The following is a 57,872-nucleotide window of genomic DNA, read 5'->3' as shown; positions in this document are numbered from 1 at the left end:
AGCAATGATTTTAAATGCAAATAAGCCCCTTATATTTTACATATAATTGGGTCCATTTTCACAAAATAGTGGTATTTGAGTGAATTGTATGTGTATTTGAGTATCATTTAATAAGCTTTGAGTTTGAGTGTATTTGAGTAAAAAGTCAAGCCGCTCATGGGTGAATGAGTTCCATTTAATTTTGATCTGTCTTCGCTTACTGGAAGCGACCATCTTCATTCAGCTGTTCAGCTGCTACATGTATCTACTCATAACAGTTAAGCTCTTTGTAATCTAGGAAAGTATTCGCAATCAAGCTTGTACTACGGTCAAGATTCCAACCTTAATTCATTTTTGTTTTCAATTACTTTGTCTTTATTACTGTTCAATATAATATAGTATAGTCACAGGGCTGCTTATATTCACAAAAACAGTGTTTTTATATCTAGAAACCGATTGGTTACCCCTTTCGAAGAGAAGTTTGTTTGTTTGTTTATGTTTTACGGCCCACCGACAACTAGGGTCATTTAGGGCCAAACAATATACTATCGGTTTTTATTTTTTAAGTTAAAAGCATTCGTATTGTATATTTATGAATATATTATGTGAGCTTTGTGACACAAATAGAACGTCAAAGAGAGTAACGTAAAAGTCTATAAAATAGATCGATTTCTTTCAAGTAGCTAGATATTGATTTCGAATCCACGGAACTGAAAAGGGCCTTCATATCCGGGACTTGAAAGTATTTATCACGAATGTGCTTGAAATCGGAACATTCTATTAAAAAATGCTCTACTGTTAATTGAGCATCACATGCATAACACACCGGTGGAGAAGAGATGCTCGAAAACTACCCTTATTCTATTCCATAGTCAATAATATGGCACCTACTTTTCTTATCGACCTACTACCAATGTATATTGGTAACATATCACCTTATAATTTGCGAAATGCAGATTTATTTAGGGAAAAACACTTTCGTCTACAACTATCAAAAACTCTTTCTTTCCTTCTACTTCAAAACTTTGGAATGACTTACATAACACTATCAGAAACTCGCCTACTTCAAGTTCCTTCAAATCTAATCTAACAAAATCTATGATAGTAAAAAGTATATAATTATGACAAGCATTTTATCAGTTATGGTCCTCGAAAACTAAATATTATTCTACACAACAGAATAAGAATTCGAGCAAGTGCAATAAGCTATGATCTTTTTAGAGCCAATCTCGTTGATTCATCTGCTTGTCAATGTGGACATCCCTGTGAAGATTCACATCATTTTCTTCCTTAACTGTCTCCTGCACAACAACTTAAGATGTACTCTTATTGCTGATTTAACCTGGTAGGTTCTGTTAATGTAGATGTACTTTGCAATGGTGACACGAATATCTCCTCAACTGACAATATAACAAGAGGCCCAATGGGCCTGTATCGCTCACCTGGCTCTTCAGCAACTTTGAAGTTGATGAGGTCATTTCTAAAGATACTATGTTGATTACCTCTTTATTCAAATATCATTATAAGCTAGTTTTATTCATATTAAAAATTTTCTAGTCCCTCATTCCAGCATTCTATTGGCCTAATATCAGGTCTTGGAGGCTCTTGGCTATCGCAAATTTCACCTCTGTGACCTTGAATGTAGGTCAAGGTCATTTATTTGAACAAAATTGGTAGCCCTTCACCCCAGTATGCTACAGGCACAATATCAAGTCCCTGGGCCTCTTGGTTATTGAGAAGTCGTTTGAAGATTATAGCCTATTTGACCCATGTGACCTTGAATGAAGGTCAGGGTCATTTATTTGAACAAACTTTGTAGCCCTTCACCCCAGCAAGCTACAGACCCAATACCAAGTCCCTGGGCCTCTTGGTTATTGAGAAGAAGTTGTGTGAAGATTATAGCCTATTTTACCCCTGTGACCTTGAATGAAGGTCAAGGTCATTTATTTGAACAAACCTTGTAGCCCTTCATCCCAGCATGTTATAGGCCGAATATCAAGTCGCTGGGCCTCTTGCTTATTGAGAAGAAGTCGTTTGAAGATTATAGCCTATTTGAACCATGCGACCTTGAATGAAGGTCAAGGTCATTTATTTGAACAAACTTTGTAGCCCTTCACTCCAGCATGCTACATGCCCAATATCAAGTACCTGGGCCTCTTGGTTATTGAGAAGAAGTCATTTGAAGATTATAGCCTATTTGATCCATGTGACCTTGAATGAAGGTCAAGGTCATTTATTTGAACAAACTTTGTAGCCCTTCACTCCAGCATGCTACATGCCCAATATCAAGTCCCTGGGCCTCTTGGTTATTGAGAAGAAGTCGTTTGAAGATTAAAGCCTATTTGATCCATGTGACCTTGAATGAAGGTCAAGGTCATTTATTTGAACAAACTTTGCAGCCTTTCACTCCAGCATGCTACATGCCCAATATAAAGTCCCTGGGCCTCTTGGTTATTGCGAAGAAGTCGTTTGAAGATTATAGCCTATTTGACCCATGTGACCTTGAATGAAGGTCAAGGTCATTTATTTGAACAAACTTTTCAGCCTTTCACTCCAGCATGCTACATGCCCAATATCAAGTCCCTGGGCCTCTTGGTTATTGAGAAGAAGTCGTTTGAAGATTATAGCCTATTTGATCCATGTGACCTTGAATGAAGGTCAAGGTCATTTATTTGAACAAACTTTTTAGCCTTTCACTCCAGCATGCTACATGCCCAATATCAAGTCCCTGGGCCTCTTGGTTATTGAGAAGAAGTCGTTTGAAGATTATAGCCTATTTGACTCATGTGACCTTGAATGAAGGTCAAGGTCATTTATTTGAACAAACTTTGTAGCCCTTCACCCCAGCATGCTACAGGCCCAATATCAAGTCCCTGGGCCTCTTGGTTATTGAGAAGAAGTTGTTTAAATGAAAAAGTTGACGCCGGACGGCCGGACGGCCGGACGACGGACGCCGCACCACGGCATAAGCTCACTTGCCCTTCGGGCAGGTGAGCTAAAAATCGCCAAAGTTGTGCAAAACTTCTTGCGAAGGTCGGGAAGATTCGACTGATTTTCACTTCCTATCCCCCCCCCCCCCCTCTCCCCTTCTTTTCATGCCATTTTCCTATAATCAATGCAAAAGCATCTTTATCGAAAATGCTTCACTTATCTATACATAAAAAAATCTAATTGACTAAGTAAAATTGAATTCATTCCGAACATTTATAGGTCGTGTTCCTGATCCTTCCCGATGCAGTCATTTAACTTTATATGTACCTGTCTCCTCCTTCTCTCTCTCTCTCTCTCTCTCTCTCTCTCTCTCTCTCTCTCTCTCTCTCACTTCTTGTAGGCTCCTGTTCAATATATATAAGTACATAATATAGTAAATTAAGAATTCAGAGACAAAAGCGATTTTATTATTTGTTTTCTTGCCGGCTTTTGTCGGTAATTAGTGAGACCCGCTGCATGGGGAGTAGAGCAAATGTAATGGTTTTTCATTTCCCGACTTTTCGGGAAAAGTTTCCGGGAAAAGTTTCCGGGAAAAGGATTATCTGACTAACCTTGTTCTTATTTTTTATTAGCAAACACACTTTTATTATATCCGGTCATTGATATGATACGGAGATACAGGTCTACAAAATACAGGTCTACTGAGATGAAAATTATTTCGGAATATGCGTCTCAAAATATGTCGACATCCTTTTAAACATTTATTCATATGAATGATAAGTTGAAAGTAGAACAAATGATAATTCAAAACTTACTTATAGTCTCCGGTTAGCAATCATGTTCACCTGGGTCACGAACTGTAATTGATAATTATAAATAAAATGACGAGTGAAAGAGGAGCAAACAATTAATACTTTATTGGGGATCTCTATTGTGTTTTTGTTTTCGTTTTTTTTTTTTATAATTTAAGCATCATACATTTTATTGTTTTTTTTTTCTCATTTCATTTGATAGATATAACAGGTATTTGTAGCATACGAAAGACATTTAAGAAAATCAAATGTAAAAAAGAGGTTAAAATCAGCATAACAATAAATACCTAGATGATCAGGAAACATAAGAATAACAACAGTACGATATAACAGGTGAACATTAATACATGGATACTTCATAAAACATTCACACATAATATTGCATTAGAAGTTTAATACGTATTGCATTAAAATATATTAAAAATGATATTTTTCACAAATTCTATTAAAATAAGTTCACATAACTCCCCGTTATAATCTCATAACTAGATTTGGCGACCTTGACACATCTTAAAACATCAACAGACAAGATGTCAGACGAAATATCAACTAACTTAGGTATATCTAGATTTACTCTGCTTTCAGCAGAGTGTATATGTAACAGAGAGCATGATAAATACAATTTTTTCAATTCCTCCTCAAAAATCAAACCCGGGACCTCTGGATTACTTGTCGTACTTGATTACAGGAGAAATAATTCATATTTGTCAATGAATTATGTTTCTAGTGCTTAATTCGTAGATCGGCGGTGTTTTAAATGTCCATCACTTGCACGTTTCTTCATCAACTCTATGTCGATAATTTTCCGGGAATTACTATCCAACATATTTTTAGTCTTGTTTTAGTGATTTGTTTTCTAAAATTCTCGGAAAAGGATTATCTGACTAACCTTGTTCTTTCCTTGTATTAGCAAACAAACTTATTATATCCGGTCATTAATATGATAAGGAGATACAGGTCTACTGAATACAGGTCTACTGAATACAGGTCTACTGAAATGAAAATTATATCGGAATATGCGTCTCAAAATATGTCGACATCCTTTTAAACATGTATTCATATGAATGATAACTTGGAAGTAGGACAAATGATAATTCAAAACTTACGAGGTTTGTATTGTGCTTGGTAGCCGCCCCCTGCACCTTGATTTGGATCTGTAATTGATGAATTATAGACATAATGACGAGTAAAAATGGAGCAAACAATGAATACTTTATAGGGGACCTCTATAGTTTTTTTCATAATATAAGCTTCGTCAAATTTATGTTAATTGTTTTGTCGTTTTTGTTTTTATCTCCATTTCATTTGATAGATATAACAAGTATTTGAAGCATCGAAAGACATTCCACATATAAGAAAACCAAATGTATAAAAGAGGTTAAAATCAGCATAACAATACATACTTAGATGACCATAAAACATAAGAATAACAACAGTACGATATAACAGGTGAACATAAATACATGGATACCTTATAGAATTTTCACATATAATTTTGCATTAGAAGTTGAAGACGTTTTGCAATAAAATATATTAAAAATGAGATTTTTCACAAATTCTTATTGATTGAAATAAGGTCACATAACTCCCCGTTATAATCACGTAACTAGATTCGGCGACCTTGACACATCTTAAAACATCAACAGACAAGATGTCAGACGAAATATCAACTAACTTAGGTATACATTGTATGTAGATTTACTCTGCTTTCAGCAGAGGATATATGTAACAGAGAGCATGATATATTAAATTTATTTCAAGTTCTCTCAAGGGATCGAACCCGGGATCTCTTGATTACTAGTCGTATTCTCAAACGATCGAGCTAAATAGAAGATTTATTTAGCCTATATTGCTACTAGTATTAACCAGGGCTACATATAGAAAAAAATGGTAGTGATAGAGCGGTAAATAAGACTCCAAATTATTATTATGGTTATTTATAATCATATCATTTTCAGGAATGTTTCATTTGACATTCTGACTATCATTGTCGTAACCTCGTGGATAGGTGGGATTAACAGGGTTACTTTATTGGACGTCCGTTGATTACTGGAGAAATTGGTCATATTTATAAATTAATTGTGTTTCTAGTACTTAATTCGTAGATCGGCGGTGTTTGAAATGTCCGTCATTTGCACGTTTCTTCATTAACTCAATGTCGATAATTTTCCTGCAATATTTCAGGGAATTACTATCCAACATATTTTTGGTCTTGTTTTAGTGATTTGTTTTTTTACTGCACATTCATTTCACACATATATACAAGCATTTCATTATCAACTGCCTTACACCACACTAACTGCCCAGCAGGTAGGGCGTAAGAGTTGTACCTGCTGCCCCCATTGTATGATCGTAAGAGGCGACTTGATTTGGGATCTTATCTTTTCTCCTCTTTCTGAACAACTTTCTACTTCCTAATGTCTCCCTTGACAATGCCTCCCTTTTCGCCTTTAGTTGAGCGTTCGCCGCTGTGAGGAAGGCTTTGGGTTCTGTCTCCTAGCCGAGACATACCAGAGTCTTTAAAAATGGAAGTTGCTGCTCCTGCTTAGCGCTCAGCATATTAGGAGTGGGACGACTGGTTCGCCCGTTGTCAGTATAATGTGACCGGGTGGGGTGTGCTGCTGGGTGTCTCAGGCGGTATGCTTCAGTGATATAGCACTATAAATCGGCAAAAGTTCCGGCCTATCACAAGGACACTTAACAAGAAAATACCGCAGCCTCCCAAAACACATGCACTCGCAACACGCATGCATGTCGCACGCACGGGAGGCCGTCCTTAAATGACCTTAGCTGTTAGTAGGACGTTAAACAAAATAAACCAACCAACCAAACACCACACTAACTTTTTATTTCTATCGGAATCCTCGTTGCAGTAGCGAACTAGGTTTCACCTCGTATTCATTCATTTCGATCAGATCTTTTTAACACGATTGCTTAACTCTTGTAGGGTTCAATAGTTTAAATTACCTTGGATGGCGTCATCTGTCGTCCATCCTTAACAACTCACATTTTCGACTTCTTCTCCACAACCGTGGAACCAAATTTAATGAAATTTAGCAGGAAGCTTCCATGGCTGGCCAAATGTCAACCATAATTGTAAATAATATGTTCACCAACCCCACGGGGCCACAGGGGCGTGACTAACATTTCAAAAATCTTCTCAACTCCCAGATATGGTAGAATCAAATACTCCTCACAGGTAGAAAGGTCTTAAGGTGCTTAACCAAAATTGTGAACTTCATGACCCTGGGTCTTATGTTTGCCCCTGAGAAGGGGGTACAATTTACTAGAGTTTATATAGGAAAATAACATTTTTGACTATCATTTGTTTCATTTCCATTGGAATTCATTCTAATTTGGTTAAGATAATATCAGCATGGGATGACAGTTTCATAGTATGCACATGTTGGCCCTGACTGACCCCCAGGGTCAAATTAGCTTAGATTTCAAAAACATCTTTCCAAGGCTCAAATAAGGTAAAATCAAATACTCTTCTTAAATGGAAGAGTCTTAATATGCTTTACCAAAATAGTGAATTGCATGACCCTGAGGTATCATATTTATCCCTGGGGAGGGGGCTAAACTTTACTGAAGTTTATACAAGGAAATCACATTTTTGAACATCATTTGTTTCATTTTTATTGGAATTAGCAGTTTTTGAAGGCAATTTGCTGTATGCACTTTTTGGCCGAACTGACCACCAAGGGCTGATGTGAGTGGTAAAAAAGGGTCAGTCACATTTACAAAATTATTGCAATGCTCAGATGAACGTTAAGGCCCATGGGCCTCTTGCTGTTATGTTTTTTTCGGGTAAGACATTCAGTTCTCAATACATGGAATAGGGTTTTAATCAGAAATGTAAACCTAAGGTTAAAATAAAAGTTACTGACAAGTGGAATGATATTATCCAAACCTCATAAGGACAAACCAGTGTGCAGTGTCAAGCTGAAACACAGTGTGCGCTCAGGTAGAGTTTGAACTGTTTATCGGAACATACTGTTACAATTGCACGAAATGAGGTGGAGCCACATGAATCAATTGTACGATCTTTGAACGATAACATGTCTGATTCAAGTTCGAACTCGAGGGTGGAGTAAGTGTCATCTTACGTACCTAGGGCCACTCGACAAGGTAACAGGGTATCCATAAATTGGTCTGACAATCTACATATCTGTAGAGAACAGTGATTCTCAAAATCTTTCTATAGTCGATATAGTGACAAAGTAGGGACTAGACACAGGGATAAAACGGACTGGTCTGAGGATATACAGGCAAGTCCTGTAGGAAACGAATTTGTAGTAAGGGAACAAAGCCCAAGGCACTCTAAAAGATTGCGTAAACCTCAAGATCGGTTTAAGAAATGGCATATGGCCGAAGTTGTTGAAGAGAACTGGGTTTTATGATAAAAATGTATGAGCAGTTTTCTAATTTTAGTAGCTTGTTTCATTAAATGAAATATTTTGAATGATTTGGTTTCAGACTGGAGATTAGGAGAAAAATTCCGATACACGTTCTTCTCAACCTTATTGTTTTCCCCCAAAACCATTATTTGATGATTATTTATGTACTTATGGTAATGCAATTTTATTTGCTAACCAAACTGATACAAATTTGTTAAAAATGAGTTGAAAATTATTGAATTTTTGTTGTTGATATTCTTGTTTTCTTGTATTGAGAAATTATGATCTAAGAATGTCGGGACGACATTTTTAAACAAGGGAATAAGTATTTGCTAAACTCAGACATGAAAATTATATGAACCTATTGTGATTTATATGTTGACCTCTAATACTCTATACATACTTCAATTATATCGGAGATATTCAAAAAGTAACAGTATAGTAATAATGATATCATTAGGAATAGTCATCAAGGTATATTTGAGTATGAATTAGTAATATTTAAGTTGGTTTACTAAACGGAAACGTAAGTCTGATGTTAACTGTAAATCAAAATTTGATATTGGATCCGGAATATTCTATCAAAGTGATGAAAACACAACAACTTTCTTTTGTATTTTATATTAAGAAAAATATAAACTGTTGGAAGTTCAGTTTTTTGAAATATTAAAAACATTTCGAGTACAAGATAGTTCCAATCCATTTTCAGAGACTACCAACAACTTGCCAAAAATATTGTTTTTGTTCCCAACTTCTATTTCTTACGTGGTTTGTTAAAAGTCTTTAAATCAAATTAATGCTATCATACATTTTCAATAAAAAAAAATAACTTGAAGTGCCAGATCTATTCAGCTATTTTATATAAGGTTTTCGAATAAAAAAATCATTAACCCTAATTAAAAATCAATTATATTAGATGCGTTGTTAGTAAGCCAATTTAAAATCAACCAAAAAATAATGAGATGATCTATACAAAGATAAAACAGTAATACCTATCTTATTGTTATATATATAGTCTAAATATATATACATTTATCTATACACAATATGTTCTATTTGCGCGTTACTGTTTACAGAAAATATCCTCTGTCTACCTGTGAAGCCTATATCTAGGTATTCATGTATATACATAAAGTTATGGGGTCTTATTCAGGATCATAGAACGTAACAACCAAGGGGTTAGAGCAAATGTAATTGGTTTTCATCTCCCAGCCTTTCGGGGTAAAATTCTCGGAAAAGGATTATCTGACTAACCTTTTTTATTAGCAAACAAACTTATTATATCCGGTCATTAATATGATAAGGAGATACAGGTCTACTGAATACAGGTCTACTGAAATGAAAATTATATCGGAGTATGCGTCTCAAAATATGTCGACATCCTTTTAAACATGTATTCATATGAATGATAACTTGGAAGTAGGACAAATGATAATTCAAAACTTACAAAGAATGTTTGGTGGTGGGGGGTAGCCCGGTACTCCTGGATATGGATCTGTAATTGATGAATTATAGACATAATGACGAGTAAACAAGGAGCAAACAATGAATACTTTATAGGGGACCTCTATAGTTTTCATAATATAAGCATCGTCAAATTTATGTTGTTTTGTCGTTTTTGTTTTTATCTCCATTTCATTTGATAGATATAACAAGTATTTGAAGCATCGAAAGACATTCCACATATAAGAAAACCAAATGTATAAAAGAGGTTAAAATCAGCATAACAATACATACTTAGATGACCATAAAACATAAGAATAACAACAGTACGATATAACAGGTGAACATAAATACATGGATACCTTATAGAATTTTCACATATAATTTTGCATTAGAAGTTGAAGACGTTTTGCAATAAAATATATTAAAAATGAGATTTTTCACAAATTCTTATTGATTGAAATAAGGTCACATAACTCCCCGTTATAATCAAGTAACTAGATTTGGCGACCTTGACACATCTTAAAACATCAACAGACAAGATGTCAGACGAAATATCAACTAACTTAGGTATACATTGTATGTAGATTTACTCTGCTTTCAGCAGAGGATATATGTAACAGAGAGCATGATATATTAAATTTATTTCAAGTTCTCTTCAAGGGATCAAACCCGGGATCTCTTGATTACTAGTCGTATTCTCAAACGATCGAGCTAAATAGAAGATTTATTTAGCCTATATTGCTACTAGTATTAACCAGGGCTACATATAGAAAAACAATGGTAGTGATAGAGCGGTAAATAAGACTCCAAATTATTATTATGGTTATTTTATAATCATATCATTTTCAGGAATGTTTCATTTGACATTCTGACTATCATTGTCGTAACCTCGTGGATAGGTGGGATTAACAGGGTCACTTTATTGGACGTCCGTTGATTACTGGAGAAATTGGTCATATTTATAAATTAATTGTGTTTCTAGTACTTAATTCGTAGATCGGCGGTGTTTGAAATGTCCGTCATTTGCACGTTTCTTCATCAACTCAATGTCGATAATTTTCCTGCAATATTTCAGGGAATTACTATCCAACATATTTTTGGTCTTGTTTTAGTGATTTGTTTTTACTGCACATTCATTTCACACATATATACAAGCATTTCATTATCAACTGCCTTACACCACACTAACTGCCCAGCAGGTAGGGCGTACGAATTGCACCTGCTGCCCCCATTGTATGATCGTAAGAGGCGACTTGATTTGGGATCTTATCTTTTCTCCTCTTTCTGAACAACTTTCTTCTTCCTAATGTCTCCCTTGACAATGCCTCCCTTTTCGCCTTTAGTTGAGCGTTCGCCGCTGTGAGGAAGGCTTTGGGTTCTGTCTCCTAGCCGAGACATACCAGAGTCTTTAAAAATGGAAGTTGCTGCTCCTGCTTAGCGCTCAGCATATAAGGAGTGGGACGACTGGTTCGCCCGTTGTCAGTATAATGTGACCGGGTGGGGTGGGCTGCTGGGTGTCTCAGGCGGTATGCTTCAGTTATATAGCACTATAAATCGGCAAAAGTTCCGGCCTATCACAAGGAGACTTAACAAGAACATACCGCAGCCTCCCAAAACACACATATGCACTCGCAACACGCATGCATGTCGCACGCACGGGAGGCCGTCCTTAAATGACCTTAGCTGTTAGTAGGACGTTAAACAAAATGAACCAACCAACCAAACACCACACTAACTTTTTATTTCTATCGGAATCTTCGTTGCAGTAGCGAACTAGGTTTCACCTCGTATTCATTCATTTCGATCAGATCTTTTTAACACGATTGCTTAACTCTTGTAGAGTTCAATAGTTTAAATTACCTTGGATGGCGTCATCCGTCGTCCATCCTTAACAACTCACATTTTCGACTTCTTCTCCACAACCGTGGAACCAAATTTAATGAAATTTAGCAGGAAGCTTCCATGGCTGGCCAAATGTCAACCATAATTGTAAATAATATGTTCACCAACCCCAAGGGGCCACAGGGGCGTGACTAACATTTCAAAAATCTTCTCAACTCCCAGATATGGTAGAATCAAATACTCCTCACAGGTAGAAAGGTCTTAAGGTGCTTAACCAAAATTGTGAACTTCATGACCCTGGGTCTTATGTTTGCCCCTGAGGAGGGGGTAACATTTACTAGAGTTTATTTAGGAAAATAACATTTTTGACTATCATTTGTTTCATTTCTATTGGAATTCATTCTAATTTGGTTAGGATAATATCAGCATGGGATGATAGTTTCATAGTATGCACATGTTGGCCCTGACTGACCCCCAGGGGCTGATGGGCGGGGCTAAAAACGGTCAAATTAGCTTAGATTTCAAAAACATCTTCCCAAGGCCCAAATAAGGTAAAATCAAATACTCTTCTTAAATGGAAGAGTCTTAATATGCTTTGCCAAAATAGTAAATTGCATGACCCTGAGGTATCATGTTTATCCCTGGGGAGGGGCTAAAGATGAAAAAATCAGCATGGAAAGGCAGAGGAATTTTTTGCGACAATGCAAATGGTGCCGCATAGATCGCTCATATCAGTTTTCAGGACATTCTGTTCATTATTTCTTGACCGTGTGTTATCCTCTAAACATAATCTACTCGATACTTTATTATAAATTATACAATTTTACACCAATAGATATCATATAGATAAATCAATGAATTTAAACCTATGCTATATTTTAAGATCATGTTTGAGAAGAGCTTTCCGTAGTCGCAGCAGGTATGAGGACACGCTATAGTAAGGCCAAACATGAGCTATTCCAAGTGACGACTGTCGGGGGGAGATATCGGAACGAAACAAGTGAAGACTTTGGAGCGTTAATGTCGGTACTGAACTGACAGGTATCATATCTCACTTCCTGCAATAAGAAATACTTTCAAGGATTGAATAATTATATCAAATATCTTATTAGCCTTATTCTTTGTTTTCATTCCGATCGTCATGATTAACGAGATATTAACGAATATTTTCTGGACTAAACATTGAAGCTAATTTATTATGAATGGATGATATCCGGCCACGAAGCGAAAGCGCAACATCTTAATTCTGTTGCTATATAGATATTGATGCAGAGGTGACCACGACGTGTGTCGAAAACTAAAAACTGCTTTACGTAATATAAGCATTGATCACGAAAAATCAAAATTTCTGTTAGAAGCTTGGATGTATAAATAACTGCTGGTTAGTAGTATTGTTTATCAATTTATACTTACTGTTAACCTCACGGTGCCTCCTCCGTTCTACAGCTGCAATTTGTAATAGAATCGACCGGATAAAAATTGACAATCTCTCTAGGATATCTTGTTTAGTTTTTATTCGAACATCAGCTTTCAATGATTTAATGTGATATGAAACATTGATCAAAATGCTCCGTCCCGTGAAAAAAGATGATTTCCAAACGAACGGAAGTCCTACGTTTGAGTACAGTACGTAAGTGTTATCCTCTGTAAGTAGTCAGGAGCCATGTTGATTTGTGACACCAGAAAAACTACAGAGCAACATGATGAAATATCAAGGGAAGATAACTCATTTTTATGTGATAAAAAACGACAATTATACATTGTATTATTTCTACTTTCATAGTAAGATTGTTTTTATTCTATAATCTAAGGGAAGGTTCGGGACAATGCATTAGGCCTGGCAAATTATCTTGAGTATACCCATCATTGGCAATTATCGTAGCATGCTTTATACATGAATGAATATCTATTATATATTAACATGACTTTTAACCTCTTTCATTGATTACATACATTGTAAAATATGAAAATAACAAAATAAGATCCCAACGGAAGGCTGGATCTCCAAACCTGGGTTGTGAAGGTGTACACACGTGTGGGCAGTCCCTTACACGTGTGACGAAAACCGTTCCTTTTACAATTGTATAAATATATAAAATACCTTATTATACCTTACTTTGTTTTCATTCTTATCGTCATGATTAACGACATATTAACGATTATTTTACGGACTAAACATTCAAGCTAAATTATTATGAATAGATGATATCCCAGAACTCAAATCTTAATTCAGTTGCTAGGTAGAGAGTGATGCAGAGGTGACCACGTGTGTCTTACACTGAAAACTGCTTTACGTTATATAAGCATTGACCACAAAAACATTCTTGCTGAAATCTTGGATTGCACACAACGTGATAAGCGATAGATATATAAATACCTGCTAGGTAGAAGTACATTTTATCAACCTATACTTACTGTTATTGTCACGTGACCTCCATTCTTGTATTACAATCGATAATAGAATCGACTGGATTAAAATTATAAATCTTTATATGATAACTTGTTTTATTTTTACTCGAACATCAGCATTCGATGACTTAAAATAATATGAAGCACTGATTAAACTAATATCTCCCTAGAAAAAAGGTTTCTAATCGAACGTTGCACCTACGTTTGAGTACAGTACGTAAAAGTAGTCAGGAGCCATGTTGATTTTTGACACCAAGAAAACTACAGAGCAACATGATTAAAAATCAAGGGGAGATAACTAAAAGAAAATGATAAGGATGCATTGTATTATTTTTACTTTCATGGTAAGATTATGTTTTCTTTATTCCATAAATAATTATCACAATCTATTACTGCAAGATAGGTTATATGATTTCTCATATACATGTTCGATTTCCATATATTTAATAATTTCGATATAATAAAATTCTTACTTGTAGGTGACTTTTCTCCACTAAAATAAGATTATGCCAGCGAAAAATAAACATTTACAGAGAATTCTTATGTTTGTTTTATTCTTATTTTGAAATATTCACTAATTTGAAAACGCCCATGCTTTGTCCAAAAAGTCTAAAGATGAAAAATGTTAACATGGAAAGGCACAATATTTTGCGACAATGCAACTGGTGGCTCAACGATCTCTCATATCAACTTTCATGAGATTCGGTTAATTATTTCCTGACCGTGTAGTATCCCCTTAGTGTAATCTACTTAATTCTTTATTATACATCATACAATTGTACAACATTGAATATTTTATTGATAAATAAATGTCGTGCAGGTGGTCAGTACATAGTCAATTTTCTAAGAGAGTGGACTCAAGAGCTAAATAATAGTATAAAAATGCCTGATGATACCAGGATTATCCCACACTACACTTAATGTAATGTGAACTATATTTATTGTACAACAGTTTAGAAATCAGTTATATTATTGTAATTCCGCTTGTTGGTCTGGATGGAAGCGCGCGAGGGGTCTTACTGTGGGAGGAAACCGGAGTACCCGGGGAAAACCCACGTTGTCGGGCAGATGATTCCATACCTTTTCATGTCCGATCGGAGAATCGAACCCCGGCCGCCTAGGTGAAAGGCGAGTGTATTACCACTGTGCCACACGACCTCCCTAAACACTTACACTAAACATTTACACAGAATTGTGGCGCTTGTTTTATTCTTATTTGGAAATAATCACCTTTTGATAACTTGCAAGTTTCCTTCAAAAAGTCCAGAAATTAAGAATAGATATATAGATAAATCAGGAGGTATAAGTACGAGCTAGAGTAATGCCAAATGTCAGCTATTCCTAGTGACAACTATCAAGGGGAGATGTCAGAACGAAACAGGAGCCGTCTTTTGAGGGAAAATGTCGGTACTAAACTGACAGGTATCAAATCCCATTTATCGAAATAAAATATACTTTTAAGGATTGAATAATTGAATCAAATACCTTATTATACCTTACTTTGTTTTCATTGTCATCGTCATGATTAACGACATATTAACGATTATTGTCCGGACTAAACGTTCAAGCTAAATAATAATGAATAGATGATATTCTAGAAGCAAAAGCGCAAATCGTAATTAAGTTGCTAGATAGTCAGGGATGCACAGGTGACCACGTGTGTCGTACACTAAAATCTGATTTACGTGATATAAGCTTGATCACGAAAAATTTAAATTTCTGTTGGAATCTTTGAGGGCAAACAACGCGATAAGCATTAGATATATAAAGAGCTGCTGGGTAGTAGTACATTTAGCCAATCTATACTTACCGTTAATATCAGGTTTATCCCGTTCTTGGGCTGCAATTGGAAATTGAATCGATCAGATAAAAATTGTAGGATATTCAGGTAGGTTTTTATTCGAACATCAGCATTCGTTGACTTAATGTGATATGAAAAACTAGAGAAATGCTACCTCCCGAGAAAAAGATTTCCAATCGAACGTCAGTCCTACGTTTGAGGACAGTACGTAAAAGTTATCCCCCTGTAAGTAGTTTGGAGCCATGTTGGTTTTCGACACCAAAAAAACTACAGAGCAACATGAAAAAAATCTAGTGGCGATGGCTCATTTTTATGTGATAAAAGAATGAGAATGATGTGTTGTATTATTTTAACTTTCATGGTAAGGTTATGTTTTCTTTATTCCATAATATAATATCTATCATAATCTATCACTGTAAAAAAAGGTTATATGCTTTCTTTCATGTGAAAATAGTTTATTATAATAAATGTTCGAATTTCTCAATATTTTGACGAGATGAAAAAATCCCTCCAATACAATTTTTTACTGGTAGGTGAATTTCTCAACCACAATAAGATTCTCCATGCAAAACACAAATTATTTACAGAGAATTGTGGAATTTGTTTTATTCTTTATCTGAAATAATTATCTATTTGAAAACGTCCATGTTTTCTTTAAAATGTGTCAAGATGAAAATTATTAGCATGGAAAGGCACAGGATTTTATTTTGCGACAATGAAAATGGTGGGCCAAAGATCGCTCATATCAGTTTTCATGACATTTGGTTCATTATTTCCTGACCGTGTGGTATCCTCTTAACATAATCTACTTGGTATTTTATTATAAATTATCCAATTTTACACCAATATATATCATATAGATAAAACAATGAATTTAAACCTATGATATTTTTTTTTTAAATTATGTTTGAGGAGAGCTTTCCGTTGTCGCAGGAGGTATAAGTACGAGGTAGAGTAAGGCCAAATGTGAGCTATTCCTAGTGACAACTGTCAAGGGGAGATGTCAGAACGAAACAGGAGCCGACTTTTGAGGGAAATGTCGGTACTAAACTGACAGGTATCATATCTCATTTATTGAAATAAAAAATACTTTTAAGGATTGAATAATTGTATCAAATACTTTATTATACCTTACTTTGTTTTCATTCTCATCGTCATGATTAACGACATATCAACGATTATTGTCCGGACTAAACGTTCAAGCTAAATAATAATGAATAGATGATATTCTAGAAGCAAAAGTGCAAATCGTAATTTAGTTGCTAGATAGTCAGGGATGCACAGGTGACCGCGTGTGTCGTACACTAAAATCTGATTTACGTGATATAAGCTTGATCACGAAAAATTTAAATTTCTGTTGGAATCTTTGAGGGCAAACAACGCGATAAGCATTAGATATATAAAGAGCTGCTGGGTAGTAGTACATTTAGCCAATCTATACTTACCGTTAATATCAGGTTTATCCCGTTTTTGGGCTGCAATTGGAAATTGAATCGATCAGATAAAAATTGTAGGATATTCAGGTAGGTTTTTATTCGAACATCAGCATTCGATGACTTAATGTGATATGAAAAACTAGAGAAATGCTACCTCCCGAGAAAAAGATTTCCAATCGAACGTCAGTCCTACGTTTGAGGACAGTACGTAAAAGTTATCCCCCTGTAAGTAGTTTGGAGCCATGTTGGTTTTCGACACCAAAAAAACTACAGAGCAACATGAAAAAAATCTAGTGGCGATGGCTCATTTTTATGTGATAAAAGAATGAGAATGATGTGTTGTATTATTTTAACTTTCATGGTAAGGTTATGTTTTCTTTATTCCATAATATAATATCTATCATAATCTATCACTGTAAAAAAGGTTATATGCTTTCTTTCATGTGAAAATAGTTTATTATAATAAATGTTCGAATTTCTCAATATTTTGACGAGATGAAAAAATCCCTCCAATACAATTTTTTACTGGTAGGTGAATTTCTCAACCACAATAAGATTCTCCATGCAAAACACAAATTATTTACAGAGAATTGTGGAATTTGTTTTATTCTTTATCTGAAATAATTATCTATTTGAAAACGTCCATGTTTTCTTTAAAATGTATCAAGATGAAAATTATTAGCATGGAAAGGCACAGGATTTTATTTTGCGACAATGAAAATGGTGGGCCAAAGATCGCTCATATCAGTTTTCATGACATTTGGTTCATTATTTCCTGTCCGTGTGGTATCCTCTTAACATAATCTACTTGGTATTTTATTATAAATTATCCAATTTTACACCAATATATATCATATAGATAAAACAATGAATTTAAACCTATGATATTTTTTTAATTATGTTTGAGGAGAGCTTTCCGTTGTCGCAGGAGGTATAAGTACGAGCTAGAGTAAGGCCAAATGTGAGTTATTCCTAGTGACAACTGTCAAGGGGAGATGTCAGAACGAAACAGGAGCCGACTTTTGAGGGAAATGTCGGTACTAAACTGACAGGTATCATATCTCATTTATTGAAATAAAAAATACTTTTAAGGATTGAATAATTGTATCAAATACTTTATTATACCTTACTTTGTTTTCATTCTCATCGTCATGATTAACGACATATTAACGATTATTGTCCGGACTAAACGTTCAAGCTAAATAGTAACGAATAGATGATATCCTAGAAGCAAAAGTGCAAATCGTAATTTAGTTGCTAGATAGTCAGGGATGCACAGGTGACCACGTGTGTCGTACACTAAAATCTGATTTACGTGATATAAGCTTGATCACGAAAAATTTAAATTTCTGTTGGAATCTTTGAGGGCAAACAACGCGATAAGCATTAGATATATAAAGAGCTGCTGGGTAGTAGTACATTTAGCCAATCTATACTTACCGTTAATATCAGGTTTATCCCGTTTTTGGGCTGCAATTGGAAATTGAATCGATCAGATAAAAATTGTAGGATATTCAGGTAGGTTTTTATTCGAACATCAGCATTCGATGACTTAATGTGATATGAAAAACTAGAGAAATGCTACCTCCCGAGAAAAAGATTTCCAATCGAACGTCAGTCCTACGTTTGAGGACAGTACGTAAAAGTTATCCCCCTGTAAGTAGTTTGGAGCCATGTTGGTTTTCGACACCAAAAAAACTACAGAGCAACATGAAAAAAATCTAGTGGCGATGGCTCATTTTTATGTGATAAAAGAATGAGAATGATGTGTTGTATTATTTTAACTTTCATGGTAAGGTTATGTTTTCTTTATTCCATAATATAATATCTATCATAATCTATCACTGTAAAAAAAGGTTATATGCTTTCTTTCATGTGAAAATAGTTTATTATAATAAATGTTCGAATTTCTCAATATTTTGACGAGATGAAAAAATCCCTCCAATACAATTTTTTACTGGTAGGTGAATTTCTCAACCACAATAAGATTCTCTATGCAAAACACAAATTATTTACAGAGAATTGTGGAATTTGTTTTATTCTTTATCTGAAATAATTATCTATTTGAAAACGTCCATGTTTTCTTTAAAATGTATCAAGATGAAAATTATTAGCATGGAAAGGCACAGGATTTTATTTTGCGACAATGAAAATGGTGGGCCAAAGATTGCTCATATCAGTTTTCATGACATTTGGTTCATTATTTCGTGTCCGTGTGGTATCCTCTTAACATAATCTACTTGGTATTTTATTATAAATTATCCAATTTTACACCAATATATATCATATAGATAAAACAATGAATTTAAACCTATGATATTTTTTTAATTATGTTTGAGGAGAGCTTTCCGTTGTCGCAGGAGGTATAAGTACGAGCTAGAGTAAGGCCAAATGTGAGCTATTCCTAGTGACAACTGTCAAGGGGAGATGTCAGAACGAAACAGGAGCCGACTTTTGAGGGAAATGTCGGTACTAAACTGACAGGTATCATATCTCATTTATTGAAATAAAAAATACTTTTAAGGATTGAATAATTGTATCAAATACTTTATTATACCTTACTTTGTTTTCATTCTCATCGTCATGATTAACGACATATTAACGATTATTGTCCGGACTAAACGTTCAAGCTAAATAGTAACGAATAGATGATATCCTAGAAGCAAAAGCGCAAATCGTAATTTAGTTGCTAGATAGTCAGGGATGCACAGGTGACCACGTGTGTCGTACACTAAAATCTGATTTACGTGATATAAGCTTGATCACGAAAAATTTAAATTTCTGTTGGAATCTTTGAGGGCAAACAACGCGATAAGCATTAGATATATAAAGAGCTGCTGGGTAGTAGTACATTTAGCCAATCTATACTTACCGTTAATATCAGGTTTATCCCGTTCTTGGGCTGCAATTGGAAATTGAATCGATCAGATAAAAATTGTAGGATATTCAGGTAGGTTTTTATTCGAACATCAGCATTCGATGACTTAATGTGATATGAAAAACTAGAGAAATGCTACCTCCCGAGAAAAAGATTTCCAATCGAACGTCAGTCCTACGTTTGAGGACAGTACGTAAAAGTTATCCCCCTGTAAGTAGTTTGGAGCCATGTTGGTTTTCGACACCAAAAAAACTACAGAGCAACATGAAAAAAATCTAGTGGCGATGGCTCATTTTTATGTGATAAAAGAATGAGAATGATGTGTTGTATTATTTTAACTTTCATGGTAAGGTTATGTTTTCTTTATTCCATAATATAATATCTATCATAATCTATCACTGTAAAAAAAGGTTATATGCTTTCTTTCATGTGAAAATAGTTTATTATAATAAATGTTCGAATTTCTCAATATTTTGACGAGATGAAAAAATCCCTCCAATACAATTTTTTACTGGTAGGTGAATTTCTCAACCACAATAAGATTCTCCATGCAAAACACAAATTATTTACAGAGAATTGTGGAATTTGTTTTATTCTTTATCTGAAATAATTATCTATTTGAAAACGTCCATGTTTTCTTTAAAATGTGTCAAGATGAAAATTATTAGCATGGAAAGGCACAGGATTTTATTTTGCGACAATGAAAATGGTGGGCCAAAGATCGCTCATATCAGTTTTCATGACATTTGGTTCATTATTTCCTGACCGTGTGGTATCCTCTTAACATAATCTACTTGGTATTTTATTATAAATTATCCAATTTTACACCAATATATATCATATAGATAAAACAATGAATTTAAATCTATGATATTTTTTTAATTATGTTTGAGGAGAGCTTTCCGTTGTCGCAGGAGGTATAAGTACGAGCTAGAGTAAGGCCAAATGTGAGCTATTCCTAGTGACAACTGTCAAGGGGAGATGTCAGAACGAAACAGGAGCCGACTTTTGAGGGAAATGTCGGTACTAAACTGACAGGTATCATATCTCATTTATTGAAATAAAAAATACTTTTAAGGATTGAATAATTGTATCAAATACTTTATTATACCTTACTTTGTTTTCATTCTCATCGTCATGATTAACGACATATTAACGATTATTGTCCGGACTAAACGTTCAAGCTAAATAGTAACGAATAGATGATATTCTAGAAGCAAAAGCGCAAATCGTAATTTAGTTGCTAGATAGTCAGGGATGCACAGGTGACCACGTGTGTCGTACACTAAAATCTGATTTACGTGATATAAGCTTGATCACGAAAAATTTAAATTTCTGTTGGAATCTTTGAGGGCAAACAACGCGATAAGCATTAGATATATAAAGAGCTGCTGGGTAGTAGTACATTTAGCCAATCTATACTTACCGTTAATATCAGGTTTATCCCGTTCTTGGGCTACAATTGGAAATTGAATCGATCAGATAAAAATTGTAGGATATTCAGGTAGGTTTTTATTCGAACATCAGCATTCGATGACTTAATGTGATATGAAAAACTAGAGAAATGCTACCTCCCGAGAAAAAGATTTCCAATCGAACGTCAGTCCTACGTTTGAGGACAGTACGTAAAAGTTATCCCCCTGTAAGTAGTTTGGAGCCATGTTGGTTTTCGACACCAAAAAAACTACAGAGCAACATGAAAAAAATCTAGTGGCGATGGCTCATTTTTATGTGATAAAAGAATGAGAATGATGTGTTGTATTATTTTAACTTTCATGGTAAGGTTATGTTTTCTTTATTCCATAATATAATATATATCATAATCTATCACTGTAAAAAAGGTTATATGCTTTCTTTCATTATTTCCTGACCTTGTGGTATCCTCTTAACATAATCTACTTCATATTTTATTATACATCATACAATTTTACACCAAGAGATATCATATAGATAAGTCAATGAATTTAAAACTATGCTATATTTTGAATTATGTTTGAGGAGAGTTTTCACTAGTCGCAGCAGTCATGAGGACAGTTTATAGTAATGCGAAACGTGAGCTATTCCAAGTGACGACTGTCGAGGGGAGATGTCGGAACGAAACAAGTGACGACTTTGGAGGGTAAATGTCGGTACAGAACTGACATGTATGATATCTCACTAACTGCAATAAAATATACTCTTTAGGATTGAATAATTGTATCAAGTACCTTATCATACCTTACTTTGTTTCCATTCTCATCGTCAGCATTAATGAGATGTTAACGATTATTTTCTGGACTAAACATTCAAGCTAAATAATAATGAATAGATGATATCCCAGACGCAAAAGCGCAAATTTTAGCGTTAGATATATAAAGAGCTGCTTGGTAGTAGTACATTTAATCAATCTATACTTACCGTAAACCGGACGTCTCCCAAATGCTTGGCCTGAATTGGAAATTGAATCAACCGGATAAAAAGTGACAATCTTTCTAGGATATTCTGTTTGGTTTATGATTCGAACATCAGCATTCGATGACTTAATGTAGTATGAAACACTAGTGAAATGCTACCTCCCGACAAAAAGATTTCCAATCGAACGTTAGTCCTGCGTTTGAGGACAGTAGGTTAGAGTTTTCCCCCTGTAAGTAGTCAGGAGCTATGTTGGTCTGTGTCACCAGGAAAAGTACAGAGCAACATGATGAAATAGCAAGGGGAGATAACTCATTCTTATGTGATGAAATGAAAAGGATACTGATGTGTTGTATTATTTTTACTTTGATGGTCAGATCATGTTCTCTTTATTTGATCATCTAATATCTATTATAATTTATCACTGCAAGAAAAACTTTGATTTCTCTCATGTGAAAATAGTTTATCATAATGAATATTCGAATTCCCATATTTCGAGGAGATAAAAATATCCCCCAATTAAATGCTTCCTTGTAGATGAATTTTCTCTACTATAATAATATTCTGCCAGTAAATACTAAACATTTACAGAGAATTCTTGCATATGTTTTATTCTTATTTAGAAATATTCAATTATTTGAAAACGCTCACGCTTTCTCTAAAAAGTCTAAAAATGAAACATATTAGCATAGAAAGGCAGAATAATTTTTGAGACAATGCAAATGGTGGCTCAAAGACCGCTCCTATCAGTTTTCATGACATTTGGTTCATTATTTCCTGACCGTGTGGTATCCACTTAACATAATCTACTTCATATTTTATTATACATCATACAATTTTACACCAATAGATATCATATAGATAAGTCAATGAATTTAAACGTGAGCTATTCCAAGTGACGACTGTCGAGGGGAGATGTCGGAACGAAACAAGTGACGACTTTGGAGGGTAAATGTCGGTACAGAACTGACATGTATGATATCTCACTAACTGCAATAAAATATACTCTTTAGGATTGAATAATTGTATCAAGTACCTTATCATACCTTACTTTGTTTCCTTTCTCATCGTCGGGATTAATGAGATATTAACGATTATTTTCTGGACTAAACATTCAAGCTAAATAATAATGAATAGATGATATCCCAGACGCAAAAGCGCAAATTTTAGCGTTAGATATATAAAGAGCTGCTTGGTAGTAGTACATTTAATCAATCTATACTTACCGTAAACCGGTTGTCCCCCATATGCTTGGCCTGAATTGGAAATTGAATCAACCGGATAAAAAGTGACAATCTTTCTAGGATATTCTGTTTGGTTTTGATTCGAACATCAGCATTCGATGACTTAATGTAGTATGAAACACTAGTGAAATGCTACCTCCCGAAAAAAAGATTTCCAATCGAACGTTAGTCCTGCGTTTGAGGACAGTAGGTAAGCGTTATCCCCCTGTAAGTAGTCAGGAGCTATGTTGGTCTGTGTCACCAGGAAAACTACAGAGCAACATGATGAAATAGCAAGGGGAGATAACTCATTCTTATGTGATGAAATGAAAAGGATACTGATGTGTTGTATTATTTTTACTTTGATGGTCAGATCATGTTCTCTTTATTTGATCATCTAATATCTATTATAATTTATCACTGCAAGAAAAACTTTGATTTCTCTCATGTGAAAATAGTTTATCATAATGAATATTCGAATTCCCATATTTCGAGGAGATAAAAATATCCCCCAATTAAATGCTTCCTTGTAGATGAATTTTCTCTACTATAATAATATTCTGCCAGTAAATACTAAACATTTACAGATAATTCTTGCATATGTTTTATTCTTATTTAGAAATATTCAATTATTTGAAAACGCTCACGCTTTCTCTAAAAAGTCTAAAAATGAAACATATTAGCATAGAAAGGCAGAATAATTTTTGAGACAATGCAAATGGTGGCTCAAAGACCGCTCCTATCAGTTTTCATGACATTTGGTTCATTATTTCCTGACCGTGTGGTATCCACTTAACATAATCTACTTCATATTTTATTATACATCATACAATTTTACACCAATAGATATCATATAGATAAGTCAATGAATTTAAACGTGAGCTATTCCAAGTGACGACTGTCGAGGGGAGATGTCGGAACGAAACAAGTGACGACTTTGGAGGGTAAATGTCGGTACAGAACTGACATGTATGATATCTCACTAACTGCAATAAAATATACTCTTTAGGATTGAATAATTGTATCAAGTACCTTATCATACCTTACTTTGTTTCCATTCTCATCGTCGGGATTAATGAGATATTAACGATTATTTTCTGGACTAAACATTCAAGCTAAATAATAATGAATAGATGATATCCCAGACGCAAAAGCGCAAATTTTAGCGTTAGATATATAAAGAGCTGCTTGGTAGTAGTACATTTAATCAATCTATACTTACCGTAAACCGGTTGTCCCCCATATGCTTGGCCTGAATTGGAAATTGAATCAACCGGATAAAAAGTGACAATCTTTCTAGGATATTCTGTTTGGTTTTGATTCGAACATCAGCATTCGATGACTTAATGTAGTATGAAACACTAGTGAAATGCTACCTCCCGAAAAAAAGATTTCCAATCGAACGTTAGTCCTGCATTTGAGGACAGTAGGTAAGAGTTATCCCCCTGTAAGTAGTCAGGAGCTATGTTGGTCTGTGTCACCAGGAAAAGTACAGAGCAACATGATGAAATAGCAAGGGGAGATAACTCATTCTTATGTGATGAAATGAAAAGGATACTGATGTGTTGTATTATTTTTACTTTTATGGTCAGATCATGTTCTCTTTATTCGATCATCTAATATCTATTATAATTTATCACTGCAAGAAAAACTTTGATATCTCTCATGTCAAAATAGTTTATCATAATGAATATTCGAATTCCCATATTTCGAGGAGATAAAAATATCCCCCAATTAAATGCTTCCTTGTAGATGAATTTTCTCTACTATAATAATATTCTGCCAGTAAATACTAAACATTTACAGAGAATTCTTGCATATGTTTTATTCTTATTTAGAAATATTCAATTATTTGAAAACGCTCACGCTTTCTCTAAAAAGTCTAAAAATGAAACATATTAGCATAGAAAGGCAGAATAATTTTTGAGACAATGCAAATGGTGGCTCAAAGACCGCTCATATCAGTTTTCATGACATTTGGTTCATTATTTCTTGAACATGTGGTATCCTCTTTACATAATCTACTTCATATTTTATTATACATCATACAATTTTACACCAATAGATATCATATAGATAAGTCAATGAATTTAAAACTATGCTATATTTTGAATTGTGTTTGAGGAGAGTTTTCCCTAGTCGCAGCAGTCATGAGGACAGTTTATAGTAATGCCAAACGTGAGCTATTCCAAGTGACGACTGTCGAGGGGAGATGTCGGAACGAAACAAGTGACGACTTTGGAGGGTAAATGTCGGTTCAGAACTGACAGGTATCATATCTCACTAACTGCAATAAAATATACTCTTTAGGATTGAATAATTCTATCAAATACCTTATCATACCTTACTTTGTTTCCATTCTCATCGTCAGCATTAATGAGATGTTAACGATTATTTTCTGGACTAAACATTCAAGCTAAATAATAATGAATAGATGATATCCCAGACGCAAAAGCGCAAATTTTAGCGTTAGATATATAAAGAGCTGCTTGGTAGTAGTACATTTAATCAATCTATACTTACCGTAAACCGGTTGTCCCCCATATGCTTGGCCTGAATTGGAAATTGAATCAACCGGATAAAAAGTGACAATCTTTCTAGGATATTCTGTTTGGTTTTGATTCGAACATCAGCATTCGATGACTTAATGTAGTATGAAACACTAGTGAAATGCTACCTCCCGAAAAAAGGATTTCCAATCGAACGTTAGTCCTGCGTTTGAGGACAGTAGGTAAGAGTTATCCCCCTGTAAGTAGTCAGGAGCTATGTTGGTCTGTGTCACCAGGAAAACTACAGAGCAACATGATGAAATAGCAAGGGGAGATAACTCATTCTTATGTGATGAAATGAAAAGGATACTGATGTGTTGTATTATTTTTACTTTTATGGTCAGATCATGTTCTCTTTATTCGATCATCTAATATCTATTATAATTTATCACTGCAAGAAAAACTTTGATTTCTCTCATGTGAAAATAGTTTATCATAATGAATATTCGAATTTATTTAAACTTATACGATCAACAAGCAAAAGGGGCACAAATACGCTCACGTATTAAATGGACAGAAGAGGGAGAAAAAATACAAAATATTTCTTAGGTCTAGAAAAGAAAAGGCAATCAAGTAAAGTTATAAATGAAATAGAAGATGATTCCGGAACATTAATACACGACTCAGAGAAAATTTTACAGACAATTAAACATTTTTATGAAAAACTATATACATCAGATGACCCATCTGAAGTAGAGATAAATGAGTATGTCCAAAACACACATGGTATAAATAGGTTAACAGCTGAGGAAGCGCAATCCTATGAAGGGAAATTAACGGGAAAAGAGTGCAAATATGCTCTGGACCATATGAAAAAAAACAAGAGTCCTGGTACTGACGGGTTGTCGGTAGAATTTTATCAAGCATTTTGGAACCAATTAAAACTATTTCTGATCAATTCTTTAAATGAAGCATATGATTATGGAGAATTAAGTGAAACACAAAAATACGGTTTGGTATCTCTTATTTATAAAAAAGGAAATGCTACTCTATTAGGCAATTGGCGTCCAATATCATTATTGAACATTGATTACAAAATTGCAGCATATTCTCTAGCTATGAGACTAAAATCAGTTATGCCAAATATCATCCATACCGACCAAAATGGATATATAAAAAATAGGTTTATTGGTTATAATATTAGAAAAATTCAAGATATTATAGATTATTCTGAAAAATTCAACATTGACAGCTGTGTATTATTTTTAGTTTTAAAAAAGCCTTTGATACCACCGAATGGAAATTTATGTATGCTAGTTTGGAAAAGTTTGGTTTTGGAATTTCATTCATTAATTGGATTAAAACATGTTATATGAATATTAAAGGTTTTGTAAAAAATAATAATTGGGTAACAGGTGAGTATGCTATAACTCGTGGAATTCGGCAAGGTTGCCCATTGTCATGTTTAATTTTCGTAATTGTAGTTGAAATATTAGCAACACGTTTACGAAATGATAAAAATATTGATGGTTTTAAGGTAAATGATAAAAGCACAAAGATAGCACAATTGGCAGATGATACAACACTGTTTCTGAAACGAAAAGATATCAAAGAGGCAATACAAGTAGTTGAAAAATTTGGAGAAATGTCCGGTTTGAAATTAAACAAAAATAAGACAGAAGGTATATGGTTAGGATGTAATAAAGGAAGACACAATAAGTATGAAGGAATTGAGTTCAAAACAGAAATTAAATCACTAGGGATATTTTTTGGAACAAATAAAAAAGTGTGTATGAATTTGAACTGGGAAAGTAAAAGAATTTCAATTGATGAAATGCTAAAGAATTGGAAGAAAAGAAAATTATCCTTAATTGGAAAAATGATAATTATACAAACCTTATTAATACCTAAAATAACTTACTTGGCTAATGTACAAACAATTAATAAGGAAAATTTACATAATTTAGAGAGAAGTATTTTTGACTTTCTTTGGGATGCTAAAAAGAACAAAGTTAAAAGAAAAACGATAATCGGAAATTACGAACAGGGAGGGTTAAAGTTGAGGGACTTGGAATCACATATTGATAGCATCAGAATTAGATGGGTGAAGAGGCTAACAGATGCTACTGAAGCAAACTGGAAAATAATTCCAAGAACAGTTTTTGACAATTTTGGAAACAACTGGCTATTATTCAAAATGAACATGAAAAATATCGAAAATATCCCGAATTTAAAAAGCAATGTACCTGATTTTTATATTCAAGTTTTGAGCTCCTGGATAAAACTGGGTGGAGGTATAAAAAAAGAGTGCCAAAATTTCGCTGACATCAGAAATGAAGTATTATGGGGGAATAGACATATACAATTTAAAGGTAAAGCACTAATAAATAAGCACTGGGTAAAGCAAAACATAATAAGAATAGCAGATGTAATAAATGATCATGGATATTTAGATGAACATATTATATACAACAAATTATCAGACAAGCGAAATTGGATAAGTGAAGTAGCTAAACTAAAAAAAGCTATACCAAATAGATGGAAAGTTATATTAAAAACAGAAGAGTCGACGAAAACATGGGTTAAATGTGCTGATAAATTAGCACTTTACGACAAAAAAACAAAGACTTATTTGGAGTTAGACGATCTGAATAATACAATATTATATCAAAAAGCATTGCAGAAAAAGGTCGTACCTACGCACAATTTTGAATATTGGCGAAAGCAATTTGACATAAAAGAAACACAAATATTTGAAGATTTTATCTATTTCACCTTCAGAAAATTGAAGGAAAACAAACACAAAATTTTTAAGTGGAAATTGTTACACTGCATTATTCCTAGTTAAGTACCAGCTCCACAAATGGAGAATGGAAGAGAACAATTTGTGTAATGTCTGCGGTGTAACAGAAACTTACAACCATTATTTTATTGAATGCCAATATTTTGAAATATTTTGGAATAAGCTAATCGTTATTTTTATGAAACATGGCTTCAATGTAAATTTAAGGAAACTACAATATATCCTACTTGGTTACAAAATTGGGCAAAAAATGTACACGGAAATTAACATAATTTTATGCATGATTGGCTTTACAATTTTTAAAACATTTCATTTGAGCGATCAAAAAAGGAAATTCGTAAACCCATGTTTAGTTTTGAAATATGAGTTGGGTTGCATCTATGGAAAATATAAGATGATTAACTATTTGATAGAAAACATATAATAAATATTGATTTGTTCCTTTGTCTGACCATCACGGAAGCTGAAAATAATTAAAATAATAATGGATCGATCAATTATTTATATTGATTACAATGTGAGCTTATTCTATTGATAAAAATTGACAGTTTTAATGCATATTATTCATTATTGAAGTTATGTGTATGTCTAACTATTATTGAAAAATTGTGAAAAATATAGATATATCTAATGTATCGTCTGTTCTGTTGTATCGACAGTCAGTGAAAGTGGTAAGAGTTGATATGACCAACACGGAAGCTGAACTCTTGATATAATAGAATAGACATCAAATATTTATATTAATATAAGAAGTGAAACATGAAGAATGAAATAATAAAATAATAAGGATAAAACTTGCACGATGATGATATGAAAAAACCTACTTCAGCAGATATGAACAAATGCGACATGGAATAATTATTATCTCAAAAACATATAACAACACAAGAAAATTATACAAATAAAATATTCAGATATTTAGGTCCTTTGAACTTTTAATCCTAACGTACCTTTTTCAATCGTTTGTATGTGATATTGCAAAGATGAGTTCGGAGTAAGATTGAGCGTGACTTACATGCATAAACAAATAAAAAGAATGAAAGAACAAAGAGTTTTGAAAGAATGTTCTGGAAGAAAGGTTATATATTTCTCTTTAGCTATCTACCTTGAATATTTCCTACTCCTTATATTTTAAGCTATTCTCATATCCTTACCATGTATCATATATTTAAATTATTTCCATTTCTGACATATATTTGTATTTGTCACAAGACACTCTCTTTCCTCTATTCAACTCAACACACATTCTTTCGCTCTCCTCTCAATCTCTACCTCCTCAGCTCTCTGCCTCTCGTTTTTTTTTCTCTCCTCCTCCCCCACGTCTCTCTCCCCCTCCAGAGTCTATCTCCCCCTCCAGATTCATCTCTCTCCCCTCTCTATTACCTTTCTGTCTTTATATGATAATGTTAAATAAAACATAATTGAATAAATTAACAATATCACAAAAATATTACATTTATTATTTGTATGTCGCTTTGTACCCATATAATAGAGCTGACAATCAGATCATCTCTGAGTGAAAAAAAAAAAAAAAAAAAAAAATGAATATTCGAATTCCCATATTTCGAGGAGATAAAAATATCCCCCAATTTAACGCTTCCTTGTAGATGAATTTTCTCTACTATAATAATATTCTGCCAGTAAATACTAAACATTTACAGAGAATTCTTGCATGTGTTTTATTCTTATTTAGAAATATTCAATTATTTGAAAACGCTCACGCTTTCTCTAAAAAGTCTAAAAATGAAACATATTAGCATAGAAAGGCAGAATAATTTTTGAGACAATGCAAATGGTGGCTCAAAGACCGCTCATATCAGTTTTCATGACATTCGATTCACTATTTCCTGACCATGTGTTATCCTCTTAACATAATCTACTCGATACTTCATTATATATAATACAATTTTACACCAATGGATATCATATAGATAATGAATTTAAAACTATGCTATATTTTGAATTATGTTCGAGGAGAGTTTTCCCTAGTCGCAGCAGTCATGAGGACAGTTTATAGTAATGCCAAACGTGAGCTATTCCAAGTGACGAGTGTCGAGGGGAGATGTCGGAACGAAACAAGTGACGACTTTGGAGGGTAAATGTCAGTACAGAACTGACAGGTATCATATCTCACTAACTGCAATGAAATATACTCTTTAGGATTGAATAATTGTATCAAGTACCTTATCATACCTTACTTTGTTTCCATTCTCATCGTCAGCATTAATGAGATATTAACGATTATTTTCTGGACTAAACATTCAAGCTAAATAATAATGAATAGATGATATCCCAGACGCAAAAGCGCAAATTTTAGCGTTAGATATATAAAGAGCTGCTTGGTAGTAGTACATTTAATCAATCTATACTTACCGTTAACCGGACGTCCGATATATGCTTGGCCTGAATTGGAAATTGAATCAACCGGATAAAAAGTGACAATCTTACTAGGATATTCTGTTTGGTTTTGATTCGAACATCAGCATTCGATGACTTAATGTAGTATAAACACTAGTGAAATGCTACCTCCCGACAAAAAGATTTCCAATCGAACGTTAGTCCTGCGTTTGAGGACAGTAGGTAAGAGTTATCCCCCTGTAAGTAGTCAGGAGCTATGTTGGTCTGTGTCACCAGGAAAACTACAGAGCAACATGATGAAATAGCAAGGGGAGATAACTCATTCTTATGTGATGAAATGAAAAGGATACTGATGTGTTGTATTATTTTTACTTTTATGGTCAGATCATGTTCTCTTTATTCGATCATCTAATATCTATTATAATTTATCACTGCAAGAAAAACTTTGATATATCTCCTGTGAAAATAGTTTATCATAATGAATATTCGAATTCCCATATTTCGAGGAGATAAAAATATCCCCCAATTAAATGCTTCCTTGTAGATGAATTTTCTCTACTATAATAATATTCTGCCAGTAAATACTAAACATTTACAGAGAATTCTTGCATATGTTTTATTCTTATTTAGAAATATTCAATTATTTGAAAACGCTCACGCTTTCTCTAAAAAGTCTAAAAATGAAACATATTAGCATAGAAAGGCAGAATAATTTTTGAGACAATGCAAATGGTGGCTCAAAGACCGCTCATATCAGTTTTCATGACATTTGGTTCATTATTTCTTGAACATGTGGTATCCTCTTTACATAATCTACTTCATATTTTATTATACATCATACAATTTTACACCAATAGATATCATATAGATAAGTCAATGAATTTAAAACTATGCTATATTTGAATTGTGTTTGAGGAGAGTTTTCCCTAGTCGCAGCAGTCATGAGGACAGTTTATAGTAATGCCAAACGTGAGCTATTCCAAGTGACGACTGTCGAGGGGAGATGTCGGAACGAAACAAGTGACGACTTTGGAGGGTAAATGTCGGTTCAGAACTGACAGGTATCATATCTCACTAACTGCAATAAAATATACTCTTTAGGATTGAATAATTCTATCAAATACCTTATCATACCTTACTTTGTTTCCATTCTCATCGTCAGCATTAATGAGATGTTAACGATTATTTTCTGGACTAAACATTCAAGCTAAATAATAATGAATAGATGATATCCCAGACGCAAAAGCGCAAATTTTAGCGTTAGATATATAAAGAGCTGCTTGGTAGTAGTACATTTAATCAATCTATACTTACCGTAAACCGGTTGTCCCCCATATGCTTGGCCTGAATTGGAAATTGAATCAACCGGATAAAAAGTGACAATCTTTCTAGGATATTCTGTTTGGTTTTGATTCGAACATCAGCATTCGATGACTTAATGTAGTATGAAACACTAGTGAAATGCTACCTCCCGACAAAAAGATTTCCAATCGAACGTTAGTCCTGCGTTTGAGGACAGTAGGTAAGAGTTATCCCCCTGTAAGTAGTCAGGAGCTATGTTGGTCTGTGTCACCAGGAAAACTACAGAGCAACATGATGAAATAGCAAGGGGAGATAACTCATTCTTATGTGATGAAATGAAAAGGATACTGATGTGTTGTATTATTTTTACTTTTATGGTCAGATCATGTTCTCTTTATTCGATCATCTAATATCTATTATAATTTATCACTGCAAGAAAAACTTTGATTTCTCTCATGTGAAAATAGTTTATCATAATGAATATTCGAATTTATTTAAACTTATACGATCAACAAGCAAAAGGGGCACAAATACGCTCACGTATTAAATGGACAGAAGAGGGAGAAAAAAATACAAAATATTTCTTAGGTCTAGAAAAGAAAAGGCAATCAAGTAAAGTTATAAATGAAATAGAAGATGATTCCGGAACATTAATACACGACTCAGAGAAAATTTTACAGACAATTAAACATTTTTATGAAAAACTATATACATCAGATGACCCATCTGAAGTAGAGATAAATGAGTATGTCCAAAACACACATGGTATAAATAGGTTAACAGCTGAGGAAGCGCAATCCTGTGAAGGGAAATTAACGGAAAAAGAGTGCAAATATGCTCTGGACCATATGAAAAAAAACAAGAGTCCTGGTACTGACGGGTTGTCGGTAGAATTTTATCAAGCATTTTGGAACCAATTAAAACTATTTCTGATCAATTCTTTAAATGAAGCATATGATTATGGAGAATTAAGTGAAACACAAAAATACGGTTTGGTATCTCTTATTTATAAAAAAGGAAATGCTACTCTATTAGGCAATTGGCGTCCAATATCATTATTGAACATTGATTACAAAATTGCAGCATATTCTCTAGCTATGAGACTAAAATCAGTTATGCCAAATATCATTCATACCGACCAAAATGGATATATAAAAAATAGGTTTATTGGTTATAATATTAGAAAAATTCAAGATATTATAGATTATTCTGAAAAATTCAACATTGAAAGCTGTGTATTATTTTTAGTTTTAAAAAAGCCTTTGATACCACCGAATGGAAATTTATGTATGCTAGTTTGGAAAAGTTTGGTTTTGGAATTTCATTCATTAATTGGATTAAAACATGTTATATGAATATTAAAGGTTTTGTAAAAAATAATAATTGGGTAACAGGTGAGTATGCTATAACTCGTGGAATTCGGCAAGGTTGCCCATTGTCATGTTTAATTTTCGTAATTGTAGTTGAAATATTAGCAACACGTTTACGAAATGATAAAAATATTGATGGTTTTAAGGTAAATGATAAAAGCACAAAGATAGCACAATTGGCAGATGATACAACACTGTTTCTGAAACGAAAAGATATCAAAGAGGCAATACAAGTAGTTGAAAAATTTGGAGAAATGTCCGGTTTGAAATTAAACAAAAATAAGACAGAAGGTATATGGTTAGGATGTAATAAAGGAAGACACAATAAGTATGAAGGAATTGAGTTCAAAACAGAAATTAAATCACTAGGGATATTTTTTGGAACAAATAAAAAAGTGTGTATGAATTTGAACTGGGAAAGTAAAAGAATTTCAATTGATGAAATGCTAAAGAATTGGAAGAAAAGAAAATTATCCTTAATTGGAAAAATGATAATTATACAAACCTTATTAATACCTAAAATAACTTACTTGGCTAATGTACAAACAATTAATAAGGAAAATTTACATAATTTAGAGAGAAGTATTTTTGACTTTCTTTGGGATGCTAAAAAGAACAAAGTTAAAAGAAAAACGATAATCGGAAATTACGAACAGGGAGGGTTAAAGTTGAGGGACTTGGAATCACATATTGATAGCATCAGAATTAGATGAGTGAAGAGGCTAACAGATGCTACTGAAGCAAACTGGAAAATAATTCCAAGAACAGTTTTTGACAATTTTGGAAACAACTGGCTATTATTCAAAATGAACATGAAAAATATCGAAAATATCCCGAATTTAAAAAGCAATGTACCTGATTTTTATATTCAAGTTTTGAGCTCCTGGATAAAACTGGGTGGAGGTATAAAAAAAAGAGTGCCAAAATTTCGCTGACATCAGAAATGAAGTATTATGGGGGAATAGACATATACAATTTAAAGGTAAAGCACTAATAAATAAGCACTGGGTAAAGCAAAACATAATAAGAATAGCAGATGTAATAAATAATCATGGATATTTAGATGAACATATTATATACAACAAATTATCAGACAAGCGAAATTGGATAAGTGAAGTAGCTAAACTAAAAAAAGCTATACCAAATAGATGGAAAGTTATATTAAAAACAGAAGAGTCGACGAAAACATGGGTTAAATGTGCTGATAAATTAGCACTTTACGACAAAAAAACAAAGACTTATTTGGAGTTAGACGATCTGAATAATACAATATTATATCAAAAAGCATTGCAGAAAAAGGTCGTACCTACGCACAATTTTGAATATTGGCGAAAGCAATTTGACATAAAAGAAACACAAATATTTGAAGATTTTTATCTATTTCACCTTCAGAAAATTGAAGGAAAACAAACACAAAATTTTTAAGTGGAAATTGTTACACTGCATTATTCCTAGTAAGTACCAGCTCCACAAATGGAGAATGGAAGAGAACAATTTGTGTAATGTCTGCGGTGTAACAGAAACTTACAACCATTATTTTATTGAATGCCAATATTTTGAAATATTTTGGAATAAGCTAATCGTTATTTTTATGAAACATGGCTTCAATGTAAATTTAAGGAAACTACAATATATCCTACTTGGTTACAAAATTGGGCAAAAAATGTACACGGAAATTAACATAATTTTATGCATGATTGGCTTTACAATTTTTAAAAACATTTCATTTGAGCGATCAAAAAAGGAAATTCGTAAACCCATGTTTAGTTTTGAAATATGAGTTGGGTTGCATCTATGGAAAATATAAGATGATTAACTATTTGATAGAAAACATATAATAAATATTGATTTGTTCCTTTGTCTGACCATCACGGAAGCTGAAAATAATTAAAATAATAATGGATCGATCAATTATTTATATTGATTACAATGTGAGCTTATTCTATTGATAAAAATTGACAGTTGTAATGCATATTATTCATTATTGAAGTTATGTGTATGTCTAACTATTATTGAAAAATTGTGAAAAATATAGATATATCTAATGTATCGTCTGTTCTGTTGTATCGACAGTCAGTGAAAGTGGTAAGAGTTGATATGACCAACACGGAAGCTGAACTCTTGATATAATAGAATAGACATCAAATATTTATATTAATATAAGAAGTGAAACATGAAGAATGAAATAATAAAATAATAAGGATAAAATTTGCACGATGATGATATGAAAAAACCTACTTCAGCAGATATGAACAAATGCGACATGGAATAATTATTATCTCAAAAACATATAACAACACAAGAAAATTATACAAATAAAATATTCAGATATTTAGGTCCTTTGAACTTTTAATCCTAACGTACCTTTTTCAATCGTTTGTATGTGATATTGCAAAGATGAGTTCGGAGTAAGATTGAGCGTGACTTACATGCATAAACAAATAAAAAGAATGAAAGAACAAAGAGTTTTGAAAGAATGTTCTGGAAGAAAGGTTATATATTTCTCTTTAGCTATCTACCTTGAATATGTCCTACTCCTTATATTTTAAGCTATTCTCATATCCTTACCATGTATCATATATTTAAATTATTTCCATTTCTGACATATATTTGTATTTGTCACAAGACACTCTCTTTCCTCTATTCAACTCAACACACATTCTTTCGCTCTCCTCTCAATCTCTACCTCCTCAGCTCTCTGCCTCTCGTTTTTTTTCTCTCTCCTCCTCCCCCACGTCTCTCTCCCCCTCCAGAGTCTATCTCCCCCTCCAGATTCATCTCTCTCCCCTCTCTATTACCTTTCTGTCATAATTGAATAAATGAACAATATCACAAAAATATTACATTTATTATTTGTATGTCGCTTTGTACCCATATAATAGAGCTGACAATCAGATCATTTCTGAGTGCAAAAAAAAAAAAAAAAAAAAAAAAAATGAATATTCGAATTCCCATATTTCGAGGAGATAAAAATATCCCCCAATTAAACGCTTCCTTGTAGATGAATTTTCTCTACTATAATAATATTCTGCCAGTAAATACTAAACATTTACAGAGAATTCTTGCATGTGTTTTATTCTTATTTAGAAATATTCAATTATTTGAAAACGCTCACGCTTTCTCTAAAAAGTCTAAAAATGAAACATATTAGCATAGAAAGGCAGAATAATTTTTGAGACAATGCAAATGGTGGCTCAAAGACCGCTCATATCAGTTTTCATGACATTCGATTCACTATTTCCTGACCATGTGTTATCCTCTTAACATAATCTACTCGATACTTCATTATATATAATACAATTTTACACCAATGGATATCATATAGATAATGAATTTAAAACTATGCTATATTTTGAATTATGTTTGAGGAGAGTTTTCCCTAGTCGCAGCAGTCATGAGGACAGTTTATAGTAATGCCAAACGTGAGCTATTCCAAGTGACGAGTGTCGAGGGGAGATGTCGGAACGAAACAAGTGACGACTTTGGAGGGTAAATGTCAGTACAGAACTGACAGGTATCATATCTCACTAACTGCAATGAAATATACTCTTTAGGATTGAATAATAGTATCAAGTACCTTATCATACCCTACTTTGTTTCCTTTCTCATCGTCAGGATTAATGAGATATTAACGATTATTTTCTGGACTAAACATTCAAGCTAAATAATAATGAATAGATGATATCCCAGACGCAAAAGCGCAAATTTTAGCGTTAGATATATAAAGAGCTGCTTGGTAGTAGTACATTTAATCAATCTATACTTACCGTTAACCGGACGTCCGATATATGCTTGGCCTGAATTGGAAATTGAATCAACCGGATAAAAAGTGACAATCTTACTAGGATATTCTGTTTGGTTTTGATTCGAACATCAGCATTCGATGACTTAATGTAGTATGAAACACTAGTGAAATGCTACCTCCCGACAAAAAGATTTCCAATCGAACGTTAGTCCTGCGTTTGAGGACAGTAGGTAAGAGTTATCCCCCTGTAAGTAGTCAGGAGCTATGTTGGTCTGTGTCACCAGGAAAACTACAGAGCAACATGATGAAATAGCAAGGGGAGATAACTCATTCTTATGTGATGAAATGAAAAGGATACTGATGTGTTGTATTATTTTTACTTTTATGGTCAGATCATGTTCTCTTTATTCGATCATCTAATATCTATTATAATTTATCACTGTAAGAAAAACTTTGATTTCTCTCCTGTGAAAATAGTTTATCATAATGAATATTCGAATTCCCATATTTCGAGGAGATAAAAATATCCCCCAATTAAACGCTTCCTTGTAGATGAATTTTCTCTACTATAATAATATTCTGCCAGTAAATACTAAACATTTACAGAGAATTCTTGCATGTGTTTTATTCTTATTTAGAAATATTCAATTATTTGAAAACGCTCACGCTTTCTCTAAAAAGTCTAAAAATGAAACATATTAGCATAGAAAGGCAGAATAATTTTTGAGACAATGCAAATGGTGGCTCAAAGACCGCTCATATCAGTTTTCATGACATTCGATTCACTATTTCCTGACCATGTGTTATCCTCTTAACATAATCTACTCGATACTTTATTAGATATAATACAATTTTACACCAATGGATATCATACAGATAAATCTATGAATCTAAACATATGTTGTACATTATGTTTAAGGAGAGTTTTCCGTGGTCGCAGCAGGTATGAGGACAGTCTATATTGATGCCAAACGTGAGTTATTCCAAGTGAAGACTTTAGAGGGTAAATGTCGGTACTGAACTGACAGGTATCATATCTCACTTACTGCATAATTGTATCAAATACCTCATTATACCTTACTTTGTTTTCATTCGCATCGTCATGATTAACGAGATATTAACGATTAGTTTACGGACTAAACATTCAAGCTAAATTATAATGAAAAGATGATATCCCAGAACCAAAAGCGCAAATCTTAATTCAGTTGCAAGATAGAGAGTGATGCAGAGGTGACCACGTGTGTCTTACATTAAAAACTGCTTTACGTTATATAAGCATTGACCACAAAAAAAATTCTTGTTGAAATCTTGGATTGCACACAACGTGATAAGCAATAGATATATAAATACCTGCTAGGTAGAAGTACATTTTATCAACTTATACTTACTGTTATTGTCACGTGACCTCCATTCTTGTATTACAATCGATAATAGGATCGACTGGATTAAAATTATAAATCTTTCTATGATAACTTTTTTATTTTTACTCGAACATCACAGCATTCGATGACTTAAAATAATATGAAACACTGATCAAAATAATATCTCCCTAGAATAAAAGGTTTCTAATCGAACGTCGCACCTACGTTTGAGTACAGTACGTAAAAGTAGTCAGGAGCCATGTTGATTTTTGACACCAAGAAAACTACAGAGAAACATGATTAAAAATCAAGAGGAGATAACTAAAAGAAAATGATAATGATGCATTGTATTATTTTTACTTTCATGGTAAGATTATGTTTTCTTTATTCCATAAATAATTATCACAATCTATTACTGCAATATAGGTTAATGATTTCTCATATACATGTTCGATTTCCATATATTTAATAATTTCGATATGATAAAATTCTTACTTGTAGGTGACTTTTCTCCACTAAAACACTAAACATTTGTTTTATTCTTATTTTGAAATATTCATTAATTTGAAAACGCCCATGCTTTCTCCAAAAAGTCTAAAGATGAACAATATTAACATGGAAAGGCACAATAATTAAGAAAATAAACATGGGAAGGCAAAGCACTATTTTACAACAAATTAATGATGGCGCAAAGATCGCTCATGTCAAGTTTCGTTTATTTTTCCCTGACCATGTTGTATCATCTTTATATAATCTACTTGATACTTTATTTATCCATCATACAATTTTACAGCAATGGATATTACGGAGATAAATAAATGTCAAACAAAATACTGTGACGTTTACAGGGTCCGTATCAGTCACTACTGATGATCCATATTGTCTAACATATAATTAGTTTTACTCGGGTCCTCAGTGCAAAAATATACAGAAATATACAGCTGACCTGGATGTGTTTATGTAATATACATCAAGTACCAACTAGCTATACAGTTGAAATATAACACAATGATTGTATCCTAATTATTTCAAGACCTGATATCCATCAATTAGGTAATTATATAAGACAGCTTCATGGATGAGCGCTCCAGGCCAGGGCTAGCCACTGAGCTTGGTGGTCAGGGATTACTGCTGTCCAGGTAAGGTAGTATACAGCTAGCAGTGCTGGTGTTGCTGCTTGATAAAATAGCCCGAGGCAAATCTGTCAAAATTAGTCCTTGTCCTAAGAAAACTAGTCATTTTCTCCAATTTTAGACACTGTCCAATATTTCTAGCACCGACCAGGAAAAATAGTCAAAATTGAAGAATAATAGGACAAATCACCCAGTTTTAGACAGTAAAGAGAGGATTAGAGAGTATTCATCTTTTTTTAGGCATTGAGGGAAATAATAGACACTGAAAACAATATTAGTGCATATCACAGAAGTTTTAGGTACATTTCACAAAATTAGGCTTGAAGGCAAAAAACTAGTGTGTGAATTTCATAATTAGATATGTTTCTGAAAAAATAGTCTGTGCTGTGCTAAATTAGTGCTTATTTGGTAAAATTGGTGAAAATTTCAAAATTAGGAGAAAATATGAAAAAACTAGGACATTCGTGTCTCCCAGTGAGTGGTTCACCACAATACTCATACTTGAAGCAGCACAAAATCGACTATTCTTCTTTTAGTGTAAAAGTAAACATACCTTTGAATCTCGTTAAAATTGTCAATGGTTGAACTGATGGCATGCTTGATTTGTTGAAACATTCATTTGATATAGTATAAAATATAATATAGTGAAGATAGTCTCAGCAAAAAATGATATATATAGGATCGTGTTAGTAAATGGAAGATTTAATCCAATTAAAAAGTGGTTAAACGTAAGTAAATATTCTGCAAACAGGTCTAGTTCATATTGACACCAAAGCATCACACTATCAAGTTTTACACCTGATTAGATCAGATAGGATGGATATACGTATTTTAAAACCACACGTGCCTGCTTTAAAATCATTTAAAAACGAAATTTGTTTCGCTTCAATGCCATTTTCGATATTTTCAGGTTGTAAAGTTTTGTATGGTCGAAATGTCTTTTGTGTTGATCTGTGTGTTGAGAGTATAGGCCTAAGTAAAATGTCGGTAAATGGAATTTATGACGAAATTTAAACATAATTGAAACTTGCCATAGGAAACTAACATGATCTTCAAATAACTGACATTCACATTAGTTTCAACATAAAGCCTACCACAGTTCATCCCATTGTACTTTCCAAATAAACAAATTAAGGAATTTCATCTAACATACCAGTGTTTGGATTATCCAAAGATCCCAAAGCCTGCTTGACCAGTTCAGGTGCAGATGTACGAGGTTGATATGTAACAAGCTCCAGAGAATGCATCGGGCACAAAATATATGTTTTATCCGTACATTTCTTCAAGTCAAACACCTCAATCTCTGTTCCTGACTGAAGTGTCTTTTTGATGTTCGTAATTTGGTCCTGGCATTCTCTTTGCTGGTCCGTACGTGTTGTCTGACACTCCAGCAATCGAATGTGATTCTTCGTCTCGTTCTCTGTACATGCCTGAATCAGAATAGCCCCCTGCTTTTCAGCTTCCTCCTTTATTTCACGTACTCTAGACTTGATCAAATCAGATGCTTCTCTGTGTTTCTCCTTGTTTTTAGCTATCTCCTTTTCGACATCACTAGTACCTTTTAATATCGAAGGAAGGTAGTTTTCCTCGTTGATTTTGAGGTTGTGTTTCAACTTATCTGCTTCCTTTTTCACTATGTCTCCCAAATCTTCAAAAACGTGACCTTTGTGATCCTTAGAGGTGACACAACGCATACAAACCAGGCTGTCACAGTCCATACACACAAACGAAACTTCCTGGCCCGTGTGTGACGGACACTTGTTACTCCCGAACGGACGACAAGACGTCTGGGCTGAGTATGCCATCATAGGAACGTTTTACATTCAGCCATTAACAACTGACGAGTGAGTTCCGTAAACAGCTCCCTAACACAACGGGAAGTAAAATACACCGGGAATACCCGTGACGTCATGTCTGTTTGTAAGAAGATACAATCAGATCACAGGTGTTCGTTACAAATGATATGATAAACAAGATTGGTCGCAGATATATTCCTACTTTGTGCGACTCACCTCACATATATATATATATATATATATATCATATCATTTTAACAAATACATTTTAGTCTGGGTGTATTTGGGCCTAATCGAGATATACAATACAGAGTACTGACGCAATCGGAACCCCTCGTCCTTTTATACATACGTTCGCAGACGGAGGCGATGTGTTCCGATTGAGTACTGACGGTTCATGATACGGAATACTACGGCATAGTAGGACTCACACAACTAAATAATTTATTACTATATATGTTATTACTAGTGACCCCATCCCTTCATTTGCTTTTTAGAAGTTCAAATTATGTGAAATTTATATCAAATTAAAGTTTTAAGTTTTTTCTATCGGATAAATGTTATAATTGTACAAGTTAAATGGCATATAAGAGCACACGCGTACTCGAAAGACGGTAAACCTGACATTTACAGTGCACTGGGAAACCTATGAATTCCCGCCTTTTTACACCTCGAATCGTACGTCATTCTATTCAGTAAGAGTGTACATTTTTTATTTTACAAATTTCTAGACCCTACCCTTAAATATTCTCGTATATAAAAAGTACCCATTTCAAGTTATTTACTAATTAAGGAAAACAGCTACAAACCTAAGAAACACAAGTCCTGAGGACTTGGTTCTGGTGAAACACCGGCTGATTGGGCGATTTAGTTGTGCGAGTCCTAGTACGGAGTACTGGATATCATATTATGGCTTGGCTACTAGTACTACTTGTACGTTAAGTGTTGTATAATACTAGGTTCAAATAGTACATAGGTAACTGTATGTAAAGTCATTGTGAGGTAAACAGTGTCTGATTTGTTTCTCAGTGTAACATGTTGACTTCTGAACGCGGTTGTTATATGTGTTGGTCAGGGCAGATCAGTAGTTGCGTTGTATATATTTATTTCCGCACTATCCCCAGCCCGGGAAATAACCCGGTTACGGACTCAAACACATTACACAATTTCTGGTGGCAAGCGGTCGGATTGAGGTAGTTCAGACACATGTGTTTTGTGTAACGCTTGTTGTCTGTGGTCTCTGTTTTACGTCCAGTTGTTTGGTTTCATTAGAGTTTTGTAAAATGAATGTTACTCAGGATATCAGTAGGTTAGAGGAGAAGAATGCTCACAATAGTCATGCATTGTCGGCGTGTATAAAGGTTGATGATGAGGTAACAGTTAAGGACTCAGGTGTTTAAACCATGAGGACAAACCTAGGTCCTATATGTAGTCGTACGCCTCATATCAACATCTCAATGGCCTATTGCCAGGGAAACAGAGGGAATACAAGAGACCAGAGAGGATGATCTTCTAGTTCGGGTAGAAGTGTATATGGTGAAATACCAAGGCTCAGACGTATAGCAGGTATTGAAGATGTGTACACAGGTTCACCGATACAAAGTTCTTCTGCACTAGAGTTACCTAGACAACGAGGCTCAGACGTATAGCAGGTATTGAAGATGTGTACACAGGTTCACCGATACAAAGTTCCTCTGCACTAGAGTTACCTAGACAACGGGGTAGACGTGGTAACCGTGCATTGATGGCAAATGCACAGAATGTTTTGGAAAACAAAAAGGGTGGGATCACGATTGATAGATTAATGCAGAACAAGTCGCATATTAAACCGGCAACGTTTGATGGAACAGGATCTAGGATCGACTACAAGATCCATTTTGAGGCTTGTGCACAGATCAACTGTTGAAATGAGATGCAGGTGGGTTTGTATTTGGCTGCCTTCCCTAGAAGTCATGCACAGACAGTGCTAGGAAGTCTACAGAGTAGTTACAAACACAGCTATGAAAAACAGTTTGCATCGTTTAACCAAGGGGAACTCTATTGTTCTATGCAGAGGGAACGACGGCTTAAGACCTCTGAAGCATTACCAGAGCTAGGTGAAGGGATAAAACACTTAACATATCAAGCGTCCCCTATGGCATCGAGGGACATATCCGAAGTGATTTCAAAGGATCCATTCATTGATGGTATAGTTCGATATGAGACCAAAGACTTTAAACGATGCCAGAGCTGACAAAGAACGCAGAACTGGAAATCGGGGATATGCACGGCAAATGCAGGGATCCGAGAGCTCTACTGAAAAAGGAGCAAGTGAACTGGAGACATTTATGTCGTCAGTAAAGCAGTCGATTTCCAACATGAAAATAAAAGATCTGCTGGAGGATAAATCAAGAACCGATTGTAATTCAGAATAATAACACTTGGACAAAACGCAGTCCACGAGAGGGAACAAAGTGCTAAAATGTGTCAAACAAAGACATTTTAAAAGAGAATGCTAGAACAATACGAGGTCCCCTTTACCAGTGGTCAAAAGTTAGCAATCCTAAACGGGACAATGTAATGGTACAGACTCCAAGAAAACTTCTACGGTGTATCTTATGAGACCGGGTGTGTCTCATGGCATACCAGTCATCAGTGAAAGGTGTTTGTTCGTGGATGCATGTGTCAACAGCATCAGTACGAAAACGCTAGATGATACCGGAGGTATTGTCAGTCTGATGTCAAAAGACTTAAACAAGTCTATCTTGAGGAGTCAACAGGTAGCATATTGGAGCCTGTGTATCAGAACATGGTGGCAGCAAACGGAGAAAACTTTGAAGGTAAAAAGGGAAGGGAAAATTTACTTTCCAAATAGACGAGTATCAAACTGTGTGGTTGTTGTGGACATTTCGTTACAGGAAATTCTTGGGTTGGATTTCCTAAAGGAAAGTGGTAGCATTGTAGATATAGCCAAACAGAAGAAATCTCTACAGCTTGAAGGATCATTGGGATGTTTTAGAGTCTGTATGGGGGAGAGAATAAGTCTTCCTCTAAGGCCTGGGATAGTCTGTGAACGGAGAGTACATTGTCGAACAGGTGAATTGTTACTAGAACATGAGTGTGTAATCGAGTCCAGTGACAAGTCCCAAGCTTCAGGGCGAAGTATTGTGTCAAGTGGCAAGTTCCTAGCTTCAGCTAGGGCGGGGTATTGAGGCAAGGACAATTCCGGTGCAACTGTTCCCGTGAAACTACTGAATCCAACACGTGAATACTGGCCATGTTTAGCTACACCAAGTTCTCTGTAACTTTCTGATCATTTATCCCCATCAGAATTGTAAATGTGTCCATCATATCTCCCCACAATCGTATTTCAGTGTCGGTAACTTTAGGTACTTGGACGTTGTTCATTATCCATGTTTTTCAATTGTGATAACAACCTTGTTGCTCGTCTCTTTCTATCGATTCCATTTCCTTTTTTCTTGTACGGTGACCAGACAGTACTTGCGTAATCTATAATTAACAGAATGCCCTAAGAGGCCATTTATGATTATCATATTCCATTTTTTTTATAATCGTTATTTCTTGATAAGAACGTAAATGATATTTCTGAAAGTTGATGAGCAGATTCCCGTTACTCCATACTCCACTTTGAGTCCCCTGTCCATACACATTCGGTACCTTTGAAAATCCTTCAACAAATGGCCTGTAACAACTACACAGACCTAGAACTTTCACCGATCTCAATCTTACTTTGTCTGTGTCGGTCGACACACCGACACGCGATATTTACGCCTACATGTCCATGGAAATGGCCTTCAGTTAAAACCTTGTGCATCAATCTTTCAAATGTTGCTGGACTGTTGCACAATCCAAAGGGCATCATGTTGAATTTGTAAAGGCCTTTGCGTTTTGCGAACTCCGTCTTTTGTTTGTCCGATTGCTCCATGTCCACCCCACCTGCCAGAAGCCAGAGAGTAAACCATCAGTGGTCGTGAACCATTCACATCCAGACAACCGGTCAAGCGTGTCATCCACCCTTGGTAATGGATAGGCATCCGTGACAGTCAGTTTATTAAGAAGCCTGTAGTCGACGCAGAACCTCATGGTACCATCACTTTTCCCGACAAAAACCACCCCAGATGACAAGGGTTTTGTTGAAGGCAAAATAATTGCGCGTTGCAACATATACTGTCGACTTCTTTGTCTACTTCCTCTGCTGCCTGGTGTGGTAAACGGCGCGGTGCACGTGGTTGTGTGTCTGGTTTTGTACCCCGAGTGTCAATAGTATGTTTTATTACGTTGGTTCTGCCGAGATCTTTGTCCAAAATGCAAATAAATATGAGTATCTAAACAGGTCAATTGGGGGCAGTTTTTTTTTATCATAATTCAAAATGGCAATTTTAATTTACGTATATAGATATTGCAATAACAATAGCAATAACAAGGATTGTTTGTGGACGGATGACTTACCACGGACGAATTTGATGGTGGAGGGCAAAAAGTACTCGACACCAAATTAATTTTAGACTGGTTTGATCCTGTCCATCCAGGCGCGGATACAGGAATTTGAAAGGGTGGGTGGGGGGGTGTCCAGTAATTTAGTGGTTATGCGATATGCGAGCGCCGTAGGCACGAGCCGAATTCTTTTTTGCCGAGTGGTCTGGGGGCCAAAATTTCAGGGGGGGTTGGCATTGCAGTTTGTTATGTAAAAAAGTCCAAGTCCGAAATTTCCACATCGCCCCCCCCCCCCCCCCCCCCCCCCCCCCCCGGATCCGCTAGGGCCCTCTAATCAACATCAGATATGTATTTATCCTCTGTCCATGTAACAGACATCATTTATATGTTATCCTATGTAATGATATCTGTCCACCACCTGATGGACATGTTAACTATCCCTTTACATATTATCTTTGATCTCTTAACTTCATATTACCATGTTAATGTTAAATATCAAAGTTTTCACCATAAATCATTGATTTATATGTAAACAGGCACACAAGCAACATATGTAAATGTACATGTGCCATATTATGGAACTTAAAACATAGTCATCTACCGGTATATAACATTTGAGATATATGTGAAGTGGATTATCACATTCTGAACGAGTGTGGATGGATTAATTTCTGTCAGTGTTTGTCATCTGAATTGTGATTTGTTTGTTTGTTTTCACTTAGCGTCCTATTAACAGCCAGGAACATTAAAGGACATTTTTTGTTTTTGTTTTGTTTAACGTCCTCAGGGACTTTCCTGCCTATATAAATGGTACCGAATATCGGCACCGTTCCCAATTAGAAAAAACAATAAAAATTCCCAATCCGGAAAAAAAAAATCCCAATCTTGCTGCCGATTTTCTCAAATCCGGATTTTATTACTTTCGTTTTGTTTGTTATAAATCACCGAAATCTGTATCGCTTGAGCGTTTGAATAAGAAAGGAACATAGTATTGTTATTTACAAGCGTTCAAATGATGTATCCGCTAGAAACAAAATGTCTCACAACGGGAAGTATTATGTGAGGAAGGTTCCGAAAAATAAGCCAAGTTCGACGCTTATATCAGCGTTTTTTTCAAAACGACAAAAACTTGATGTTAGTGTCGATGCACCAAGTAATGACGAGACAGAGTGCAAACCGACTGACGTCGGTGATAATAACATTAACAAATTGTGTGATGAAATAAAATCCGTTACTGGCGATAGCGACGGCGCAAATATCTGCAAACAAAGTGAAACAGTTTCAGTGGAAGTAGCTGTACAGACTCCAGTCGCTATGGTTGCCTCCACGACTACCACGCCACTTCAAAAGAAAGTTCAACTCAGGGAGACACGGGCCGAGATTGATTTTAAGCCAGCTCACAGTAACATAGATCGGCGGCGATTTGACATGAACAGATATACTGTCAACTATCCTTGGCTTTACCACACCTCGGAAAAAGGATACCTTTGTAAGTTGTGTGAATTAACATATGGCAGTAACTGTTCAGATTCAAGCTCTATGAGTGTGATAAGTGTTACGTCTCCATTTATCTCCCCAGGCCTTGAGACATTGGGTACACATCCATCTCGATTATTAGATAAGCATGCAAACAGTACCCCACATCTGAAGGCATCCAAAATAAATGCAGAAGTGAAAGTGAAAATTGGTTTGAAACAAAAATGTAACATGTATTGCACATTGCAGAATTTTTGCAAAAATCATGAAATAATTTTTTTACAGAATGAAAGCCAGAAATCCACAGCCTTCCAATAGTAATGAGGGTGACCAGGTTAACAATCTGCTGTCAATGTTTTTAAAAGTCTCTGGGGATCCTGTACTCCAAGAATCTTTTCCAATGATGTGCAAGCTTCTGTACCTGGTGAACATTATTCCAGCATCAACGGCCTCAGTGGAGAGGAGCTTTAGCCAAATGGCTTTGCTAAAAACCCCAATGCGCAGCAGATTGAGTTGCAAGTCAATTAATGCAATAATGCGCATTAACATAGAGGGAGCCAGTACCCTGACGGAATATGAATTAGAACAACTTGTTCAAAACTTCAAACTTGCAAAAGATCGGCACTTGTCCCTGTAAAGTACATTGTACAAGTGTAATATCAGTGATTAAAACATCAAAACAGTATTAATTGGTGTTAAAGTTGTTTATTTTGTAATACAGAAAGTTTTACAAATTTTCCCAATTACCCCCTTTTACGACGTAATTTTCCCAATTTGATGATTTTTGGCGATTCCCAAAATACCCAGGAAAGTCCCTGGTCCTATTAACAGCCAGGGTCATTTAAGGACGTGCCAGGTGGAGGGCTAGTGTTAAAGTGTCGGGACTCCTTAACCACTCGGCCAACAGAGCCCCTCTGAATTGTGTGCAAATCTGGCTATCAATGTTGAATATATTTGTAAAGTACAACAATGGAATTTTAAAGATTGTGTTTCACCAATTTATCTTCATTTAGAATGTCTGAATTTTCATACAGCCTACTCTCAGTTTAGCCATCACATCCAATACATTCAGATATACCTAAAATCTGCTTTACCTGTTACAATATGTGTATATGTAATAATGACAACCAGGATAAAGTTCAATACATTTATATGTGATTATAGCAGGTCAAACTTCAATATTTGTATATGTATTTATAACAGGTCAAAGTTCAGAGTTCAAAGTTCACATTCTTTTAATCTTATCAAGATCACATGCACCAGTCCATATGATAGTATGAAGGACAACAAACAAAGTTGTGAAATGTTGTGAGGAACAAATTGGTGACAATATGATTATATATAGGCAATGCAAGCAGAAAATAAATATCTTATATGAATATTATTCATAGAGCCATGAATGGTTGATGAACCGTCAAAAAACTTTGAAACATTTATACAAATCTCACATAATGGGGTCAAATCACAAGTGAATGCTTCATTTTCACAAGTATTTACAGAAAATAGGTATAATAATCTATGTACCTTTTATGAAATTCAATTTTTGCCAGCAATCATTAATTTAATGAGGTACTTTTTATTAATGTGTTCATCATGCCCACAGTACATGGGAATATAAAACAAACACTTATTCCTATATAACATGACTTTATTCCTGTCGTGAAGAGAAACCACGGCCATTTTTGTTTAGCGTTGGACCGATTTGGCCAGTTGTTTGTTTATGAAATAAGGATAGACCTGGTGATTTTTTATTAGGCAAGCCTCAACGAAGTCTTTCAAGGCCTGCATTAACATCTGCAGGTCTGTCAAGATATATGCCTGAAACATTACTTTTAAAAACAAACTGTTTTTTCCGCTTCAATGAACAGGCCCTAGAAAAAGTTGAGATTTTTGGTTTTGCAATTTCATTATTTTCTTTTGTAAAGATCTGATCACAATACTGCAGTAAACTTGCATTGGTTTCAGGGATTCAATATCTAAGAAAACAGTAATAGATTTCTTTTTTCAAAAATGTTCAGGTCAAGATTTTGCTCTGGAGAAATCATGCATACAACTTCAGCTTTCAGTCCAAATCCTATCACTTGAAAGGTATGATTCATCGTTCCAAAACAACAGACTGATTTTATTTTGTATGTGTTCAATCTTCTATCACACCTTATTTCCTTATTGTATCGGGTACTGCTGAGGTCAAACCTGCATTTAGTCATTATATAAAAAATTGATCGACATAAAGATTTTTATGATCATGGACTTCACAATACAATTTGTTTTTCCCACCAGTAACAAATCTGAATTCCTACTACATAAAACGTGATTGTATATAGACTGACAACAGTAGATCAGTATTTCAGCACTTCAGTAATTAAATTATCCATCTAATCTCTATATGATCCAATTCACAAATCAACTAAATCAAGTTCTAAGTCTTCGATGTCACTTAACACTGATGTTTTTTTGGATAATTTCTCTAACTGTTCCTTGGCAGGTTCCTTGATTTCGCCAGATTTTATTTTATTTTCCAGATCCTCAATCTGTCTTAATTTCTTCTTCAGATTTCTGATTTTCTTCTCAATATCAGCTTTATCTTGTAATGGCATCTCTGATTGGTTGGAGCTTTGTTTAGATGATTGTGATTGGTCGTTTGAGAGCACAGAATCAGCTAATGACCTGGTTACAGACTCAACATTTTCATTGTGGCCCTGTTGTTTCTTCTTTTCTTTCCTTTTAGCATTTTTCTTTGCAGCCTTGGACATTCCTGCGAAGGGGTCAGCCTGCGGTGTATCCGTATCCTTCGGGGTAACATCGGTTGGGTTCAATCCCGGGGGAAGGGAAGACTTACTACTTTTCAGCCATTGAACACCACGGTTTTCATACCTGTAATTACAATGAACATATAAAGTAAGTCAAACTGGATAAAATATGGATATAAGTGCTTAAATTGTATGACACATTTATCAATCAAACTTTGATGCATGTACACAGAAATTCAAATGTATTATCACTAAATTACAGAAACCAACTCGAATTATATTAATTTGTTTTAATTATTTGAGAAAGTTAGGTCCTTAACAAATTATGAAGCTCTTTTGGAATTAAAAACAACACATATTCGGTCTCTTTTTACAAATTTTCTCAACCAAGTAGACTTTCTAGTTTTGCTACAAAATCTAGACTAGCCTTATGGAAACAAGAATAATTAAAGTTAATCACTAAATTTAAATGTCAGTTATAGAAATTAATACTGTAAATATTATTATTTAGAATGTTAAGTACTAAAGTTTCAGTCAGCTTTAAACAACTTTATTTTTTGTCCACTATATATACTTACGCTGGCATTTCCTCCTGCGGCACATAACCATCTTTCACCTTACGAGGTTTTCTCCAAGTACCATCAGGTCGTTGAGATGCTGGTATGTAATATTCACCTGAAAAAAATAAGCTACAGCTATATGTAACGTCACAGGACCCCATTTGGTACAAGACCCCATTTGGTACAAAATTTGATAAAATAGCTCCCAAATCCTCGCATGTCCATTCCATGACCCAAGATTTTATGGCGTCATAATGTAAACATAAACGGTCATTTCAACGTCAATTTTGAGGTATGCAGCGATCCAGCTTGCTTAATACAAGATATTGAAATGGGTAAGTTATAGGAAAACATCCGTTTTGTGCATAGTTTTGCCTTTCGACGACAGTGTTATATCAACTTTTGAAATGTTTTCCGGCACATTTATCATTCCAAATGATTTCTTATAGTCCTAAAAGTCTTCGTTGGTCCTATTACACAGGTACTTGCCTTATAAAGTGAACATACACTCATTTTCAGTGTGCTGTACCTGCAATTCGAACTTCCCCCGCTTCGCCATTGCAGTAAAACTATTTGTGCGCATGTCGGAAGTTGATCTCTAATACACTCTCACAGGTGCTTGATCAACGATAAGTCCGGATTTTTTAAGGCCTTTGTTAAGAGTTATTTCCCTTTTACTATGAATACTTAACATAAAGGGGCATTCACTGAAAACTGAAGCGAAATAATTCAATAAATAATTTAATTCATAATAATCCTTCTTATACTTTTAACATGCATGAATGGGAAATATCCTCTCTGTACATTGGAGAAAAAGTAATTCACCATTTCCTTTCAATGATATACATTATCATTAGCAATATTATCATGAAAAAAAAAATAAATACAAATTAATATAATATTTATGACATGAATATATATATATTTTTTTTTACATTCACCCATTCCCACCAAGCTTATTATTAACACCTAAAACACTCTGGGACTCCCAATTTTTTTTCCATTCAAATTATTCTCATGAACCAATTTTTTTTCTGAAAAAGACCCCATTTATAAGAGCCCACCCTTTTGTTTCAGTCTTTATGTCCTTACTTATGGCATGACTGTAACACATGCATGAACAGGCCGGCTAAGTGATAAAATTGATCAACATATTATATTGAACAAGATCTTGCCAGAGTATGCAACATATTCTAACATATTATTTATTATTAGTTTTAATGAATGAAAACCCAATGTACAAGTCGAACCTGTGTATAAAGGACACCTAAGAGACAAGTGTCCTTTATAAGAGAGGTGTCCTTCATATAGATGTTCAACAAGTTATGTCCCTTATAAACAAAGAAACAAACCAAATCTGATTACTGTACATTACCATATATTTCTCTCATATCTCGCCATGTTGGATAGAGTTTGCCCATGTAAGATAGCTATGTAAGATAAATCTATCTTACATAGCATTTCACGCGCGCGGATTAATCTGCGTTCAAGGGGGACAACTCTCACAACGTCGTCTGCTTGTGTTCACATCCGACAGTCTTTTTCGTCGGTGTCGGTTTTGAAACGTTGGACTTAACTATAAAAATACATAAATTCTTAGATAAATATATATCATATCAGCAGTAAATCAATAGGGCTACACGGTTAAACGATTAGACATTTCATCTGAGCGAACATATAACTCCGTTACTGTAACAAACAGTTAGACTACGCATACAGGCCTGTTGTAACAGTTACAGTACAATACAGACTTGCCTACCCGACAGAATTGTCATTTGTCATTAAAAACATGTAAACACACACAATCACCTGGCAATGACAGGAAGTAAAATAAAAGCCATACATAAAAAAATATAAAAAAGAAAATGTCAAACGTCACAACCTATGAAATGATTCCGTTTGCGTCAGCAGGGGGCCCTGGAATTTGTTTACTCTACTGTACTGTACTGTCAGTAACTGTTAGGCCTACTCAGTAACCTGTGTATTTGGAAGTTGGGAATTGGCTCTTAAATGAACGAACATTCGGTAAAAATGACACCCCTCGATGTTCATATAAAAATATTTATTTTAATTGTAACTCAGAGTCTACATTTGTGTAGAGTAACCATGAAACTAACTGTCATCCTAGCCTTTCAATATGATCATCGTTAGCCTATCGACTGACCTACCTTCGTCATTCCATCAAGACAACCGGTTAAACACATATAATCCTATGTCACAGAAAAGATCGAATACTCGTATAGAGTCACTGTTCGCTGGTTCACACACGAAGTTGCCAAAATCACAGTGAATTTAAAATTACCAGCCACGAAACATCGCCGCGTCATGGCGATCGAGATCGACATCACTCTCAATATCCTTGAACCATGAATGGAATTCCAATGACAGTCGTGACGTCATGCAGTGACGTAGTATTTTATAAAAAAAAAATTGACTTGACATTTAAAAGTACAGTGTGTTCTGTGAAATGATTAAATATGTCGAGGTGCAAATCAAATTATATGTGAAGTTGGAAAACTCATTTCAGCGTTGGCTTTCAGTATTGTTGATAGAACTTCTTTTTCTCGGATGTTGACAATTTGATCACGGCCACGTAAAAGTCGGTCAAGTTACGGTAATTTTTATCGGCGAATAGTTCATTCGTTCATCACTTAACCACAAAATGAATGAAATTTGTGTTCAAACATAGTTTGGCAAAATAGGGTATGATCTTTCAGAATATCACAAGTATATTTAGTAAAAACGTCAAATAAAGAAATTAAAAATTGAAGAAAATGGATGGCTGAGGGACACTTTCGCCAGAAATTCGGTAATGATATGAGAGAAAAAGACTCTTTCATTATGTGTGTATGTAGGATAGGGATATTCCACCCTCGGGATCACAAAATGTGGTAAAACCCTCGGCAAGCCTCGGGTTTCACCACATTTTGTGACCCCTTGGGTGGAATATCCCTATCCTACATATACACATATGAAAGAGTCTTATAATCTCCTGATTTATTATATTTAAACAATAAAACAAATGCATAAAAGACAAATGCCTAATTAATTAATTAATTTTCAATTATTTATCTGACACAAACACTGAACTTCAGAAGTTGATAGTTTTAATAATTTATAGTAAGCCAATAGTATAAAAATATCTTCACAATATCATCCTATAATGAATGTCTATTCAGACAAATACTCAACATAGAAAAAAGGTAAAAATAATTCTTATTAAAACAATTTTCATTAATCATCAATATTTTGGGAAAAAAAGGTTTGAAATATCTTTTCTATTACATTAAACCTTTAAAATTAAAGAGAATTTTTCTCTGATAATTTCAATCCTAAGCGTTTATTTTGAGATATATTTTCTGAAATCCATGTTGGGATTTAATTTAATAAATACCCATTTTTGGTTCAGTCAATAACTATAGTGTATACAAAGACACTCGGAACTCTCCTGCTGTTCGGTCAGATTTGCATTCGGTTGTTTTTGTAAGTAAACCAATTATGACTGACATAACTATTGCTTTATCCTCTTTTGTTGGTCTTAATAATATTTTAATTACCACCTGACCATTCTTGTTGTCTAGGCCATGGTTGAATGGCTAGCTTTCACCAGTGGGGTTGAGGAAACAAACACCTCTGCAGATGGCGATCGGTCACTCTCTTGTAATTACTTTTGATTGTTACAGGTAACAGGACAATTAGGGACTGATATAGTGGCTTCCTAAGTTAGCATTGCTGCCGGGGGAATTGAGCAGTAAAAGCTCTGTTTTGTTAGTTAGAACCTTTTTACACACAAATAACAACACGGCTATGGTTTAACTCATAATTTAATCTTTCATCTACAGAACAAATGCAATGAACTTGCAGAAGAAATATTTACATGCAAAATTTGCAACATCAGGGATCGATGTAATGATGAGGAGGAAGATATCCTTTGGGTTAGATACGCTGGTATCTAATGTGGCTGCTGGTTTCACCAGGACTGCCTCAATCATGAAGAGCATGAATGTTGATGTTGAGCCATTCTCAGCTCTTAGTCAGGACACCAGTCACAGTACTTGTGTTCAGTCAGATATTGAGCTACATTGTATTTCCAACACTTGACAAGACACGGCATGCTTATATGTCAAGTGTCACCAATTTGTTTCTCCGATAGAGGAAGAAATATATCGGGTGACATGATACTTCTGTAAAAAGTCCTTTCATGCATATTGTTTGCCACTCAGAGTGTACCCCACATTTGAAATGAGGAAGGCATCAGATTCATCCTGGTGTTGCCAAATGTGCCCTGCAAGTTGAGAAACAATATGGTTAACTTTTAATTTCACTTCTGTTGATTGAATGTTCTTAACTCACACTATATTAGTGTTTTAGCATATAATCTATATATACATGTACATTACAATAGTATTATAACTATTTCTTTAGTCACACCTGTGAGAATTACTAGTACATTTATTCAACAATTCAATATCTTTCATTTCATCCTAACTTCCTCTATGATGTAAGTGATCAATCTAATTATATTCAAATTAATTTGTTGACATTTTTACAAGAACTGTGATATCTTGTTAAATCTTACTCTTGGTATGTTGCGAGAATAACACTTGTGCTAATGTCATCATGTTTTAAATACATGTATTCAATTTTAAATAAGGTTTCTTGACTTTCCATCAAGAGTGTTTTAATTGATTGATTGATTAAAAAAAATTTATTGTCATTTTATAGGTTTTTCTTGTAATATTTCATTTCAATAATTACCCCGGGGAAAAAATAAACAAAAGAAAGCAAAATTAATAAATGATACTGCCAGTAATAGTCAGCTAATAGTCACCAACATGAAACAAACTTTGTGTTTTTGTTATTTTATATTATAACTGTTCAATCACAGGGACAATGATACTCAATGTAACATGTTTATAACTTTAAACTGATCAGATATGACCCCTATACATTTTATGCATACTTTTAATATTATATTGTAACGTCCCTGTGGTTCAATATGTATCCTGTAGACATACATCTGAGCTGCCCGACGGCTAGTAGGAATGTCCTCACTGGATATATATAGCAGCAGGACCATTCTACATACCTCTTGACAGCGACAAGTGCCCCTTACTTCAATATTCTAATTTAGTAATCTATTATTTATATAAAAAAAAAATTATGCAATTTTCATCATCCTAAAAGAAGGTTAATGTATTGCCACTTATAAAAAGTTGTGAAACCACTTTACATACATGTGCATTTGTGATATTTGTCACAAAACATCGTTCAATGAAACGACGTGGACTCGAGCTCAATGGAAAAAAATACGGGAAATACGGGCCGGGATATTTGTATTTCCAGCTATGGTATTTATACACAAATGACAGATATTTTGGAAAAATACTGATGTAATAAGTAATAATGTATGTATTACCATCGCAATCGCTCACATTATTGATGATATTTTTGGAAATAATTGAAAAAATCGATGTCTCACCACTTTGTACCAAATGGGGTCCTCTCTGCATGCTCCAGACCGGAAGTTACGTAACACAAAAAAAGCGGATCTATAAATAGCTATCACGTACTATTTATTTTTTGATCATGCAGTTGGAAGTACTAAAGGTTGTCTTAGTAAAATATCAACATTAATTTGAAATTCCCACGTGAGTATTTTCTATATTAGAATAAATGTGTAAAAATTGTACCAAATGGGGTCCTGTGACGTTATAGCTACATGGGTATAAATAGTCCCGTGTTTTAGTAAAAGTTTCTACTTTGAGTAATAATTAAAGTTACTCGGAATAGTTTGAAAGGAATTCAGCATATGTACGCATGCATCAGCCATAGGTGCTTAGCACGCTTATAAGTCAAAGGCCGATCTCTATATCGGTCTTGGACTTATGAGCGTGTTTATGTTATAATTTTTAGGACCTTAGCTTATGCATCCGCTGACCGGGATGGTTCGTTCATACCTGTCTTTTCATCACGGATGATACCGTCTCTTTCTAAAGGTCCTGAGGTAGCCATTGTTTCTTCCCCGGATATTTTATACACCTGAAGTACGAAGTCTTTCAATTCAACTTTCCATGTCTAAATTGAAAACATTGCACATGTGTTTGTGGAGCTCTTCTAGTGAGAAGGGAGAAAGGGTCATACTAATTACAGCCCGGTACAGCCCGGTACTGCCCGGGACCGCCCGGTACTGCCCGGTGCTGCCCGGTACTGCCCGGGGAATATATATTGACCGCCCGGGCTTTTATTTATATCCAAACACTATTTAAACTATTATATATGGATAAATGGTAGCTTAATCAATAATATGGCAAAATGTGGTGAAAATATATCAATATTTGACAGAGCTATGGCTACGTGAAATTAGCGATCTCGCAACCTAACGCTCGGGATGAGCCATAATCTTGTTATTTGCAATTATACGACCGCCCGGGCTTTAATTTTTCTCCAGACAATATTAAAACTATAATATATGGATAGATAGTAGCTTTATCAATAATGTGGTAAAACATTGTGAAAAAATATCAATATTTCACAGAGTAATAGCTCATTTTTCAACATTCATTTTTGATTGCAAAGTTTGCCTTTCTTTCGTTATGACGTCACAAATCAAGGTCATATACGTCATGCAGCATGTATGGAGCAGTGCAGTATTATGGTCTTTATTAGTCACCCATCAAAATTCGTACGAGATGGACAGACTTTAGCTTAAATAATATTTATTGCTATTAAAGAAAAATTAATTAG

General features: G+C 34.5%; 3 protein-coding genes and 1 long non-coding RNA gene across 11 annotated transcripts; 1 reads left to right on the top strand and 3 right to left on the bottom strand.

The window, feature by feature from the left end:
- Positions 1-3,543: 3,543 nt before the first annotated feature.
- Positions 3,544-42,159, bottom strand: LOC117321342. Of its 8 annotated transcripts, XM_033875799.1 has the most exons (17): positions 41,263-42,159; positions 37,638-37,667; positions 32,513-32,542; positions 31,214-31,243; positions 26,072-26,101; positions 24,771-24,800; positions 23,552-23,581; positions 22,332-22,361; positions 21,361-21,390; positions 19,929-19,958; positions 18,497-18,526; positions 17,066-17,095; positions 15,630-15,659; positions 12,824-12,856; positions 9,570-9,617; positions 4,829-4,876; positions 3,544-3,767 (listed from the first exon to the last, which is right to left on the bottom strand). In XM_033875799.1, the coding sequence occupies exons 1-17, from the start codon at positions 41,915-41,917 to the stop codon at positions 3,739-3,741; spliced, it is 1,173 nt and encodes a 390-aa protein (XP_033731690.1). In that variant the 5' UTR covers positions 41,918-42,159; the 3' UTR covers positions 3,544-3,738. The 8 variants fall into 8 exon arrangements, with proteins under 8 accessions (XP_033731690.1, XP_033731691.1, XP_033731692.1 ...); XM_033875800.1 differs by lacking the exon at positions 22,332-22,361; XM_033875801.1 differs by lacking the exon at positions 9,570-9,617 and having other exon boundaries at positions 41,263-42,158.
- Positions 42,160-47,127: 4,968 nt separating this feature from the next.
- Positions 47,128-48,504, top strand: LOC117321349. The gene is made up of 2 exons (XM_033875810.1): positions 47,128-47,828; positions 48,101-48,504. Coding segments are annotated over exons 1-2 (456 nt in total). The 5' UTR covers positions 47,128-47,374; the 3' UTR covers positions 48,103-48,504.
- A 295-nt stretch (positions 48,505-48,799) lies between these two features.
- LOC117321347 (partner of Y14 and mago-like) lies at positions 48,800-57,247 on the bottom strand. Its single transcript, XM_033875809.1, has 3 exons — positions 57,086-57,247; positions 51,144-51,240; positions 48,800-50,689 (listed from the first exon to the last, which is right to left on the bottom strand). Exons 1-3 carry the CDS (start codon positions 57,138-57,140, stop codon positions 50,212-50,214), a joined length of 630 nt encoding a protein of 209 aa, XP_033731700.1. The 5' UTR covers positions 57,141-57,247; the 3' UTR covers positions 48,800-50,211.
- Positions 54,932-56,766, bottom strand: LOC117321348. The gene is made up of 2 exons (XR_004531319.1): positions 56,608-56,766; positions 54,932-55,410 (listed from the first exon to the last, which is right to left on the bottom strand). It is a non-coding gene; the product is annotated as an uncharacterized LOC117321348 (long non-coding RNA).
- Positions 57,248-57,872: the final 625 nt, after the last annotated feature.

This window comes from Pecten maximus, unplaced genomic scaffold, assembly GCF_902652985.1.
Source record: "Pecten maximus unplaced genomic scaffold, xPecMax1.1, whole genome shotgun sequence".
NCBI classification, from domain to species: domain Eukaryota; kingdom Metazoa; phylum Mollusca; class Bivalvia; order Pectinida; family Pectinidae; genus Pecten; species Pecten maximus.
Note: the sequence above shows the minus strand (reverse complement) of the source record. Positions and strands in the feature narration are given on the sequence as shown.

Coding starts and splice junctions, on each gene's coding strand:
- LOC117321342 (XM_033875799.1), bottom strand. CDS start 41,917: ATGATGGCATACTCAGCCCAGACGTCTTGTCGTCCGTTCGGGAGTAAC. Junction 24,801..26,071: donor TGGGGGACAACCGGTTTACG/GTAAGTATAGAT, acceptor TTTCCAATTCAG/GCCAAGCATATGGGGGACAA. Junction 18,527..19,928: donor GGATAAACCTGATATTAACG/GTAAGTATAGAT, acceptor TTCCAATTGCAG/CCCAAAAACGGGATAAACCT.
- LOC117321349 (XM_033875810.1), top strand. CDS start 47,375: ATGTCTCACAACGGGAAGTATTATGTGAGGAAGGTTCCGAAAAATAAG.
- LOC117321347 (XM_033875809.1), bottom strand. CDS start 57,140: ATGGCTACCTCAGGACCTTTAGAAAGAGACGGTATCATCCGTGATGAA. Junction 51,241..57,085: donor CATCCGTGATGAAAAGACAG/GTATGAACGAAC, acceptor TATTTTTTTCAG/GTGAATATTACATACCAGCA. Junction 50,690..51,143: donor CCGCAGGAGGAAATGCCAGC/GTAAGTATATAT, acceptor TTGTAATTACAG/GTATGAAAACCGTGGTGTTC.